Source organism: Eschrichtius robustus, chromosome 6 (genome assembly GCF_028021215.1).
Source record: "Eschrichtius robustus isolate mEscRob2 chromosome 6, mEscRob2.pri, whole genome shotgun sequence".
Taxonomy (NCBI): Eukaryota; Metazoa; Chordata; class Mammalia; order Artiodactyla; family Eschrichtiidae; genus Eschrichtius; species Eschrichtius robustus.
The window spans coordinates 78,815,818-78,887,906 of NC_090829.1; the positions used below are offsets into that span (position 1 = coordinate 78,815,818).

The 72,089-nt window shown below is 41.1% G+C and overlaps 2 protein-coding genes across 3 annotated transcripts; both read right to left on the reverse strand.

Moving 5' to 3' along the window:
• Positions 1 to 216: 216 nt before the first annotated feature.
• On the reverse strand, positions 217 to 28,521 carry CASR (calcium sensing receptor). Of its 2 annotated transcripts, none has more exons than XM_068545508.1 (6): positions 28,337 to 28,521; positions 25,724 to 26,030; positions 20,818 to 21,702; positions 7,502 to 7,732; positions 3,127 to 3,250; positions 217 to 1,799 (listed from the first exon to the last, which is right to left on the reverse strand). In XM_068545508.1, exons 1-6 carry the CDS (start codon positions 28,519 to 28,521, stop codon positions 286 to 288), a joined length of 3,246 nt encoding a protein of 1,081 aa, XP_068401609.1. In that variant the 3' UTR covers positions 217 to 285. The 2 variants fall into 2 exon arrangements, with proteins under 2 accessions (XP_068401609.1, XP_068401608.1); XM_068545507.1 differs by having other exon boundaries at positions 3,127 to 3,280.
• Positions 28,522 to 71,004: 42,483 nt separating this feature from the next.
• On the reverse strand, positions 71,005 to 71,466 carry LOC137765722 (large ribosomal subunit protein uL22-like). The gene has a single exon (XM_068545509.1). It carries the CDS (start codon positions 71,464 to 71,466, stop codon positions 71,005 to 71,007), a length of 462 nt encoding a protein of 153 aa, XP_068401610.1.
• Between the last annotated feature and the right edge of the window lie 623 nt (positions 71,467 to 72,089).

Genomic DNA, 72,089 nt, shown 5'->3' on the forward strand with positions numbered 1-72,089 from the left:
GAAGAACAGCAGCAGGGACATGAACAGCGAACCTGACTACGGGGATCTCAGCGCTCTGACAAATCCAACCACAGAAGCACACAGCTCTCCTCTTTTTAATTCTAAAGGGAACATTAGTCAATTCACTGTCGTTTGTGGCAGTGCAACTGAGTTCCAGGCATTTGGGGTGTCTCATTCCTCCTTCCTGGAGGAAAGGAGTCTGGGGCGATTCCTCATCCTTGTCGGAGACTGTGATCCCAGGAAACCTCTCTGGAATTCCCCCTGGACTGGCCTTCTCCTTCCGTTTTAGGAACGCAGCATGTTTTCTGTGACAGTGCTGCCTCCCCCGCTGATGACAAAGCTCCGTGAATTAGACACTACAAGTGCTGGGGACATCTCCTCCGGGCCCTCCATCTCTGGCTGGTGGTCCCCACCCACAGGCCCCTGCAGGTCTGTCTCCTGGGCGGTCAGTTCCGAGTCTGTCTCCCCGCACTGCAGCGGGAGTAACGCCTGGTGCCTGGTCAGGGCGTCGTTGTTCTTCTGGGCCTCCAGGGAGTTCTGGTGCGTGGAATTCCTGTGAGCCATGGCGCTCTTCTGAGGCTCGTCAAAGCTCAGCGAGAAGGTGACTGTGCCACTGCCGAAAATGACCTTCTGCTTGCATCTGGGCTGCTGCTGCGATTGCTGCTGCGGCTGCAGGGTCGAGGGCGGCCGCGGCTGTGGCTGCTGCGCGCACTGGGTCAGGGCCAGCGGCTGCTGCTGCTTCTGCCTCTCGGGCTGCGGGAAGGGGTCCTCGCTGTTGCTCTTGCTGCTGATGGAGGAGGGGGGGGTGGATCCCGTGGAGCCCCCAAGGCTGCTGGACCGCTGGCGGGAGACATTGCTGCGGCGCAGCGTGGCGCGGGCCGCCACCTTGAAGGCGTGAGCCGCGGTGCTGCAGCGCACCTCCTCGATGGTGTTACGGGACGGCTTGAAGAGGATGATGTAGACCTTGTTGAAGAAGATGCAGGCCAGCAAGCCAAAGCTGGCCGCCAGGATAGCGATCACCTCCACGGCAGAGACAAACTTGCCGTAGGTGCTGGCGTAGGCGGGAATGAACGAGATCCAGACGATGAAGAAGATGAGCATGCTGAAGGTGATGAACTTGGCTTCGTTGAAGTTCTCCGGCAGCTTCCTGGACTTGAAGGCGAAGAAGAAGCAGATGGCAGCCAGCAGGCAGGTGTAGCCGATCAGGAAGCCCAGTGCCATGAGCGAGCCCTCGTGGCAGGTGATGAAGATGATCTCATCCTCCAGCTCGTGGTTGCGGTAGCTCGAGGGGGGCGCGGTGTTGAGCCAGATGGCACAGATGACGATCTGCATGAAGGTGCAGAGGAAGACCAGCAGGAACTGCAGGTTGAGCCCCCACCACTTGCGGTGGAAGCTGGTGGGAATCTTGGCCTCAAACACCAGGAGGACGCGGTTGGTTTTCACCAGGATGCACGAGATGCAGAGCACGAAGCTGATACCAAAGGCCGGCTGGCGCAGGCGACAGGTCCAGTCCTGGGGCTCCCCAATGAAGAACAGGGAGCTGGAGAAACAGCAGAGCAGGGAGAAGAGGAGGAGGTAGGAGAGCTCTCGGTTGGTGGCCTTGACAATGGGCGTGTTGCGGAACTTGATGAAGACGCCCAGCACGAAGGCAGTGAGGAAAATGCCCAGCACAGCAAAGAGGGTGAGTGCGATCCCAAAGGGCTCAGTCCAGGACAGAAACTCAATCTCCTTGGCAATGCAGGAAGTGTGGTTCTCATTGGACCAGAAGTCATCAGGGCACTTGTCACAGGCACTCGCGTCTGTAAAATGTCCCAGTAAAGGGTTAGTACTGTGTGGCAAAGACTGAAATTTGTGAGTGTGAATGTGGTGGTGAGGGCACTTTAAATTTTCTTTATTGATGAAATAATTGTGATTTTTACGTTATCAAATAATGTATTGAACCCTGACTTATGCTTAATAATATACTTAATTTCATGTGTCTTTGACGGTTCTATTATTTTTTTCCTTTGTACATAACGGAGCTACTTGTTTCCTTTAACACTCCTTGCTGATGGTTTGTGGCAGAGAATGATTAGTCTTGCTGGGTAGGTGGCTGCCCTGCACGCTAAGGGTCTGGCACTGTCCACCAAATTTTACAGTGCTTCACGCTCAGCCTGACTCATTTTGGACATAAGGATGGGCTTTGTAGACATGCCAGAGCAGACTTCTTCTTAGATCAAGGCAAAGTATTCCACGCATGTGACCTGTGCCTTCCTCATCCACGGCTTTCTAGTGAGGGAGTCTACAGACTCATTTGACCAACAAATGTTTATTAAGTCTCTGCTATGTCTCACGCAGTGTGCAGTTTTGGGGAGTGAAAGCAGCATGGGCTTTGCAGTCAGAGATCTGGATGGGAATCCTGGCCCTGCCATTTATTAGCTGTGTGACTTTCATCAGGCTACTTAAACATTCTGAGCCTCAGTTTCATCATCTGTGAAATGGAGGCAATAATAACCCCATTATTGTGGTGAGGATGAAATGAGTTAAAAACAATGATAAAATAACAATAGTTCATATTTTTAGAGTGCTTCAAATATGCTAATCAAGGTTTTTATTTAACAAATATTTATCTATAATTTACCATGTGCTTTACCAATGCTAACTCAATTAATTCCCCAAACTCTACAAGATAGGTTTATTATTATTTCTACTTTATAGATGAAGAAACTGAGGCACAGGGAAAACATAAGTAAGACAGTAAGTACAGTGCCAGTCACTCAGCAGGCAATCTATCATGGCCTATTAACTTTGGAGACTGGAACAGACAGAACTTTGTCTATTCAATAGCTATATTCATTGTCTATTCATTGAGCTATAAGAAAAAGAAAACAATATTGGAGAGCAGTATCAAAGTAAGAGGAAGATGTGTAACAGGTGTGTTTGTAAGCTTTTATGGTATTACAGAGACTAACATTCCTCTTCTTACCCCCTCAGTGCCCAGCTCAGCGTGATGCTCAGACACACCTTGTTAAATGAGAAACCGTGCTAAGCACCATCTCAGCCCAGCCCTTCCAGGGACTTCGCTGATCCCAGGGCCCCAGAGTGAACTGAGCTCTGCATGGTGTCCACGAGGGGCTGCTCCTTTACCTGTCTCATCACTATACTCCCCATCGGGACACTCCACGCACTCAAAGCAGCAGGTGGGTTCCCCCTCAATGATTCCTTTCCTGGTCCCTGCCAGGCAGTCTCGGCTGCAGTTGGAGAAAGGCACCTGGAGGACAGAGATCACAACAGTGAGGGGCTGCAGCCGCAGGATCAGTCTTCCAGCTCCACTGACACGTGTAAGACGGAGGGGCTGGGCACTAGGACCAGTGCGGCAGACTCAGGCCCAATCCAGGCATAGGAAGGTCCAGAGGTCTTTGTTCCTGTTATCTGTGAAAGGGAGGGATGCGTGCGTATGGGCAAGTGCAGGCGTGCGCGCACACGCACACACACACACACACACCTCAGTGGGATTCTAGAAAGATTAATTGTTGGGAGTCTACGTAGTGACAAAATCCTCCTTAAACAGTCTTCCCTTCCATCGTCTCCAAGTCCCATAATGAGACATCTGTTTACTTTCCATAGAAGTAAAAGTTTGAAACAAACTAAAAGACACAGGGACATGGACCTACACACAGAGGGAGAGTCACAAGGGGAGATGCTGAGACGAAGGGAAATTTATTTGAAAATGAGACTTTGAACTTTGTAGTGAATTGCAATTCCTGTAATTTTCTTTTAGGCTGTATAGGGTGATTTCTGAGATCCTTGCAACAGCTCAGTGAGGCAGGCAGGACAGGCAGGGAGGAGTTGGAAGTAAATGGATCAGAAAAACATATCAGGTAATTACTAACCAAAAGAAAGCTTCAGTAGCTACATTAACTTCAGATAACATAGATTTTATTTTATTTATTTATTTCCGTAGTGGACTTCAGGTGCACAGAACTTGATTAATCATAATCCTTGTTTCTTTCCATCATTACTTGTTCATGTTTGAACCAACTTTGGTGAGTCATTTTTAATGACTACCATCCAAGACAAAAACTAGGACTCGGACAGTAACCTACATCTAACTATACACTCCCCTCTCCACTTACTTCCTCCTCACCACATAGTCATACCTGAGATGACCATCATCCTGTGTTCACCACAGGCAAGTAGTACTAAACTCTCAAGGAATAGAGCAACCTAATTTTGTACAAACTCTATCAGAGATCAGGAAAATAATTTTTTTTTTTTTTAAAAGGAGTACCTTCCAACTCAGTCGTGTAAGGCCAGTATAATAACCCTGATTCCAAAACAAGACAAGGACAGCATGAAAAAGAAAAAAAAAAAAAATTACAGGCCCGTCTCACTTATTAAGTTGTCTTCAGAAGCAGAGCTGAGTTGAGGATTTGTGAAGTGATTTATAAAGAAAGTTCTCCCAAGGGAACCAGGAAGAGACTAGAGGAAGTAGGACATAGAAGGGAGGAGAACAAGCAAGGGTGTGATCCCGAGCAAAGTCCCTCAGACTTCTGCCTGATCCCCCAGGGGAGCTCTGGACTGTAGGTTATACCCCAGAGCTGTCCTGATCTGAAGAAAAAGGGCTAGAGCTTTCACACTTCCACACCACTCACAGGTTAAGGGAAATGTAAATTCCTAGGCTCTTCTGAGGTTCTCCTTTGCCTCTCTGAGCCTGTGAGGAAAATGGGTTCCATTAGCCTGCAGGCAGTCTTCTGAAAAAGAGCATCAAGTTCTGGTTATTGGAAGTAAAAATGTACAGAAGTCCTGGAGATACATGCAAAGTGTAAGAAATCTGAAAGGATCTGGAAAGAGTACAACTACTTTCTACTACTTGAAAATAGATGAAAAATACTAAAACTCAAAGGATATGAAAAAGAAAATACACCATGATCATGCTGAGTTTATGCCAGGAATGCAAACAAGTTTAATATTAGAAAATCTGTGTCATTCACTGTAATAATAAATTAACACAGAAAAATATGATCATCAGTGGATGAAAAGCATTTGATGAAATTTAACACAAACTAGTGATAAAAACAATGAAAGAGAGTAGGAAGAAATACCTTTACCTTGAAAAAAACCCCCAAAATTCTTAAAAATCATTCTATTCTAATACACAATATTAAAAACATTTACTTTAAAACAAGGGTGCTCAGTATCACCACTATTATTATATATTGCACTGGAGTTCCTAGCTGGTGGAATAAAACAAGAAAAGTAAGGGCAAACATATTGGAAAAGGCTAAATAAAACTGTTATTTTTAATAAAACTGCAGATGATATGATTGCCCACATTAGAAACAACTGGAGAGCAACCCCAGGCTAAAATGCCCAGACTGCCACTGTTCTTACCTGAGTTTCATTAGTTTTTCTTAAAAGAAAAACCTTCACCTTTTGATGTATGCTATTGGTTGATTTCTAGGTTCTTAAATGGTTGTTTTTGACAGTTTGGCCCAATTTACCATTGCTTCACCATTTCAGAAGTCCTGCTTCTATCTCATTCTCTGATCATGCCAAGTAACTGAGTACATTCTCTAGAAACTTATTGGGTATTTACTACCTAACAGTCTATGTGTATCAGAGATAATAGATGTATCATAAGAATGAAGTATACTTTGAAAAAGCATATGTTTCTTGAAGGTAGGGAGCAAGTCTTCCTCATTTTTGTAGCCCCAGTTACAAAGCCTTGCATAATGCTTGATATGTGGTAGGGCTCATACTATTTCCAAAATATCTCTTTAATAAGACTGTCCCCGTCCCCACGACTGCTTGAACTGGAGACATCTTACAAAGTTAAACACATGGAAAGCAATAAAATAATTATCATTGCTTCCAGCAAAAAAGAAATAACTGGCTTAACAAGGAATTTCAAAACACTTGAACAGAAGATGATTGGCACTATTTTCTAATGAAAGAGGAATAGAAATGGCCGTATCAGACCTGATGATTGCTAAGACTCTCAGGACCCTGGTTCGAAGGAAAAGAAAGGAAAGGAAAGGATAAACTACATCTACAAACATTACAACGTTGTAATGTTTGGCTATCATTATGTTCCTGTAAATTCACTGCAAACTCTACTGGATCACGATATATTATATATTTTATACATTGGTGGTCCAAGTTTGTTGATATTTTATTTAGGATGTGAGCACATCTATGTTTATATATTGGCCTATAATTGTCTTTTCTTGTACTGTTATTGTCTGTTTCTGGTGTTAAGATTATATCAGCCTCATAAAATGAGTTTAGTAGCTTTCCCTCTTGGCTTCTTTTAGGCTGTGAGTGGCAAAAACCTCAAAATAACAAAATAAAAATGGTTCAATCTACACCAATTAGAGACAATCAATTATGTGCATCAATGGAGGTAAAATATAACCTGGATGAGTCAACAGCAGGGAAGACTTGATAATATAGCTGATCAATTTAGACTTCAGTCAGTTGAAACTTGTGATAATTTAGACAAGAGTATAATTAGTGGACAGAGGGATATAACCTCTGGAACCCCAAAAGCTCTGTCTGGAAAAGGTTATGGCATGTTTTAATTGAGAATCCACCCCCTGAGGTAGAAGCTAAAAAAGACTTGCACACTGTGGACGATATTCGCTATCTATAGGAGACCTTCTCATGGGTAACTTATCCTATATATTGGGAAACAGTGAAATTGTAGTATTTCATCAGAAACCCATCAACCTAAGAAGCATTTGGTAAAAAGATGAAGTTGAATTTTTGGTCATGTTATAAAAAGTGGTTCAAGACACTCAAAGGTGATAATAGAAAGGCAAATGCAAAGAGAAATGTAGTGGGTCACATCCAGGCTTCTTGGGAGAGTTAAAGAGGATGCCTGGTCCAGGGTCTGATCCTACAGAGGATCCAGGTCCTCAGCAGCCTACTATATTCTAGGACACAACCATCATAGAATGGTTATTATTTCAGCATATCATGTGTCTTTTCCTTAAGTGGATATTCATTGGGTAATGTGCTTCTGGTTGTTAATCAATCTTCTAGATGCAGTGATACTCATGGAAGGGGGTCCTGATCATGGTCACAAGCATCCTCCTATTTGTTACAGGTCTCCCATAGCAGGAGAATAAATTGTCCTTTTGACTTATACGTCAGTCCTGAGCTATCTGGATGACAGGGAACTACCTCTGTGTGAATTGTCCATGCCCTGCCTTGAGTGATGTTTTGCTCTGGTTGGGGAAAGTTTTAGCCAAGGAAACTATTATTAGCCAAGGAGTCAGATTTGTAAAGAATAAACTTGTTTCAATATAATAAGTATGGGGCTCAGGTTCTGAAGATTCTCTTCTGTACACTAAACACTCATGGATTTCACAGGGAGCCCTGGCAATGCAGTTAGTGAGTTGAGGGAAGTGGACTCATGATTCTGGAAGTCCAGTGGTGAAGTCCAAGGCCCTCCCAAAGCCCAGCACAGTTTCTGCCTGTGGTGGAGGCATCTGGTATCCTGATGGACAACACGTACCTCCCTTGAGAATCCACTCCACAGGATTTTCTCCTCATTGATGAAGAGCCTTTCTCCTTTCTTGGCATAGACATTGTAATATCCAACTTCCTTAAACACTATGGAGCCATCCTCTGGGGAGAGGTGCCAATTGATGATGGAATAGTTCCCTGCCAGGTCTCCACATTCATCGAAAGTTACCTGCTCCCCCATATTGTTGGTAAAGTTTAGGTGCCGTAGGTGCTTCAGGACCTGAAGAACAGAGATGAATATTCTGAATATAAGCCACAGGCTGCCATGTATGGTTATGTAGGTTGAGCGCTACACAGGACAGTCAACTATCTTGTTCAAACAAAGTGGAAGGAACATGACCTGAAGAAGAGAGGCCTTTTTGCAATTCACACTAAGGTGCTTATATGTGTTAATGGCAGCCCTGGTAACCCATGAACTTTATTTGATACTCAACTTTATTTGATACTCAAATTGTAACTGGGGTAGGAAACACTTTCTTGAAGTCAGGAAAGGAAAAGGAATACATCTCACCATGGCCACTGGTCAAATCAAGACTTTTGCAGGTGCACCATCACCTGGCGGTGTCCAGGAGGGGGTCAGGGTTTGTAAGCCAGAGCCATCCCTGGTGTCTTCTGAGATGGGCTTCGGAAAGAGTAAGTACTCCTACGCTCTGCACCATCTTTCCCTATGCTACTGCTTCTGTAGAAGTGTCTTGTTGCCAAAGATCACAGAGGGAGGGTGGAAGGAAGAAAGAAACAAGGCTGTGAGTGGAGTCTTGGCCATCATTGTTGTAATAATCATGGCCAGTCCTTTACTTTTTACAGGGTTTTATGGGTCACAAAGCCCTTGTACAAAAAAAAGTAATGATAATAATTACTAAACCTTACTAGTCATTTTATTACCTTTGAGGCACAATGCCAAATACTTTATATTCCTTATCTAATCTTCACAACGAATAGTACTATTACCCCCACTTTATTGATGGAGAAACCGAGGCACAGAAAATAGAAGTATCTAGTCCAGGGTCTCCCGACTAGCAAGTGGTGCCAAGCCTGCGTTTGTAGTGGCTCTGCTCCACTGCAGCGTCATTAGGCTCCTGCCTCTGCTTCCTGTGTGCCCCTGACTTTGGTCAAGAGGGAGCAGTGGGCACTTTGCAGCTTATCTTTCATGCGGGACCGGCCCAGGGCCAGGGGGTCATTGAGGCACCAAGAGAGAGTGAAACACACACAGTCCAGACTGTGAGAGTAGGGGTGCTCACTTCCACTGTACCTCACGACTCACGGGGCTTTCTCACTCTCTGGCTCTGAGTGCGTTTCCTCACCTGCAGGATGAGAGGGCTGGGCCAGAGAGGCTGCAGGAATCTCCAGGTTCTAGTATGAACTTCTCTCTGTTCTATGGTTTGGCGTACCCCATGAGTACATTTAGAGGTCCCGCTCCCTTTTAGCATAGCTTTTTTTTTTTTTTTTTTGGCCGCGCTTCGCTGGATCTTACTTCCCCAACCACGGATTGAACCTGTGCCCCCTGCAGTGGAAGTGCAGAGTCCTAACCACTGGACCTCCAGGGAATTCCCTAGCATAACTTTTAAGGTACCTAAAAAAAACAGCATCTGATCTGAAACTGGGAAAACTTTGGGCCCAGCACCTATTATCCACATGTGTGACAAAGGGAGGCACCTTTCATGTTCCACTCTGCTCCAGAGATGACACAGCTTTTAAACAATTTATATCCGTATTGACTTTATTTTAAAGTAAGCATTTATCGTAAGGAAAATCAGATGAAGAAAAGGAGCCACCTGAATTTGCTCATAAACAACCCTGGGATGAGTTTGGGGATAGAGTCTGTGGCCGGCCACATGTGTGCACGGGCATAGCACCCTGGGCGCCTGTGTGATTACTGCTGTGTGTGGTTACTCCTTTAGTGCTCTCACTGCTGCCCTGGCAGACGCTGGCTGCCCTGATTTTTGTCCCAGGCCTGTGGGGGGAAGGGAACCCCTTACTCCCTGCTGCCTGGCTCTTCTGTTCTGCAACCAGAGCTGCTGAGTCATCCTCAAAAAAGATGGAGAATGAATCCTACCAAGGATTCATGCCACCCATGTTCTCCCAAGCCTTCCTCAGGGGTCATCAATCTTACTTTTTTCCCTTCATTTTTACTGAGCCCTTAAAACATTCCTCAGAGAGGTGGTGCCACTGACATACTCCTTTCGTATACCTCCAACTCTCCTCCCTTTGTCCCCTTGCTCTTGGGATGATCTCCTCCTATGCAGTGGGGCATATCCTTTTGTCTCTACCCTAACACACCTCTGTCCTGATACATCTCCTTCTCTTAGAGGAACACACGTTCCTTCTGCTCTATAAGGCTGACCCCTCTTGTAGTACTCAGAACCTCATTCTTCCCACCTACTCTGCAACTTTTCTGACATGAACAATCCACCCATCTCCATTCCATAACCATGCCCCTCCTACTTCCTACTGGGGACCTACCATGGTTCAGATGAAATATGCTTCAACTTTCTCTAGGTAGCTTCCTAAGCCTTCTATACTTTGGTCCCATGTAACTACCACTACTTGTTAATGCAAATGTTTTATCCTCATCATATCCTTTCCACATGTCATGCTAACCCTGCCTTTGCCCTGATGTGTATAAAAGATGAGAAGAGTGGAGAGGTAGGGGACTACCTCTTATTTACACTTCCTATGTGCCAGACATTGTACTAATGCTTTGCACACACTATTTCATCTAATCCTCATAACAAATCTATGGATAGGAACTATTAATATCTTCATTTTATAGATGAGGAAACTGAGGCATGGAGAGATCAAGAAACTTGCCAAAGTCATAAGCTAGAAAGTTCTCCAGCTGTGATTCAAACATGTGCTTTTTGCTACACCCTCCTGCCTCCAATATAAATTGTTGAGAGTGTTGATGGCAGGTATTTGTTAGTAATAGTTCCTCATTAAATATATTTTTAAAAAGCATCATTCTTGTTTGAAGAATACTTTAAAAAGCATATGCAGCAGTAAAGCTAGAGTAGTTAGCATAAATTTTCTTCCTCCTATCCAGGTTTCAATTCCTAGGTTCTTATTCTCCAGGCAACAAGCTCCCTCTCTCCTTTTCTCAGTCTACAGCTTCTCTGCAGTGAAACTCTCCAGACAACAGTGGGTGAATTGGAAGGGGAACTGGAATAAGATCATTTCATAATTAAATGGTCATCTTCCACATTAGATTGGACAGAAAAGTGACTCAAAGATCATCACTGGCTATAATTCTTCTGCATTGCTATTGGCACAGGCTAGCGATTTCTACCATAACCTACCTTGAAAGAAAAGGGAACCAATCAAAATCATTTAAAAGTTTTCTATTAAAAAACTCACTGTAGGGCTTCCCTGGTGGCGCAGTGGTTGAGAATCCGCCTGCCAGTGCGGGGGACACAGGTTCGAGCCCTGGTCTGGGAGGATCCCACATGCCACGGAGCAACTGGGCCCGTGAGCCACAACTACTCTGAGCTTGCGCGTCTGGAGCCTGTGCTCCGCAACAAGAGAGGCCGCGATAGTGAGAGGCCCGCGCACCGCGATGAAGAGTGGCCCCCGCTCACCGCAACTAGAGAAAGCCCTCGCACAGAAACGAAGACCCAACGCAGCCAAAAATAAATAAAAATAAATAAATTAATTAATTAAAAAAAAACTCATTGTAAATACAAGGTTAGATTTGTATACCGTTAGAATCAATCAACAAACAAATATTTATAGGTTATCCACTATGTGTTCTGAACTGGGCTGCAGTAGTATAGAATGTAATAGTAATTAAGTTCTCATGGAGTTTACCTATGGATTAGGGTGATAAGATATAAGACATTGGATGATAGAGCCAACAGTGCGAGATAAAATACAGTTAATGCCTAACTTACGGGGTATCAACTCTAAGTACAGAGAAACTCAGGGGAGATAGACATTAAAAAGGGCTGAAATGGTCAACACAGGCTTGAGGCATGGTAGGAATTTGTAGTGGCAAAGAACAAGGGGAAGAAAGGTGTTAAAGACAGTGGGCACAACATGGGAAAACAAGTATCAATATTATGGAGGCAGCGAAGAGACCAACTTCTCAAAATTTATGTAAGTGCTAGAGAACAAGGGAAAATAAAGTTGAGAGGCAAAGAGCAGTCAAGGCAAAGAGGCTAGATTTCATATCAAAAGGCGTAGGATCAGGTAATAGCTAGTGTTGATAAGAATGTAGAGAAATTGGAATCTTACATACACTGCTGGTGGAGATGTAAAATGGTGCAGTCACTTTTGAAAATAGTCTGGCACTTTCTCAAAAAGTTAAACATAGAGTTTCCACTCAACCCAGCAATTCCACTCTTATGTATATACCCAAGAAAAATGAAAACATAAGTCTATACAACAACTGTACATGAATGTTCATAGCAGCATCATTCATAATATCCAAAAAGTGGAAACAACTTAAATGCCCATCAATTGGATGAATGGATAAACAAAATGTGTCATACAATGGGACACTATTCAGCCATAAAAAGAAATGAAGTACCGATACATTCTACAACACGGATGAGCCTTGAAAACATGCTAAATGACAGAAGCCAGTCACAAAAGACCACATACTTTATGATTCCATTTATATGAAATGTCCAGAAATGTCCAAATATATAGATACAGAAAGATTTGTAGTTATTTAAGAATTGGGTCATACCAGTCAGAATGGCCATCATCAAAAAATGTACAAACAATAAATGCTGGAGAGGGTGTGGAGAAAAGGGAACCCTCCTACACTGTTGGTGGGAATGTAAATCAATACAGCCACTATGGAGAACAGTATGGAGGTTCCTTAAAAAACTAAAAATAGAACTACCATATGACCCAGCAATCCCACTATTGGGCATATACCCAGAAAAAACCATAATTCAAAAAGACACATGCACCCCAATGTTCATTGCAGCACTATTTACAATAGCCAGGATATGGAAGCAACCTAAATGCCCATCAACAGATGAATGGATAAAGAAGATGTGGTACATATATACAATGGAATATTACTCAGCCATAAAAAGGAATGAAATTGGGTCATTTGTAGAGACATGGATGGACCTAGAGACTGTCATACAGAGTGAAGTAAGTCAGAAAGAGAAAAACAAACATCGTATATTAACACATTATATGTGAAATCTAGGCAAATGGTATAGATGATCTTATTTGCAAAGCAGAAATAGAGACACAGATGTAGAGAACAAACATATGGATACCAAGGGGGAAAGGGGGGATGGGATGAACTGGGAGATTGGGATTGACATATATACACTACTATGTATAAAATAGGTAACTAATGAGAACCTACTGTATAGCACAGGGAACTCTACTTGGTGCTCTGTGGTGACCTAAATGGGAAGGAAATCCAAAAAAGAGGGGATGTATGTATACATATAGCTGATTCACTTTGCTGTATAGTAGAAACTAACACAACATTGTAAAGCAACTATACTCCAGCAAAAATTAATAAAAAAACCAGATGAATGGATAAAGAAGATATAGTATACACACACAATGGACTACTACGCAGCCATAAAAAAGAACAAAATTTTGCCACTTGCAGCAACGTGGATGGACTTGGAGGGCATTATGCTAAGTGAAATATGTCAGACAGAGAAAGACAAACACTGTATGATATCACTTATATGTGGAATCTAAAATATATAACAAACTAGTGAATATAGCAAAAAGAAACAGATTCACAGATATAGAGAACTAGTGGTTACCAGTGAGGAGAAGGAAGGGAGGAGTGGCACTATAGGGGTAGGGGAGTTAGAGGTACAAACTATTAGCTATAAAATAAGCTACAAAGACATATTGTACAGCACAAGGAATATAGTCAATATTTTATAATAACTATAAATGGGAATATAACCTTTAAAAATTGTGAATCACTGTATTGTACACATGTAACTTAAATAATGTTGTATAGCAACTATGCTTCAATTAAAAAAATAAAATAAATTAAAAAAAAGAATTGGGGGAATGAGGTGGTAGGGAGTGACAGCTTTGATATGGTGAAATGTTCTAAAATTGATTGTGGTTATGGCTGCACAACTCTGTGAATATACTAAAAACCATTGAATCGTACACTTTAGTGGGTGAACTGTATATAGTATATGAATTATATCTCAGTAAAGCTGTTGCAAAAAAGAAAGTATAGAAAGGGATTTAAAATATACAAATATGACTTCATTGGTGGAGCTGACGTTCAGCTGCAGGTAGAGACCTTGATACCAAGGTGACCTCTAGGATACTTGGTGCTGAGAGTTTACTAATGAGACCTGGTAACTCTAGCCACAAATGGGACAGGAGATAAAGACAGGCAGAAGGTAAGAGTTAGTAGTGCAAACATCTTATCCAGAAAAGAAAGCACCCTGGAATCTTTGTTGCTAGAAAATTTATACCTACAGTTTATTAGACCGAGCTCCTCTAAAGCAGATGCTTTCTTATTCCTTTCTGTATTCCTAATGATTTGTAGAGGACCTGAATTTTAATGGCTACTCAAACTATGTGTGTTAAAGGTTTTGGTTAATAGAGTAAACATTAAATCAACACTGTTAGGTTTGTCAAATGGTGCCCAGAATGAGGTTTTCACCAGTCTGAGGATAGATGAGAAAAACAAGGTCAACGTGAGATCCGTGTTAGTTAAAGAGTAAATAGGCAGAAGGACCATAAAAATTAAGGCTTTTATATAATTGGTTGCAATTTAAACCTATATATTAAAAAGCAGAATACTTACAATTATACTATGGGATTAAGGGCCAACACAATGTCTCCTTTTGAGGTATAAATGTAACCTAAGTTCTTGGTTTCTGATTTAAAAAGAGAAATCAAACTTCTAGATTCAAACAAACAAGCAGGCAAACAAGCAAACAGGGAAATACTAGAATTTGTTTTAAAATGTGCTAGAAGATTTTACTTAAGTGTGATAGGATAGATATATCCTATCACACTTAAGTAAATTACAGTTTTCATAGGATAAAATAACTTTCTCTTCACGAAGGACAAAGAGGTATCTTGGGTTTTTCTGAGGAAATATTTCCTTTGTGGTCTTTTTAGAAAGCTCGAGCTAAATATTATATTTTGCATGTCATGTTTTCGGTTATAGGCATAATTTAATTCTCAGTAACCATTCAAAACATGGAATAAACTGATTATAAAACCTCCACCACTTTCCTGAGGGAAAAGAGTTGGAATCACCATAGTGTAATAATGTTGGAGTAAGAGCTGGGAGTTGCCTGAGGAGAAGGGTAAGTCCCAAACACAACTGTTCCATATAAGAATGTGACAGGAGGATGTCGGATGAAGGATGAAGGGAGCAACCAACACCTAAAATGTAGGACTGGAAGTTTCTTAATATAGAGAGAACCAGGATTATTCAATTAGCTATGACAAAGTAATTCAGACTAATTGCATGAGGGATGAGGCTTCCTTTTTTTTTTTTTATAAAAAAGGCCAAAATACTATTTAAAAAAATAGTTTATTATGTATAGGCAGTATCCTAAGCATGGTATGCATACTAACTAATGTCATCCTCATAAAACCTCATGAGTTTCAGATAGAGGTATCTATTCTTCAGGAGAGGAAAGTGAGGCACAAGCACATTAAGTGACTACTCAAGGCCATAAAGCTGTTATGTTAGGTAGCAACTGGGATTTAAATCCAGTTAGTCTGGCTCTAGAGTCCAAACTCTCAACCATTACACTATATACTTAGATTATACAGCCCATCTACTAGGTTGTCTATCTCTAGTTACAACAGGTTGACCAGCGTAAAATTTAGGTTGAGAGGATGGACATATTTTAAAAATGGGATGGTAGAGACACATACAATGCTTGTGGCAACCCAAGAGGCAGTAATAGGAAAAGTGGTCCAAACTGAATGGCATTCAGATCCCTGTGCAAGCCCCCTTCCCTGGGAGCTTTCCATTGTTTTCCATTTTTAATCAGTTTTATTGAGGTACAGTTTACATAGGATAAAATGCACCCATTTTAAGAGTGTAGTTCTGAGTCTTGGCAAATGTATTTGCCTGTGTAACCACCACTACTGTCACCCCAAAATGTTCCCTAATGTCCCTTTCAAGTCAGTCCTCACCCCATTTGCAGCCCTAGGCCACTGCTTTTTTTCTTTCTACCATTAGAGATAGAATATCATATAAATTGCACAATACTGTTTGTACTTTTTTTCAGTCCAGATTTTTTCACTCAGCATGATGTTTTTGTGATTTACCTGTGTTGTGTGTAATTGCCTTTGCATTTGACATTTCCTTCAAGGAATAGATCCTTTTCACACATCTTATTCATCCTTAAAGGCCTAGTCAGATGATATCTTTTACTTTCTTCCTTATTTCAAATCCTAACCTGCATAGTACCGTAGTGTTTCATCCTCACAGCAGGTATGCAAGTAAGATCACACGAGTGTTGCATTTTCCTAGTCAAAATTTGCACCTTGTCCACTAATAATCAATTATCTGTTTACTAAGTCATGTCTTTAAGTCATCTCTTTAGGCATCTTTAATATTTCTTTTGGCATGTTGACTTGCATGTTTTGCACTCGAGCACCTAATTTTCTGCATCATACCTTGCATAACAGGGAAGGTGGAGATGGGAAAAATTTCACCCTTAAAAGCAATGATAGGGAATCTTTAAATTGATAACCACTGAACCACAAAAAAGCAACATAAGCTAAAAAATAATTTAGATATTTCCCCCAGAGAAAATACTCTTCTTTTAGAATTTTATTTATTTTTATTTTTTTATTTTTGGCTGCACTGTGCAGCTTGTGGGATCTTAGTTCCCCGACCAGGGATTGAACCTGTGCCCTCAGCAGTGAACGTGCAGAGTCCTAACCACTGAACCGCCAAGGAACTCCCTTTTTTTTTTTTTTTGCTTTTTTTTGAGAATTTTAAAAGAAGGAACTAATAGTTCCATTAAAAAAGAAAATACACAATTTTGTCGATACTGGAGATTATAATTCTGTATAATATACTTCTAAATTATTTTATTTGGGGAGAAATATGAGAAGAAAGAAAAAATAAGTGAAGGGGAAGAGAAAGGAAAAAAGCTAAAAGAAAGACTTAAACATAGAATATAACATACAGACAGAGACTGAGAGGCTCAAAAAGAAAACCAAACACCGAGAAAGACATACTAAAAGAGGGACAGATGCGCGTAACACGCGTCACTTAGATGGTCATGTCTTATCTATTATGTGGTAATATTTCCATCTTGTGGCCTTTTAGGGTATTTCCTCTAAAGGGTTTTAAAGTCAAATTATTGCTCATTATAAGCATAAATGGGAATCACCTCTTGGTATGTACTCTAAAGGTCAATTGAATTAAGCCAAAGACTAGAAACTAGAATTTCCAGAGCTTACATACGGCATCACTTTTTAGCACAGAGGGAAAATGGGATGGAATGCACGAAGCACCCCATTCACATAGATAATGAGGGACAGTTCACAGAGGTAAGGAGCCTATTGCTTCTTGGCCACTTCCTGTGCTAAGTGTAGGGAAGTCCAGGACCAATTGCTTTCTCTAACCTCAGTCATATTTTCTTATCTCCCCTCCATCTCCTCTGGCTCTCACCTCAATTCATCCCCTTCCCCCAAACTTCCTGGACAGATCAATTCCATTTGACTTCTGTTATCACCATGGTTCTTTCATCATGCATGCCTTTTTTTTTTGGTGGGGGCCGCGCTGCACAGCTTGCAGGATCGTATTTCCCCAACCAGGAATTGAACCTGGGCCCCCGCAGTGAAAGCACCAAGTCCTAACCAGTGGACCACCAGGGAATTCCCATGCATGCCTGTTTTTTGACTAGTGAGTGGTTGGTGTAAGGTGGGGGAAAGTAGGAAGCATGCCTTGTGCACAGTTGTCCTGAGATAAGGAAGCAGGTGGTTCCTTACCTACTTATTTACATGATGTTCCATTCAAATTTGATTATTAGGTATGTGACCCAGGCTCATCTGATCAGAGTCTAGAATACCCTGGCCAGAGTCATTGATTCAAGGCTGGGTTATTGGGTAGAATAATTCTCTGCAAAGGACTCTATGTCGTGTTGTCAGGTCAAATCAACTAGATTGCTACTCATTCATTCATTCATTCACTTATTCTACGCATATTCAGGTGTCAGGTGTTCTGGACAGAGTGCTGAACAATACAGACATAGTTCCTGCTCGTATGAAGCTCAGAGTTTTGCAGAGGAATCAGAGGGAAGAGAGAGCTGAGGAACGGTGTGAGGAGGGCTTGGGGTCTCTGTGGAGGTCAGGAGGAATTGGGTGTTGTGTGCTCTTAAGTTACCTGTTGGTGTTACTTTAAAGGCATATGACTTGATTGATAAATTTTAGGGGGAGAAAAGATCAGCAAAAAAAAAGATTATGATTGACCTTATTTAATCAGAAGTTTAGTTGATAGGAATCTATTCTGGTTAACTGAAGAGCTGGGTAAGATTAACCTGGGAACACATAAACGGCAAAAGCGAGGAAGCAAGCACGGTCAGCAAGTGTGTGTGTGGGAGTATGATCTGAAAAGACTTCCAGGAGAAAGTGAATTTTGAAAAAGAGTTAAAAGTTCGTGGTGGACAGTGATAGAGGAGACAAAACTAGATAGCTCTTCAGGTGAAAGTACTGTGCCAAAAACTAGTAAGTGCTTGTGGGGAGGTGCCAGGCAGATTGGCTTATAAGAGAACTGAAAGAAGGTGGGGCTGGAATTCCAGGCTGAGGTACTTGGATTAGATTGTATAGATTGTATGAGTGATAGGTTTCCATGGAGGTGTTAGTAATGAGAGTGAAGAATTGTTGGTCCATCTCCTGATGGACAGAGACATGGCCAAGAGCTTAAATTCCAGAAGGCCCACCCAACCACCTGGGTTCCTGAGGCTTAAAGGAGACTTACAGCAAGCACACAGGGCACGTTGGGCAATGCCCACATGTTGCTCCTCCCCAGAGCTCTGACCCTACTTTCCTATCTGTCTCCTCTCCTGGATGAATTGTGCCAGACCGTGTGTGAGCCAGGAGGACACGAATTTACCTGTCTGAGGGTCAGCTGAGGTGTCTGTGTAGTGGCTACTTTTTATTTTGGCCACCTTGCTACTCTTTCCTCCTCCTTTTGGTAAGAGCATTCTGATTGCCCTTTGGGGATCCAACCCCCCTCTTACTCTCAGTCTAAGTAGTTTGGGAGAACTCCACTCCTAGCTTCAGGGATGGACTTGTGATCTCAGGCTGTCTAATCAACGTGGTTTCTGGGACTTTTCCAAGAAATCCTGGGAAGTAAGGAGAGCCTAGCAGTAAGGATTTTATGAGCCTGAAGCTGCTGCAGAGGCTGAAAACTGCTAAGCCCAAGGAAAAGGAACAAAGAGATGAAGATGAGAGCATCTAGTTGTACCTGGGGTATTTCTGAGATTTTTCAGTATGGTGAGCTAATAATGTTCCTTCTTTTGTTTAAGCCAGTTTGGTTTGAATTTTCTATTGCATGCAGCTGTAAGTCCCACCCTTGACTATAGCCTAATTCTTGGCATTTTTTCTCATATGCCCATGCTTTGACCTTGGCCATCTGGATTTTACTTCCTTGTCTGGGAGAGGAGTCCCTGAAGAGCAGAACTGTCAGACTACCTACTGGAAGCCTCTTTTCCCTTCAATCCCACCCTGGGATTTTTCTTTAGGCTTTTTTTCCCCCATAGGCTTTTCAAGAGGGAGAGGAAGAAGGAGAGGGAGACATGGAAGGGAAGAGAGAAAGACACTAGTATTTACTAAAAGACTGTCCCTTTATTCCTCTTTCTTAAAACTCCACTCCATAGCATCAAGGCTCCTGAAGTCTTTCTGGTCTTTGACCTTCATTAGAGCTCCCTTTCTTTGCCAGGCAGTGTGTGGGGTGCAATGCGAGGAAGGAAACTTTCAGTCCCTCATAAAGATTAGAAACTTTAGCCAACAATGATGCCTGACTGAGATGTCCCACGCACGAGAAGGGCTAAGAACTTGTAGGTCCTTTTGGCTCATTCTACCAGCCTAGACAGTCACTCCTCATCCCATGAGAATCTCTAAGGTGACTGACATAGGATGTACGTTCTTTTTTTCTTGGCATCTTTTCCCAAGGGTTTGTGGTGGTTGGGTTCTGTATGCAAAGCTGGTTTCATGATCATGTTTTACTCAGTTGATTGATTAATTTGAGGCTATTGAAATCCTACTTAAAATAATCACCACCTGTTTAGAGTTTGACAATTTACAAATTGCTTTTACATATATCATCTTATTTCCTCTTCAAAAGAAACTTGGTTGGAAAGTAGGCTGGGTATTAGGGTCATTTTACAGATGAAGAGACTGGCTTGAGCAGAGCAGTGTCTTTCCTGAGATGATGCAGCCAGTAAGTGGGGGAGCCATAGCTGAAGCTGGAGGCTGAGTCATTCAACCCATATTCAGGGATTCACACCCTCCCCTCACGCCCCACCCCCCATCATGCACTCTCTGATAGCTCAGTCTGGGACTGAGGAAAATACAAAAGGAGCGTAAAACACGGTCTTATTGAAAAATCAAGCTACATATGCAAGACATGAGCAGCTCCATGGGATATAAGTTGGGCCAGACTTTTATCTTCAGAAGCTCTATGAAATAAAAAAGATTATGATGTCTCTCCTGCGTATAATTGAAAAATACAAATCTAAAGCGTAGGCATTCCACTTAAGTTTTGATTATCTTTTATGACAACTACTTCAGTGCTTCTTTTTGAAATATCCAATATCCTTTTAAGAAGAGTTTTTTCTGTGCCCTTGATTTGCTTGTGTCCTAAGCTTAGTTGACTTATTGGGGGGTGGGGTCCGGCACATTATATTTTGAGTAATATAATGGCAAAAGTGGTGACTAAACATAGTGACACTAGTTTTATGGTTTTATGCCCCTTGGTATATGGAATATAATAGGTACTCAAGAAATACTTGTTACGTACAAGGGAACAATATATTTAATTTAAGCACTATAAAAACACTCCACTCAGTACTAAATCTGTCCCAGGATATTTAAAAACATTTAAGGACCATACTCCTGATATTTTGAACCACTAGACTAAAGAATAGTTGAGCTCAAGGGTTCAAACAGAGAATCAAATTAAATTACTATCAATTTTGCAGAAGTCAGTTGCTCAGATGTTTGAAAAGGCAAGTTGAATCCCAGGCTACATCTAGTGACCTCATTTAGATATTGGCTTTTTGAGGTAACCACTTTAATCTGTCTTGCTTGGATCAGTCTAACTCTGCTTTATTACACAGTGAACTGCTATCTAAGTGAAGGATGTACCTGCCAAGCTTCAACCTTCTTGATATCTGCACAGGAACCGTTGGTGAAGAGCCCTCTCCCAGGTAGGCAGGTGTATATATCTTGCAGGGCATGAGCAATGGAGTAGACGGCTAAGTAGACATTGTAGGATATCCGTAAATGTGTATAATCCATGTAAGGGGTCTCGACACTACTGATGTTCTCAGCCCCTGTACAGAGAGGTCGGAAGGCAGTAGAGCTGTTGCTTATCCTGCCACCACCTTCTTTGTGACCTCTCAGGAAGGTGTCCACGGGTAATGGTCCTTTAGCACCTTCTTGGAGGTGGCAGTTAAATGTTTCTTCCCAAAACTCCTTGGCAAAACCGTTGTGGACAGACTTCCTGGGATGGACTTTCTGCAGGAATTCCCGGAAACCTGGGATCTGCCCAGCCTTCAAAGCGAATCCAATGGTGCCTCCGACCACATGGAAGTATTCAGGCATGGCGATCAAGGAAGAGCTGGCCCAGGCCTCGCTGGCCAGCCAGATCCTGCCCGTGATATTTCGCCGGACGATTTCCTTGATGAGGGGTTCCAGGTCTGGGCCACTGGAGAAGACGACGATGACTTTGGCTGTGGAATTCTGGATCACCTCCACCACTTGCTGGATCTCTTCCTCATCAGAGTACTGGGAGATGAGTTCGCTGAAGTCGATGCAGATGTCCCTCTCCTCAGCTTCCTCTCGGAACTTCTCGATCCCTGGCCGACCATAGTCATCATCAGCTGCAATTGTGCCCACCCAGTTCCAGCGGAAGTACTCGATGATGTCAGCCATGGCGGTGGCCTGGTGTTCATCATTGGGGATGGTACGGAGGAAGGACTTGAACTGATTTTTGTTGCTGAGGAGTCTGCTGGAAGAGGCATAGCTGACCTGGAAAGAACACAGAATGAGTGAGTGATTGAGGTGCCAGGTGAGCCTCCAGACTGTGTGGAGGAGGCTTTTTGAGCATTCACTGATCTAATATATCAAACGCTGGTCACTGCAGACAGGATGAAGGAGTGAAGACGACCAGAATCTATTCCTCTCCAGTGTGAGCACTCAAGCATCTGTCAGTCTATCAAGGGCATTCTAATTCCCAGCAGGTGATCCTTCACAATGCTACCTTCAAAAATGGGTCTGATCATAAAGTCAACCCAACAACAATAGGATCTACTTATCCTTTATGCACTGTTCCATAGTTTCTCCTAACTTCCTCTGTGCTGCCTCATTGGCTACAATATATCCATGTACATATCTTCTGCCTGTGGGGTCCAGGTTCTCATTTGAACATTTTAGCTTCCCCTTTACTATAACGAACACTTTGTCCATGACTTACTTCTGGAAGGAATCAGGTTCCCTTTGGGTTATGAACCTAAGGCTCTTTAGAGAAGCCTCTGGGATTCCCCTTTCTTATTCTGCCTAGTTTCTCTCTTCCAGTCTCCAGCTATTCCCTCTCTCCCCTCCTCTATCTCCCCACCTCCTCCACGCCAGCAGTACTTTAGATAAAAGTACCCTCAATTGCAGTCATTTCTAAGAACTGTTTATCATTTAGGCTCAATTAGCCATTTAGGTTCATTAGGCTCAATTCCCCTTCATCACAATAATGACGATGTACATCATTAAATATAGTCAGAAAAACATCCTTTCCTCTCCTGGCTTCTCAGTGAGTTCAACCACCACCGGCAGCCCTTTCCTCTGTGCAATTTCAGGTGGTGGTCAAGGCCTCTTGACAGGCTTTTGATGTGGGTCTCCAAAACCTAGAGAGGCTGAAAAGGAACCCTGGAGAAGCTGTCTTGATGTGTTTCCACTTTCTAGGACATAGCCAGTACTATATTTGAGCATGGATGTGGGTCACCAAGGGTAGAAAGCCTTACCTTTTGTGATAAATGATCCTTGCCTGAAGAAGCATCCAAATATCATGTAAAGCATTCGTTAGTGCAGAGCTTCCCAATTTCTTTTCAAGTTGTGGCAAACATAGAAGGTGGGGTGAATGGAGGAGGCTGACCAGCCCTGGTGGGTGTGTTCTGACCACCCTAGACCCCACCCACCATCCCAGACCTGGAGAGGGTCAGTATCTCAGCCTATCTGCAGCACTCTTGTGTGTCTTGGCTCACCAGTTAGGAAGTTCCAAGTTATTGAACCATTTCTTCTGAAGGACAAAGTATTTTTATTTTAATTTAATTTGAGGTTTATTCATATTTCATCCTTGCATTCTTTCAGCATTTTTTGCCATTAGCAGTCTTGTCTTTCAACTCTTTTTTTTTTGAATTTTTGAATTTTATTTATTTTTTTATACAGCAGGTTCTTATTAGTTATCCATTTTATACATATTAGTGTATATATGTCAATCCCAATCTCCCAATTCATCCCACCACCACCACCCCCCGCCACTTTCCCCCCTTGGTGTCCATACGTTTGTTCTCTGTGAAGGACAAAGCATTTTTACACTGAATGGAATTTCTTCTTGGTAATGAAGGAATGTTTAATATCTCTTGTTCTCCAGTTTTCTAGAGAGATTGAAAACTTCTTAAGAAAACCATGTTGAAGAAAGTTGGGGGAATGCCTTTTTAATATTTTTCACTGATTGAAACAATTAGTTTTCAATGTTCAGTGCTTTAAAATGAATTCTTTCTATATATTTCTCCTTATTAATGAATAGTTTCTACATCAAAAACATAAAAGACATTGATACATGAAAGACCTGGTCCAACTTTGCTAATGAGCAGGCATTATTTTTCTGACAAGAGCTTTGATTTTGAGAGTTATAATATGAAAGTGATTTTTTTCCTTTTATTAAAATAAGCTCCTTCTTGCTCTACTGTGACACCTCATGAGGCAGGTAGTTAGACTAAGTAATTGTTGAGATGTCATTGTTTTTAGAGAGCTCTATTTGCAGACCCAAACAACAGGCTTCTCGATCAGGTTTTTGCAAATGAAAAGTCTACTCAGGCCTTTTGTAAATTCATTCATTATTGCTTACTTCTTGATACTCTTTTGAAAAGGGCCAAAAAGGGTTTTAAAGATATAAAAATTACAAACAAACATATCCTCCATGGATATGTTTCTCTTAAAGAATGCAGTTATAATATTTTTCCACTTTTTAAAAGGTAAACTACAAAAGTGGGGATAAATACCAATTCATTACCCACTCCCGCCCAAAAAACCCCTTAAAAACACACAAAATTTTTTTATTGTAAGAGGGGAGAGTTTCATGAATGATTCAGAAAACTTCTAACCACAACTTGTTCTAGCTGGTCTGCTTGTTCCATCCACTTGGTGGCGTGAGTGGCATAAGAAGTTCAACTGGGGCCGCTGCCTTCACCCAACAGGGCAGTGGTTCCCAGCTCTGCTGCACATTAGACTCATCTAGGGAGCTTTCAGAACTCCTGACACCCAGGCTGCATCTCATATCAGTTAAACCAGGATCTCTGGGGGGTGAGTCCCAGGCATCAGTATTTTTAAAGCTCTTGAAGTGATTCCAACATGCAGCCATGACAGAGAAGCACTGCTGCAGATACACTTACATTGGTTTTACTGATACTCATTATAGTCTTCTCAGCACTTTTATAATTCAAGTTCAACTTAGCCTTATATTTCATCCAAACCACAATGAATTAAAACCCTCCCCTTTGTGTTCTTTATTTACTTGATGGCAATTACATCTTATGTCTGTTGGCGATGACAACCTGCTTTAACTGTGTATTTAAAATACTACTGCGCAATATGCCAAATATAAAGATGCATATTTGCATCTTGCCCAACACATTTACTCTTGTGGGCTTTGTCAGATCATTTTGGCACAAAGATTACAGAGCCAGGGTTTCCCCATGGGAAACACCTTTAATTCCCTGAAGTAAGGATTCGGGAAATGATGACGAGACTTTTTCAGTTGCCACATGTATAAAAAGGGATAATGGCTATCACCAAGGAAACAGAGACCTCCCAGCATAGAAATGTGAATTTATCAAATCAAACAAATTTTAAATACTAGACACTGAATAAAATAATTTAAAGCGTGATATATAATTAAATTTAAAAATTGATATATGAGATGCAACACAATTGAGCTGATTCTCCCATCCACGGACATTTAGGTTGTTTCCAATTTTTCACTACTATAAAATGATGTCACAGATCTATAAATATTAATATGAAAAAAAGGTTTGCTCTATAGTGTTAATGGGAAAAAAAGCAGGTTATAAAATGGCATTTAGAGTCTGCTGTCTTTTTTTGGTGAAAAACATATGCAACTTTGAACAGATGTTTATTAAAGCACTTATTTCAGTGAATTGTTAGTATCTGAAAATGCAGACGTCTATTTCCCTGTCTAGGCTGAGTTCCTGCAGGGTGGAAACTGCTTATTCATATACACTCTACAAGTATTTGTTGAATGAAATAGAATATTTTCCATTTCTAGAATGTGCAAGATAATGATTAAGTTCCGATTTTGTGAGAAAATATGCCCTGCTTTCCTCTGAGCTAAACTTTCAACGAGGGGAGACAGAGGCAGAGACTTTTAAGGGACTAGGATTTGGGGCAGATATTTTGGGTTTGAAAGGTGGGATTTACATCATTTGGTCTCATTCCTTTTAGTAAAGGCAGAAGAATGGCCATTTACTGAAGGAATGGAGTGGAAAATAAATAACTGAACCCTCTGGAAAAAAAGACAAAGTTTTATACAAGGTATGTTTAAAAGAATTTTGGAAGAATTGTGAAGGCTCAGTTGACATTGTTGACTCTGGGGTCTCAAAAATCCCCAGTGGTCATGATACAGATAATTAAAAGATCTTTTGTGCCAAAGTAAAGCCAGAGAAGGGAAAATAGCAAACTGTATGGACACTGGGTGTGGCATCCTCCCAGCCTGCTTTCCTGGCCCCTGCCCACATCGCCCCATCTGAGACGGCACGGGTACCTGGGGGATGTAGAAGAGCCCCAGCAGGTTTGCAACCGCTGTGGAGATGCCTGAGCCAGTTGCTCCCACCACCGCGATAGTAGAGGGGATGTGCTCTGAGCAGTTGCAGAACTCATCAAGGTTCAAAGAATCGATTTTGTTCTGGGCCACAAAACTCAGGGTGGCTTCCAGGGCTTTAGAAACGGTGTTGCAAGTGTCGAATATCCTGTATCCCAGGGTCATGTTGGGAAGAAGGGCCGGGCTGCTGTTTATTTCCTCTATGGCAAATATCATAGCTTGTAGCCAGCGAAATCCTCGGAAATTATACCTGGAAGAAAGAAATGGAAGAAAGCAAGAGGCTTTCTGGTCAACTTCTTTAGAATACAGACTGGGCAAAGCTGGTTTGAACCTGGTTTCATTACTCTGGTTTCATGACGTTGTGTTTTTTGAGACTCAAAGTCCTCTCTGTAAAATGGGGATAACACCTACTTCAGAGGGTGGCTGTGAACATGAGATAATTATGCAAAATTCTCAGCATGGTGCCTCACACAGAGTTAGGGACCAATAATAACAAGGATTGTGGTTAGTAATAGAATGAATCATTTGTATCTGCCTCATCCAACAAAGAATTTGAAACAACTGATATGAGGTACTTTAGTAAAAGTAATACAGAGATTAAAAAAAAAAAAGGACCAGGGAAAATATAAATAGATTAGGAGTTGAATACATAAGAAGCTAAAAATAACTTCAGATTTGCAGAGTCACAAATTTAAACCGACATTCCTGGAGGTTGAAGAGGAAAGGGAAATGAGTGATATCATCTTCATAAACAAACAAGCAAACAAATATTATGCATAGGAAGGCTGTTCACAAACAGTGGTCACTTCTGGGTGGTAGAATGATGAGTTTTTAAATTGTGTGCTTTTGTCTTTATACTTTCTATTTTAAAAAATAAGCATGCATTGCTTTTCAAAGAACATTATTTTAAATAAAAATAAAGCAAATTAACAAAGAGAAACAGGGTCAGTGACATAGTTTTCACTCTTCCAGGACACAGCACATAGTGAGAGCTTGATAAATGTTCTGAATCAGTGTATCAGCGCCCAGAGAAGAAAACCTAACAACTCTGCAGGTTCTCTCTTTGTATCTTGGGTTTCAAGACTTGAACTCAAAGGCCGGGGGAAAGAAATACAAGCTGTTATACTTCACTGTATCAGTCAGGTTCCTAAAGGTCCTGGTCTAACTTTTAATGTGACATTTTCTCTTAGTCATTTTCTTCATGTTTCCTTCATTTATTTATTTTTTTTAAACCTGCAAAGTTATGAAGATCTATTACAGAATATTTCATTACCTAAAACATGTATACTGCTAAACTGATTTTCCTATCTTTCTTTAATACAATTAAAAAATATATATATATTATTTCAGAACAAGCTCTTGCTTGATCTCAGGTATGTAAGTGGCACCTGCACAACTCTGTCCAGCAAGGGAACAACAAAAAGGATATGTGTCCACATGGGTTATGTGAAGGATATAAACAGCATCAGTGAAATTCTACACTTAGTTTTTCTGCACTCATAAAAAAATGTGAAAATGTTATCTAATTTGTGAGCCCTCATTAGAACACGAGCAGAAATACAGTTTTGTTGGAATGATTCTAGTTTTCATTTTCATTTTCTAGCTATCAGGAAGACCAAGGGAAAGCACTGGATCCCTTCTGGAAGTTGCAAATCTCAAGAGAAAGTGCTCTTCTCTCTCAGAAGATGGGTCAAGCCTTGATGTCCAGATTAAGGGAGGTGATATACAGCCCTCTGTACTCTGCAGAAGTCAGATACTATTTGAAGGAATTGTACCTAGTGTTAGATGCCATATTCTAAGAGTCATGATAAATTAGGGAACATCAGAGAGAGGGCATCCAGAATGGTGAGGGTCTGAAAATCATGTCATGAAACAATTATTTAGAAAACTATTTGGTCTGGAAAAGAAATGATTCAAGGGGGCATGTTAGCTGTCTTCAAATGGCCGAAGAGAGAGTCCAGTGAGAGAGTTAAGATGGATTCTGTGTTTCTCTATCTATGTAGATGGATTCTGTGTTAGCAGGGGGATTTCAGCTTTCTATAAGAATTTCTAATGGGAGTGATTCCAAATGCTACGGACTGCATTTTGAAGATGCCCAGGTCATGCCAGCCACCGACGTTTCTTTCAGCTTTAAAATCCTTAAAAAAAATAAGAGTGAGGCAGCCAACACTCAGGTATTATGACCACTGGGGCACTTAAGGTCATTAGGAGATTTTACTACTCAGGTTTGCAAAACCTACAATAAATTTCTTTCTAGGTACTTGGTCTTCCATTAAGTAACACAGCCTCCAGGTGAATAATGATGACTCAGTTACCAAGTGACCAAGCACGGCTCCAACAGGCCATGGATTTTTCTATTCAGTATTTTTGACATTTTATTTTTGGAAAAATTTCTTTTAAAAAAATGAAGGGGGGAATAATAAGCTTCAGCATGGTTACCAATCGCCATTTTTTAAAAGAGAGAACCAACTTTGAAAAAATTATTTCTGGTTTGGTACAGCTTTTCTCCAACCACCAGGAGGAGAAAAGACTTTCCAAGGTGGCTCCTGACCTTACCTGATACATTCCACAGACTCCGGCCTCGACTTTAGATCTTGATCTTTGGCTGCTACTCCAAAATGAATAGGAAAGAGCCCCCCAAGGATAATGTCCCCTTTCTTCTGGGCTCGCTGGTCAGGCCCATAGGCAGAAGTGCACCAGGTAAAAGCCAAGAAGATCCAACAGCAGCTATAAAATGCCATAGTTCTGCTTTCTCTCCAGGGGGAGGGACAAGGGTGCTGGTGGTCTGGGGGCCCCTGAGAACTTTCCCCCTTGGTACGACTTACTCCCTGCGGTGGAGGCACATGTCTACAGAATTAGTAACAGAATGGAACTGTGGTGTTTGAGTTTCCACTTCTGCCCTCTCCATTGCCGACTAGTGAGGTAGGTGGTTCTTGAGTCTTCAGAAACCACATCATGCAGAAACCGCCTGTAGTACTTTCTAAAAACAAAAGAGAAACAAAATGAATTCAACTAAGCCTAAATCCCATGTTGTTATGATGACTGAAACAGAAGTGGCTCAGAATTTCCATTTAGAGAGGCTGAGGGGTAGCAGGTGGGGAGGGCATGGCTTAGCGCCTCATTTTTATAGCACTTCATGTAAGATACAGAAAATTTCAATTGCCCATATCAGAGAAGGACGATGTTCATTTTAAAGAGGCCACTGATAAGCTAAGGCCTTCACTGATGTTGCCACTGGATTTTAATCCCTTCATTCTTCCGTGTGAATAATGCACAGAATTGGCCTAGTGGTAGCAGTTCCTTGTATTATAATACTATTAATGCTATTTTATTCAGCATATATGTTTGTATGGAAAATACAGAATGAGTCATATTTAAGTTTAAATCTGACTCCAAATCAAACAAAAATATCAGAGAAGGCCACTTATTTTTATTTATTATTGTACTCACCCCCCCTTTCAGGGCCTCCTCATCCCAGATTTCTGGTTCCGTTTATAATATGATACTCTATAAACCTTTGAAGAATAGTTCTTGTAAAGGATGCAGATAAATCAAGGGTTGGATTATGTTGTACCAAACTCTACAGCTGGATCTAGGGAATGGTCCTTCTGCTTTAGCATGATTATCCTAGTAGGAACTCTCTGCTCTTCTCACTCCACACTCTATCTCACCCACGCTGTGGGTCAATTACTAATTACCAGTTACACGCCAATGTTGACTAACTACACAGCCTCTCCTGAGGTTCAGGCCCAAGCACTGAACTGTCGACTGGACATCGCCACCTGGATGTCCCACAGGTGCTTCCAACTTGACAGACTCTAAACTCACCTTCCTCCCAACCTTGTTCCTCCTTCACTGTCTTCTTCCTCAGCAAACGACATGCCATCCACAAAGACACAAAATAAGGAATCCTCCTTACCTCCTCCCTGTTCTCATCATCATCCTTCATATTCAAACAACCACCAAGTCCTGTAGACTCTACTTCCTAAATCTCTTTGGAATCCATCCACACCTTCCCATTTCCAAGGCCATCTTAAGTACCCTGGCATTTCTTATTTGGGTTTATGCAACTATTTCCTAACTGGTCTTCCTGCCTTCAGTCTTGTCCCTTTGCAATCCACCTCTGCAAGTCTTTGGATGCCATGGAACAAGTGGTTTGAAGCACAGACTCTGGAGTTAAACCTGGCTTTGAATCAGAGTTCCACTATTTCCTAACATATGACTTTGGGTAAGTCACTTAACCTCTGATCTCAATAAAATAATGCATGGAGAGCCATTAGCACAGTGTAACTAGTAAACTCACAGGAAATGCCAGCTGTAATGAATACCTTTCCGGCCTCACTCTTGCTAGTCTTCCCTTTGAACTCCATACTGCATGCACACTGAATTTCCTTTAGATCCTCAAGTTAGGCCTTTTAAAAAATTCTCAGACCTCACACATGCTGTTCCACCTCCTTGGTCCCTCTGGAAAACATCTACTTGTCTTTTAGCTTTCAGACGTCCATAACTGTGGGAGCATGGCTTGGTCAGCTGTGGGGTCATTGTGTGAATGGAGAATAGAACTCCTATGGGCCAGATACAACCTTGTACCAAGATGTCCAGCTTGGGGAGTGGAGCACAGGTTGGATTTCTACCCACACTAACCCCTCAGTTGTGCAGTGAGCAACTTTGAGGACTCCTTAAGGAGACCTGCCCTGGACTCTCAGATTAGGTAGGTCCACCTGTTAAAGTCTTTTATATCTTGGATCTTGGAGTTCCCCTCTTGGAAGACTGATCACACTTTGTTATAATTAGATGCATAAATGTCTGATTCCAGACCCCAAGCTCTTAACCATTGTCATATGCTGCCCCTGCCCCTTCGGAAGGGGGCTCTTTCTCCAACAGCATTACAAGCAGAGGGTGCTGGGCCCCAAATGGAAGGAGCACCCCAGCAGACACTCAACAGTCACAGAACTGTTGAAATAACATCTGAACATCCATGACCATCCTAGTTCTCTGACTCCAGTCCTGCTCTTAGATTTTTGGCTTCATTTCTTGACCTTGGTCATATATTCATTCATACATTTAATAAGTACACGTGCTAAGGACTGGAAATATAAAGGTACCACACACATCATGTTCCCTGCCCTCAGGAGCTCCCCAGCCAGTGGGCAGAATTTACTTCAACATTCAGAAGTGAAAAAAATATATATAGTAATTTTGTTTCCAATGACTAAATTCAACTTTGCTCCCCAGTACTTAGCACAACGTCTGAAATAGTAACTGTTGAATAAATGCTGGTTGAATGCATGCACAAGAAAAGGAAATACTTTGGGAGGAGACAGAAACTAGCATTTATTGAACCAAGCATAGTGTCAGGTCCTTTACACATCCAATGTATTTTATTTTATTTTATTTTATTTATTATTATTTTTTTTAAATTTTATTTATTTATTTATTTATGGCTGTGTTGGGTCTTAGTTTCTGTGTGAGGGCTTTCTCTAGTTGCGGCAAGTGGGGACCACTCTTCATCGCGGTGCGCGGGCCTCTCACTATCGTGGCCTCTCCCGTTGCGGAGCACAGGCTCCAGACGCGCAGGCTCAGCAATTGTGGCTCACGGGCTTAGTCGCTCCGCGGCATGTGGGATCTTCCCAGACCAGGGCTCGAACCCGTGTCCCCTGCATTGGCAGGCAGATTCTCAACCACTGCGCCACCAGGGAAGCCCCCATCCAATGTATTTTAAACTTCACAATGGTAAAGAGGGCAATACAAACTCCACTTGTGAGATGGGGGACTGGATTACTCAAGTGAGAAATTCTGGCACTTGAATTAAGAAGGCCTCAAGAACTCAGAATATTAAGGAGTACTGTGTGGTGTACTGAATTAGGAAAGGGAACATTACAACTGGCTAGGGGAAGTCACTGAGACCTGTTAGATTTTTCCTGTGAAAGATTAACTACTTGGAGAAGTTTATTAACTTCATTAGTCCATTCAAGAGAACATTCATGGCAAGAAGTAATAGATGAAGGAGAGATTTCGGGTCAATTTGTAGCAATTAACTCCTCGAGTCTAATGTAGTCCCCAAACCACCCTTTTTAGTCCAATTACCAGAGTCTAATTTGCTTTCAAAGCTAAGAATCATTCTAGATCCTCCCTGCCCCTTTCCTCCCATCTCCAATTACACTGTCTTGTTAATTCTACCATCTCTCTCTACTCTGCCTTCCCTTTTCCATTCTTGTTGCCACTGCCTTTGCCAGACTCCCATCGCCCCCACCAACTTCCTTATTGCAAAAGCTTTCTTTTCTTTCTACCTCACTCCTCCTACCCACTAGATATCGACAATCACAGCAGTACCAAGCATGACCCTAGCACAATGGATTAATTATTGGGTTCATCATTGTGACTTCATCTTGCAACAATTAGAATACAAAAGTTCTTGAATAATCACTAACATTTCAGTTTTAGGATCTATGGTAGAGATTTTAAATTGTATCCCTTGTACCATACTCCTTTTATGGCACAGTAAAATAGTTTTTAGCTGGACAACGTTGTCCAGAATAAAGACTACTTTCTCCAACTTCTTTTTATAATTATATGTGGTTATATGACTATGTTTTGGCCAGTGGGATGTAAGCTGAAGTGCCCTGAGGCAGCTTCTAGGAAACTTTGCTTAAGAGACAGTTGGCGTTTGTTCTTTCATCTGCCTTCCTCCATTCTGCTGCATGGAGGTGGGTGTGACAGCTGGAGCCCATATTGAACCATGAGCATATCCCAGGGAATGATGGTGCCATGAACTGAGGATTTCATGGAGCAGAAGCTCTATATCAGACTGTTCCTGGACTTTTACATGACAGAGAAAACAAGCTTCTAGCTTGTTTAAGCCACTGTTATATTTTTCTCACTGCAGTTATATTAACAGTATCTATCCAAGAGTCACAAATAAACTCATTTGTTCTCTTTATTGTAAGTTCATTTCATTTAAATCATATATAATCATGTTTACCCTCCTGCAAAAAGTATCGCAAATACAAGCTGAAGCTAGTATTTGTTCTTTATCTCAATGGCAGATATGTTTGGAAGAAGAAATGACCCGTGGAACAGCTGGTTTTACATTTAGAACGTCCTTGAAATCACGAGGAGTGTTTCAGTACTGACAGGTGATTGATTGATCATTGAGCTCCTCATCCAAGAGACTTGGAATGGGAGGTCAGAGCAGACTGGTCTATGGTTCCACAGGTTCATGAACTTCTAAATTCATGCAACTATTTATTCACTCAAGAAACATTGATTGAGCTCCTCTGTTTGCTGGACACTAGGGAGTGCAAGGTACTGAGGAAAGAAAGTTGAGACTGTCGCCTTCAATGTGCTCATGGTTTAAAAGGAGACAGGAAGATGTATTATAATTACAGTGATACGGAAGCTAGGAAGAGGCATGAACTAAGCATTGAGAAAGTACAAAGGGAGGAGTGACATTCTTTCTGGTGACTGCCAGCAGAGTGAATTAACTCAAGGTGGGGACGGACGCTTCATGAAGGTAGGGCCCGTCTCTTTTTCTCATTGTAGCCTGGCACCAAGCACAGTGCCTAGAGCTTAGTAGATTCTCCACAGATATTTGCTGAATGAATGAATAAAGCATAACCAGTAAAAACCAGGGGCTGGTCGGGCAATTCTAGGACAGAACAGGGAAGGGGTCACCCCACAAGACTGAAGGTTCCCAAGGGCAGGGGCCTCATCATGCTCACAGTTGCATCCCCAGCATGGAACAAGGAACCTGGTACTGAATGGATGCTCAAAAGAATCTGTTGACCTTGCATTTGTCCAAAAAGTTGGATGGCTCATCCAAGTTCCAGAGTTAAGGACAAATTAACACAGGATAGCAAGGCAAGGTTAGGGTCAACACAGTAATACTTCAGTGCTCATCAAAGTAAAAACCCTGGCTCTTGCCCCTTGGCTTTAACATTTCTGGAAATTGTGTAACTCTAGAGCAGAATGATTTTGCCCACATTTCAACTAGAGAAAAGAGAGGCATAGATCTTCTGAACATAAAACCACTCTTGTAAATTAGAAGCACAGCAAGCTCAGAAGCTACAACTTCTCAATTCCTAGGCTGCAGAAATAAAAATTCTAGGTTGCCTAGAAAAAAGGTGGAAACCAAAATTGATTTCCAATAGAGATCATTTATCATTTATCTTCGTAGGGTGAGTACACTGATTTGTCTCCGGTTTACTGTACTGTGATCTTTGCCCTCTTTCGTCACTCTGATCATAAAGAATACTAACAGTAAGGCGTGAAGCCACCACTGCAGAAAGGTGAAACGTGTATGTTTTAATGAGGGTGAACAGGGAGAAACCTGAGAAAGTTCAACCAATAATCACAAAACCCCACGTAGCTGGCTCTGGTTACAGCTTTCTTTACCTCTTGCTGAGGACACATCCACAACATGGGTTATTCTGTGCACCTGGTACACATTTGCCAAAGAATTAGGGACATCTCAACTGTCATCACAAATGTGACCATCCTCAGTTCTGTGTCAGACTTCATTCTTTCTCTATTAAAGCAAGGGGCATCTTGTTTTACAATGAGGGCCCTCTTTCAGCACTGGGGGAGCACAAACTGCCAGGTCACACTCGGCTGCCTCCCTCCAGCCCTGCTTACTGCCCGCCCGCCAGCTGCACAGGGTCTTACCCTCCATCTCCCTGACGACAGGTGTGACTTTTGGAGAGTCCATGCCTCATTTAGCTCTGGTAATGGCTTAACTGAGTCGGAAAAATGCAAGGACAGGAGCGTGATAAAAACCAGCTGAGTTGGGTCCCCGTTAGTCATTGGAAAAAGCTATCAGGGAAGGGAGGTGAAAGGATGAACGAGAATGGGGAGGAGCAGCACGGGGGGCGCCGAGCAAAGTGGGGCAAAGAGCCGAGACAAAGCAAATAAAGAAGACAAATAGGAGAGGAAACGAACATTCATTAATGTTGTACTATAAGCTCCTTGACGCAGGGCCTGGTCTGTCCCTTTCGTGGCCTGGGACCTGGAGGGGCTCCGTAAAGGACTGAATATGTGTGGAGTGCCCATGGCATGATATACTGTCTTAGAAGTTTATGAAACTATTGCAAGAAGAAAGAAAGTGACAGAAGAAGAAAAAAGAAATAGAATGGGTGTTGAGGGGGGTGAACAATTAAGGTTAAAAAATGACAAGAAATGCTCATTTCTCCGGTCCAGGATCTTGTGAGTTGAAAGTAAGTGGACACTGGCTTTGGGCGTTAACATTACTAATGCAGGGAGGTCCAGGACTGAGTGAGTTCCTTGGGACATGGGACACGAGTTACGAAATTCCTTGGCCTGGAACATTTCCCTTAAGTAAGCTCTGCTGATGGATATGTGGATACCCACAGACTTAATGAAACGGTTCAGGTGAAAAGCAAAGACATGCAAGTCATGTTTTTATAAAGAAAAATGCCAGAGCTTCAAGTCCTACGTGAAAGCAATGTTTCTGTGGAATAACATCCTCAGTATTTCCTTTCAAAATCGCAAGGAACCCTGACTACCCAGGCTGGCGTTTTTCAGCCTGGTGTCCCAAGACGTGCCACCACAAGGTATTCTCATGTAAGGTAAGTTTGGGAATTGATGTGTACTCTGTGCCAAAGGGCACATTCATCTCCCAAAGGCTCTGATAAGTCCTGCAGTAAAGAAAACTGCTTCACTTTAACCCACTCATTCCCAAATTTATTTCGGCCTGGGACACTTTTCTCCCTGCAGGACACTTGTTACAATGCTGTGAAATACAGGCTTGGGAAGTGCTCACCTAGTGGAAAGCATAAATCCCTTCACCTGAGCCTCTCCCAGTCTCTCTGCATGCATTTTTGAATGGAGAGGTATGTCTGCCTCTCACTGGACCTAACATTTTTTGTAACCCCAGCTATGAAATTCCAAAGGGTAGTACCAGAAAGAAGGAAGGACTGAGGTGGGTTAGGTGAATGCTGATGCATTCTGCCATCATTCTCTGGTCTCAGGCATATATGCCCTCTCTCTTCTCCTGAGGGAGTTTCTGCTATACTCAATAAGTTTGCACACTGAGCCCTTCTCTCTCCTACTTGTAGCTCTTCTGGCCTCGCATTGTGTCCCCCTACAAGGACATTGGAACATGCAGTGGAGTGCTGGCAAACCAGCTCTCTGAAGGCAAAAAGAAAAAACAAACAAAAACAAACCCCCAAATGCCCTGATTTGTAGTGTTTGCTGAATACTCCCACCATGGCTAATTTCAAGCTACCAATGGTTTAACAGCCAACTTGCAAAAATCCTTGATATTTAACCATTGGCTCTTGAGAACCGGTAGAACCTATTGCAGCATACCACTGGGACACATCTCTAAGTAAATGGAATCCTGGTCTTTGGAAAAACTGCCCAAATTACTTTATAGGCATTGTGAATCTTTTATCTCCTCCTGTTTCCATCTCTGCTCCAACTGTTAGGAAGCTGCAAGCCAAATTTGTGGCCCAGCTCTAGCTAAGATAGAAACCAAAAGTGTGCATTTTTGTGTTCTCATATTACTTATAGTATTACTTTTTATTTCTTACTGCTCTTATTTCACTCCAATTTCCTCACCATGTTAAATCTTTCATTTTTATAAACAGTGATAGGGATATAAACACACACACAAACAAACAAATGCATAAATCTAGAGTTTTGCTGCAGGCAATTGTGTCCACAGGTGAAACTCCCTGTGTAATTAGGAGGAAGGGGCCTGGGAAAGTCACTTTTGCCTCATTAACTGAGTGGGTAGATTTAAACAGACCATTTGGGACACCAGGTCATTAGTTTAAAATACAGAATTTTAGAGGTAAAAGGGACCTGGAAAGTTTATCTGGTTCACCCTGAAGGCTTCTGACACATTGATGTTTGGATTGTGGTGGCCAATTTTATCATAGTAGGAATTGGAACTCAGAACTCATTGAAAAAACTGTGTGAGGTTTAGTGATGAAAAGGAAGTCATTTTCTTTTTTCTTTTTTTTCTGATTTGTCAGAGCACCCTAGTGTGTTTTAGTATTATTTTAGGTCTTCAGAAGATTAAACTTACTTTCAATTATAGCCTAAAATCTATTATGGGAATTCTTGTAGTTTTAATGGACCTCAGGTGCACAAATTGGATTAATCATAATCCTTGGTTGGTGACATATCCTTATCATTGGCCCATGCCTGGTCCTTTTTTATTTCTTTATTTTTATTATTTAAATTTTTTCTGTTCTTATATCTTTCCCATTTTTTCATCAGAGTTTTGGTCCTTTTCCCCTCAAATTTTAAGAGTTCTTTATATATTATGGATTAGCCCTTTATCTGTGATACATGCTGTAAATGTTTTCTTCTAATTTGGCAGCTCTTCTTTGACTTTACCTTACTATGCAATTTTTAAAAACATTATTATGTAGTCAAATTTATGAATTATTTCTTTTATTGCCACTGGATTTTGAGTCAGTGTTAGAAAGCTTCTCCTTACACTGAATTTATAGAGGAATTCACCATATTTTCTAGTTTATTAAATTATTTTCTATCTTTTTTTTTTTTACATTTAGTTTCCTAATCAGTGTGGAGTTTATTTTCGTGTATGGTGTGAGGTATGGATCTAATTTTATCTTTTTTCCAAGTGGCTGCCTCGTTGTGCCAGCAATGTTTATTAAAAAGCCCATCTTTGCTTCCATGATTTAAGATGCCACGTTTATTATTTCCATATTTACTCAGATCTAGTTCAGGTCCTTCTATTCTATTCTACTGGTCTGTACATCTATTCTTGTGGCAGTAGTACCCTGTTTTCATTATGGGAACTTATAGTATGGTTTAATACCTGGTGGACTAGCCCAGCTTTTTAGCTTTTATTTCTTAGTGTGTTCCTGGCTATTCCTGCAGGTTTCTTTTTCCTTGTGAACTTGAGCATGAACTTGTCTAGGTCCCTAGATATTTTTATTGGAATTGCGTTACATCTTTATGATGAGGAATCTTCCTAAGAACAGAAATGCCTTTCCTTTTGTTCAAGTCTAATTTTGTGTCTTTGGAGAGTGTTTCATCTTTTAGGTTTTGCACACTTTTGTCAAGTTTATTCCTAGGTATTTAATCACCTTTGTTATTATTATAAATGGGGCTTTCTTACCATTATCTCCTCTAGCTGGTCATTGTTTGTGTCTATGAAAGCTATTGAGTTTTGTATGTTAATGATATATCCTGATACCTTACTGAGTTCTTTTATCATTTAAACTAGCTTTATTGTTCATTGATTCTCTAGTATTTTCTACAAATATTATTTCTTTTTTAATTGAGATAAAATTGACATATAACATTATATTAGTTTCAGGTTTACAACATAATGATTCGACATTTGTATATATTGTGAAATGGTCACACAATAAGTTTAGTTAACACCGTACATAGTCAAAAGCTTCTTTTTCTTGTGATGAAACTTTTAAGATCTACTTTCTTATCAACTTTCAAATATACAGTACAGTATTATTAACTATAGTCACCATGCTGTACATTACATCCCCATGACTTATTTATTTTATAACTGGAAGATTGTACCTTTTTACCAACTTCACCCACTTTTATTTCTCTATTTCTAAGTTATTTTTAATAATGAATAAGCACCTGTGAATCTACCATCCAAAACAAAGAACGTCAGTAGTACCCTATGTTCCCCTCTTGCATTCTGTTCTCCTGCCTCCCTCCCACCAAAGAAGCCATCATCCTGAGCCACGTGTTCATCATTTCTTTGCTTTCCTCCCCACCCCCCATAACACCTGCTTAAAAAAATTTTTTTAATTGTAATGAAGACTCGGAGGATACACATCAAAATGATAGGAATGATTAGATCCCAGTGATGGAATTATGTATTTCTTCCTTGTTTTGTTCTTTGAAGAAAAAGTATTATTTTAAAGTCAGAAGATGTTATTGTAAAATGTTATTTAAAATGATGGCAATATAAATAGACATAAACATTAAATAAGAAGGAAAAATTGTAAAAAAAGAGATTTTACTGTCTACTCATACTATAGATACTCTGAAATATACATTGAAAAATATGCTTATGGATGCTTCTTACTTCTTCATATCCTCCATCCTTTTTTTCCCCTTACTTTTACCTCACCTTTTCTATCCCTCTCTCTCTTAAAATAAACTTTTAATTGACATATAAGGCATCAGACCTGTGCACAAATCATAAGAGAATTTTCACAATGTAAACACATCCATGTAGGCAGCATCCAGATCCAGAAAAGAACCAAAATCCCTGAGGCCTCACTCATGACTCTTCCCAGTCACTACCCTTCACCCAAGGTAACCAGCAGCCTGACCTCTATCATTACCAATCAGTGTCCCATGTTTTCGAACTTTGGATAAATGGAATTACATAATGTATACTTTTTTGTGTCTGCCTTCTTTTGTCCAAAATTATGTTGCAAGATTCATCTGTATTGTTGTGTGTAACCATAGTTTGTTTTTCTCACTGTTATATAGAATTTTATACGATTATATCAAACATTATCTACCTCCCTGTTAATGAACTGTTTGGGGTTTTAATGAATGGTGCTTCTATGAACATTCTTGAACATGTCTTTTGGCGAAATATGTTGAGTACATACCTCGAAGTGGAAATGCTGGGTCATAGAGTTTGTGTATGTTTAGCTCCAATAGATACTGCCAAAAAGGTTTTTACATGGTTGTAACTAGTTTATCTTCCCATCAGCAGTATATAAGAATTTCCATTAATCCATCCTTGCCCACCCTTGGTATTGCCAGTCTTTTTGATTGTAGTCATCTCTTGCTTTCCTTTTATATAGATATATTGTATCTACCTGTATTCCTAAAAAGTATTTTAAAAATTTTTAGTTGTTTTAAACTTTATGCAAGTGTATCATGCTGTAACCTTTCGAGACTTTTTTCACTTAATATTATATTAATAAGATTTGCCTATGTTACTCTGTTTTACTATAGTTCATCATTTGATTGCTGTATAATAGTCCACTGTGTGAATATATCACACTTTATGCATGCACTTTCTCACTGATGGGTATTTGGCCTGTTTCAATGACATGGCAATTCTTTCCTTCAAGTTTGCTCCAGGCCTGTTCGGGAATCATGCCAAGAGCTCTATGAACTTCTAAAGGCACTTAAAATGGATAACTGCTATTAGCTTCTTGCACATTTGCAAGGCCAAAATGACATGCCCCAGTGTTTTAATCATGCTGTTTTAAAGAAGATTTTTTTCCTCAAAGTTAATGAAAATCACATATATTGGGTTGGCCAAAAAGTTCTTTCAGGTTTTTCCATAACATCTTACAGAAAAACCTGAATGAACTTTTTGGCCAACCCAATATTTTAAAAGTTAGGGCCATTTCCTCTTGCTTACTTTACCACTTCAATGAAAGACCAGAGGCAGAAAACTCTCATTCATTTAAAGGTAGAATAGAGTGGTCTTCATTTTTTTCCAGGCTTAACAACCCAAATTTCTTTCAAATGTTTCTGCTTAGGGCTATTTCATATTTTCTAGAGATATACGCTAATATCCCATGGACTTTCTCTAACTCCTTTATGTCATTTTTTAGAGTATGCTAACAAAAATTGGTACCATGTTTGAGACTGACCTAAGGTTCGGAGGCATCATGTCCCAGCCCTTCCATGACTGTGTTTTGTTGCCTTTTGCCCGTAACTCCATAATTTGGCTGACTCACATCCACATTCTGGTCATTTAGGTCCTCTTCATTTTTCTAATATACATTTGCTTGAACAGTCCTATCCGAACTTGTATTTGTATTTTTTAAATCCCCAAATATATCACGGTGCAATTGTTGAATTTGCATTTTATTACTGAAGAACTACAGCCCCCTGTTAAATTCATTTTGGATTTTGTTCCCATTTTTGAAGGACCATGTCTCCCTGTCAGAAAATGTCAGCAAAAAATTTAAGGATTTATCAACTGGCCTCTCCAGCTTAGCGCAGGAGAATCGTGAGCCATCATTTAAAAAATAAATCCTGCAATATGCCACCTTCCATTGCCCCTATGAGAAGATACTCCATTGCTAATGACATCTGCAGCTGTTCTGGAGGAAGCCTGTCTCAAAGTAATAAGCCTTCCCCAAATAAATCCCATGTATGTTTCTATAAGCCTGACTTTGAAGCTGGATTATCCAACACACCCTCACACATGGTGGAAACCCAACCAATTGATTTTCTGTAATGTGGTACCCCTCAGATAGAAATGTGACAGTATAAAGAGCCTCATATTTGTCAGGCTGGGTACAGGGCGAAGTGAGGTCCCTGCATCAGCAGCAGTACCTGGGAACTTGTTAGAAATGCGAGTTCTTGGTCCTACCCCAACCTACTGAATTAGAAATTCTGGGGGTGGGACCAAGCAACCTGTGTTTTAACAAGCCCTCTGGATGAATCTAATGTACACTCAATTTTGAGAACCACTGCACTAGCTCGGGTTAGTAGTCTGGTCTTGGCCCTGAAAAATCTGTTTCCTAAAAATGATCTTCAAAATGAACGTTTTTTTTTTTTTTCCCTAATACTATGACTCTCCCTCCCCCCCCCCCCACCCCTGAGCATAACCTAGCAAAACAGAAATGCACAGGAACACAACAGTTTCCTGTCAATGTCAATTCATTCTTCAGATTCCTTGAAATTTTTCTCATGCAATAATTGCTAACATTTTATGACACTAGTTTTCCAGGAAACACTGTTCAGAAATCATTGCTCCACTGCTAGGGTAACTTTCTGAATCTATAATTAGTATGCATAGTCTGTGAACTACAGAAAATGCCCATTTACTGTAGACCAGCCACTTCTTGCCTTTTCTCCCAGAGAAATGGAGGGGATTTACCTATCTGGTTACCATTCTCTTCTACCTTTCCCTGGCAGATGCTTTACCCCAAGCCTGCTGGAGGCTCTACCACTATAATTTTTTTTATAGTAGAGTAAAAAAAGGATTCTGAAATCTTGGGGCCTCTATATAAACGTACAGTCTGATTGCAAGTAAAGAATACAACGGGCTACAGTAAAAATGCTGAGGTGTTGCAAGGAGGTGGAGGATTAATTTGATGATCTTATTCCAACGTCGTCTTTCCTGCGATCGCTATCTGGACATGCGGGTGTGCTTGAAAGGACAGCGTGCAGCCAGGAGCCCTTCACACCCCTAAACCAGAGAAAGGTCCTGGAGTCTGAAGCTGCTATTGCATCATTATCTAAAATGTTAGAAGAGAATATAGAGAAGACTGACATGAAAAAGTGTATAAAGCTAAGATAGTTCAGAGAGTTCTTATACATATATAGTATTCTCGGGGGGGGGGTGGGAGGCAGAGAGGGTATATGAATCTAGCTGAGATTCAGCTGATGAAAACTATGGCTGCTCGTCCCAGAAAAATGTACATCTGCACAAGATTCTAAATGTCTCAGGGGTTTCATGTACCTGAAAAACAAGGTTATGTGACTTGCTCACAGAGGTAGAGCTAGAATAGAAGGCTTGTTTCCTCATTCCTCATGTAGTATCCTTTCCCTTACAACAAAATGTTTATTCCATCATGAGCGGCAACAGGGCAGAACCTTTGAAGGTACGGGCTCTGGATGAACCTGGGGTTCAAATCTCTGCTTCGACAACCACTAGTTGGTGACTTGGGGCAAGTTGTTTAATTTCTGTGACTTTGTTTCCTCATCTGTATAACAATACAGGGATAACAATAGCAGGTTTGCTTATATTAAAATACTTGTAAGAACTTGGCATAGAGCCTAGCACATAGTAAATGCTCAAGAAACTTAGTTCTTAATGTGATGAGGATAGTGACGCCCCACTTGAATTGAGCAGAACTGTCAGTTTGCCCCCTCCCTCTGGTCCTAGAACACACCTGGTTTAGTTCACCTGCAGCATGGCTACCTTCAAACAGCAAGTGTATGATGACGAGACAGGACTGCTTCAGAAAGCCAGGCAAGCCACCCGACAGCTAGGTTACAGAAATGGAACCCTCCCAGATGCAGTTAGCATCCTGTCCACAGGGTGGATGAGATTAGCTGTGTGACACACTCTTACATGGGATCATGATCAAAACATTCGCTGACATCTCTAAGGTGACACAGGCCAGATGGCGACATTCAGAAAGCTGCAGAAAGTCTGAACCGATGGCAAGCAGAACAAGCAAGGAAAGTCTGCTGTAGATTCCGCAGGGAGGGATGGGTTTCAGGTTCCAAATGTGCAAACCCAACAATTTGACAGGTCAATGCAACAACTTGGAAGCCTGCCAGTGAAGAAACCAAGAGAAAGCCCTCGGGCTTAAGAAACCTGGCAGAGGAGACTGTGGCCTAGAAGCGGTCTGGAGACCGTGGTTCTAGTCTCGGCTTTGCCACTGCCCCTTGGGACCAGCTGCTGCCCTTTTCTGGGCGTTGGTCTTTTCATCTGTAAGTGGGCCGGAGTTGAGCAGCGCGGGTTTCGTGGGTCCTGCGAGGACCTGTCTATGCAGGCGGAGCCTCAGTGACGGCTGGGCTTAGAAGTGGCCACTCTTCCTGTCCCCTCCCCTCGGCTCATGGGTGAGAGGGTCTCCCTCCTCCTTCCTACCCACCGCCCATCTCCTGGGGGCTCAGCCACCGTCCTGCGGCCAGGGGCGCCGTGCAGGGAGAGAAGGGTTCTCCCCGGACGCGGGCTCCTTTCTCCGCCGTCAGCAGCCAGCCGGCCTTTCCGCCTGCGCGTCCATGCCCACATCCGCTGCGGGGCTGGCTGTGCTGGAGCAGAAAGATTGAAGATCGATTTTCAGCCCCAACCCGGCCGTGGCGTCAGCAGGGAAGAGAGATTGTTTTGACTTGTGATGCATGGGGCTAGAGGAGGGGCCCTCTGGCCTCGGGCGCCGATTCCACGGCGCGGGGATGCTGCCTTTGAGCCTTCCTGGTCCAGGCCGGCCATTCCTCCGAAGGGCCGCCCCTGCGCGCCTCTGCTGGGCTCGGAACATCCCGGCCCAGGGTCCTAGCTCCTCCAGGGGTTATTGATAACTTAAGACCAGCGACATACTCGAAGCAGAATGAATACGTAATTAGAATCCAGTAATGCCTGGGCCAGAAGGCATCTCGGAATACTTTTAGCTTAAATCTCCCATTTACAAAAGGGTAAACTGAGGCTCAGAGAGGGGAAGCAGCTTGCCAAGGTCACATGGCCAGCCTCTAGCAGTGCTAGGAGTAGGATGTGAATGTCTCTCACTCCATAGAGCTTACTTAGGTAAGGAATGGAAGATTTTCAAAAATTTTTTAGTGTACAAACTTTTTACAAAAGAAAATAAAACAATGGAAATGATGAAATAATTCATATTTTAAGGCATGACAAGAAAAATTTAAACATAAAAATTTTCTCTGCCCATTTTGGCCTCCCCCCTCCTCTCTATTGTGCATTATGCCTTAACTAGACCTCCCCAATGGCAGAAATACCTGCTCAGCTATAAAAGTTAAGTTTTCTTCTTCTGGTGCCAGCCCTGTAGCTCCCCAGAAGATAACATTCCTTTCTCAATCCTGTAAGGATGACCTTACAAGGTCACAATGTAAGGTCACAATGACTTGCATGTGCAGACATCTTTGGTGAACGTTATGTACAAATGCCAACGTATTATTTCCTTAAAGATATTAATTGGTGCAGACTGGTCAGCTGACCTGGGAAGACACTGGGCCGCACCTAATGGAAGTTCTTAGCTTAAATACTTATTTATGACCTTATTAATGTTACTAGCTATATTACTTGTATTCTGCCTATTTTATAAGATTACTGTTTCTTGCATTACCAAATGTGTGACTGAGCCTCCGATAAAATTAACAACTAGGTGACTTGAAACAATTGACCAAATATATAGTCCTATAAGATCAATGATTTTAACAGTGTAACTCCAGATACGGGAAGAAGCAATAAGAGGGAAGCGTTTCCTGGACCATAAGAGACTAGTAAGACAGGCAATCCAGAGGCTTTTGGCCACTGTTAACAGGGCCTAGTCCAATAACAGCACATTGAGTGGCCTATCAACAAAATCCTCACCTGACCTGGGAATGAGCATTCCTAGTGCCCTGGAACAAATTGGTCGCGAAATGCCTCCCAAATCTTGGTCGAAATTAAGACTGAAAGGGAAGGGATTATAAAATAATGTTGCCTGACCTCTTGTTCTATATGAATCAAGTCATTCGCCACTGCAGTCGCTGACCTACAGTACATCCTAAAAGGAACTCAGAGCAATAGCACAGGGAGATCAGCTCAGTGCTTTGTGACCACCTAGAGGGGTGGGATAGGGAGGGTGGGAGGGAGATGCAAGAGGGAGGGCATATGGGGATATATGTATACGTATAGCTGATTCTCTTTGTTATACAGCAGAAACTAACACAACATTGTAAAGCAATTATACTCCGATAAAGATGTTTAAAAAAAAAAAAAGATCAGGAAGAGGGACTCTGCCCTGGGAAAACTGACAGAACTGGCCCTCAGATAGATATTTTCGGGAGAAATTTTTTATGAACCTGGATTCTTGCATCTTCCCATACTTAGAAAAGCACTAAAACCATTAACTAAGATGCCTGGTCCTCATGACCAGCAGCAACCTTCTACCAAGACATATGCTTGGTTGCACATACCCTCTTCATCAAAATCACATATATTCTGACCTCCCCCCTTACTTCTTCAGAACAGTTCTCAGAGCTCTCTGAGAGACTGACTCCCAGGTTATAATCCTCAGTTTGGCTTGAATAAAATTTTCTATTTCTTTCTTAGATTGACTATTGGCTAATTTGTTTTTGTCAACAGAAAGATCCATCCCACTGGAACATTTACATATTATGTCCAAATGATATGGAATTTTAAATTTGGAAAGGATATTAGAGGTCTTCTGGCTCACTCCCTCACTTCAGTCATGGACTGCTTAGTGGCAGAGAAGAGCAGAGACTCCCACAGACCCTGCCACTGCTCCAGCTGTTATTAAATAAGGAAACTCATCTTAATAGAAATGCAAATAAAATCCATACACACAATCCAGTAAGAAAGTAAAAAATTTTGCTTCTAGTGTGTGTCCTGATTTTGAGGGTAGGGTGGAGTGGGAGGGAAAAGTATGGAGGCTGGTAAAAAGTGTTTAGCAGACTTAAAAGTGTACATTTAAAATTTAAGACTGTTAACCATAAAATATACACTTAGTATAGAGTATCTTTATAGTGTTGTGGGATCACTAAAATTTAAGCTCATAGAGTTTGTCTATCTTGTAGGGACGTGATTGCACACAGGCAGGGCTGTGTAAATCAATTGTGGTAACCCTAAGGATCTGAGGGTTAAGTCATTCATAATTAAATGCTAAATATGCGGTTGAGAATGGCGGAAAAGATAAATCAGCGAGTATCTGAGGGATGTATTTGAAAGGAGTGGGATGTTGGGGGATGGAAGGTGGGGACAGGAGGCATAGGAGGGGGTGGCACAGTGGTGGTTCTGTTCTTAGGGGATAACCTTTGCCTCACAGTGTTGTTTTAGCACACGTGAAAGTGTTAGTCCTCAATAACCAGACACAGCTCTGGCTGTGTTCTACTCAGACCCTTCCCCTCTTCAAAGTTACCAGCCCTTCAGTCCCTCGGGTTTTCAGGGTCTTGATTCCAGCCAGAGACAGATGGGTCTGTGTAAGTAGAGCACAAGAGGTGTGACCTCAATCTGAGGAGCTCAGATTCCTTCCTTTTCTCTGCATCTGGCAACACTATTCATAACAGCAAATAATGGAATTCCATGCCCAGCAAGTGAGGACTGGCATGCAAAGATGGTACCGTCTCACAACAGAAGACTGTGCAGTCCTAAAAAACACACGGTAAAACTACCTAAAGACATGGGACAATACTTATGATATGCTGTTAAATAAAGTTAAAAAACAAATTTACAGAACAGAATGTACAGTGAAACTAATCTGTTCTGAAAATATGAATAGACAAAGGAAGAAAAGATGGAGGAGTATTAACATCCCTGTGAGCTAAACAGGGAAGAGATTACTAGTGTTAGTCCCATGATGCTGAAAACAAACAACAGCAAAAACAAAATTACTTGAGGTTCATGGGGATTAAGCAACTTACTTGCCCAACATTACATAACTGGTAACTGACAAAGCCTCAGCTGGAACCAGATTTCACATTCCTGATTCAATGTTCTTCCACTGGACCATTCTAAGCCACTCCTTCTCCAGATTGCTGGTGTCCCTCATAGGTATAACATTTCAGGAAGGACATGTTACTTTAACGTAGCCATACTGACATGGCCACAGGGTCATTTAGATGCCTTTAGAAAGACATCCTCCCTGCTTCCTGAATCTCTCATCGGCAAGTCGTGTGGGCAAGCTGCCAGGCACTTTATGCACACACTCTCTGCACCTAGGCTATCAGAGCTGGAGGGGACCCTGGGAAATACTTAGCAAATGAGAAAATGAAGGGTCAAGACAAAGTGAATTGTCTTTACCCCCAGCTGGGAATGGACACTCCTAAGGGCCTCGTCCAGTCCCCATTATCTCACTTTGTAGAATCTACTCTGAAATAATGCTGTTGTCTTTTAGAGGCTATCCCAGAAGAAGACCAATCCCACCTCAAACCTGAAAGAAAGGGGCCGGCAGTTCTCCTTTTCTGGTAGAATTCTTAGTTGATGTGCCTGGGTCAGGAGGAAGGGGCTTGATAGATGTGGATGCAGGTATCTTGTGTGGAGAATGTGCTAGCCTAATGGGATCTCAAAGGAAGTAGGAGAAGATGAGAGCTAATAGACAAATAAGAGAGAGGTGAGTAAAAGGTAAAAGGTATCTGCCATAGCTGTTCATTAAACCCTCCCAACGATCTCCACAGATGTTTTCCCCGCTCATAGGATGAATTTTGTGACACTCAGAGATGTGAAGCAATGTGGCCAAGTCACACTGTAATAAATGATGGAGAAAGAATTTAAGCCTAGGGTGGATTGTTCCCAGAAGACTTCACTGGTGTACTGGAGATTTTTGTTGTTGTTTTTATTGTTACAGTCTTTCTAGCTGTAATAGATCAGTAAAGAGTCTACATCTTTAATAAAAGATTTGAGTTTAAATGGCTTAATAAAAACTGCAGAATTAGAGCCTCTTCCATACCAATTAGGTTCATTCTTAATATCTGTTAAATGAAAGATTAATAAATTCAGAGCTTCCTCCAAACCTCTGTAGATACTTACTCTACCCCATTGTGGACCATCCAGGTGAAGATCTGCTATGGGCAGGGAGAGGCTGGGGCTGGGGTGGGGGCTGGGACAAGAAAGACTTTAACACCAAATGGTGAGGAGTGATGATTCTCCAAGGAAGGCAGTAAGGGGAAAAGAAAATGAATGATAGCCTTAAAGTGGAATTTCACAAAGTGTTCTTGGTCAAATATATATGGAAACACAGTGTCAAATAAAAGTAAACATGTCTCTTTACTGCAGGATTTATACAGAGTCTAATGTGCATCGTATAATCTCCAAGAAAAGGACATAGTAAATAAAGTTGAAAGTTAAGACAAAATAATGTCATTTTGTTAATTTTCTTATTTTTTCTCTTCCCTGGATCTCAAGTTCAAAGTGCTGTAAGTCCTTCATGTTCTATGATTTATTTAATTCATTTGTGGTTAACTGTGATTCCCTGATGATGATGAACAGGGATGCTGCTCTGTGTTTCTCTAGAAATTTTCAGTCCATGTCACACTGGATTAGTTGGAAATAATCAGTACTATCTGACACATCACTGGCTTCTGGCTTATTGTCATAAGTTGCCAAACTTTCTGCGTGTTGTTTGGTATTTAGCATTGGCTGGGATTGAGATTGGGAGAAGAACAGGAAGGAGTGGTCAGATGCAGGCAAGCTCTGGGAGGAGGTAAATTGCTGCTCCTTGTAATTGACACCAGAATGGACCATCCTTATTTGTCATCTGCCTTGGAATCAGGTGTCACTTTTCTTTCTCTCTCTTATAAAAGCATTTTTACTGAAGTAAAACTAACATACAACAAAGTTCACAAATCATAAAAGTACAACTTGGTGAATTTTTACAAACGTATAACATCCATGTAACCGCCAATCAGATCAAGACATAGAGCATTCCCCGCACCCCGGAAGACTCCCTCATCCCCCCCTCCTAGTCAATTACACCCCCCAACTACTGTTCTGATTTCTATTACTTGAGATTAGTTTTGCTTATCTTTAACTTCGTATGTAACTCAGAGCATGGCGATGCTTGTTACCCTGCAGGTTAATGCACCTTAGTGTAGCCATTACTCACACCCCAGCTGCCACATGTGTTCATCATGGTTGACACAACGTGTGTATACACCTATGTGCGTGCAGGTATACCAGCATGGGAGCACTGGAATGAAACTTTCACAGAATTCTGAATATTTTACCTTATGTGCAAAATGTTGTTGAAATGGCAGAGAAACAGAATGGAATCATGAAGCCAATTATGTTCCCAGCAAGGGTACCAAAAGGCCTTATGCTCTAGATCAAACCAAGACTGAGAGGCAGGGACTCCTCCTGTCTAAATCACAAAGAAATAAAGAACATTGAGATCACACAATTTGCTATTCTACAATAGATCTCAAATGTCTGACTCATCCTCCAAATGTCTCATCAAACTGGTGTGATAGGCGGCATGTCTCCATCCTTCTAACCTTTAACTGGCAGCTTTGCCACTCTAACCTCCATGGTTGGCCCAGCCCTGACCCAGGTTTTGAACCAGTTCCCACTTCTGGCGCCAGGAAGGCAGCTCTTCCTGTTGAGACCTAGCTCAACAGATTTCCCCTTCACTCTGGGCTGCTGTGACTTTGGCGACCCCAGTCTTGGTGAACTCTGATCCCAGTTACCCTGGTGCCAGGTTTGAGTCTCTGATCCCTGATCCAGGCTGGGTCTCCCTAATGCCAACAACCTGTTCTTCTGGAGCTTGGACTATTTCAGCCCCATCCTTGCCTGGACTCAGGAAATGAGCCTTATATTGTTTCTATAGGTAGGTTACACCAGGCTGTCAACCTCTGCAAATCTGCAAATGAATCATGTCACCACCGCTTTAGGGGCCATTTGGATCTTAAGTGAAGCCAGTTAGATTTATCTAAGAAATACAACTATCCACCTCATATCTGTCTACCTCTTCCTGATTCACCGACACCCCACCTAGTCCAAGCCATCATCTTCTATCTCCTGAATGACAGGTCCCTAACTGGTCTCCTTCCTCTCACGCTTCCTTCTAAATAATCCATTCCCCACCCCACCCCATCCCCATTTTTCACATAGCAATTAGAGTAATCTTTTAAATACCGACTGATCTGCCTCTCCTAAATGATCTAAATCTAAATGATCTGCCTCTCCAGCTCCACTTTGTACAATTCTCCCTTTGCTCATTATATTCAGCCATCCTAGACCCTTACCTGTTCCTAGAACACACCAAGCTCTTTAGCCTTGTTGTTACCTCTACCTGAAATGCTCTTCTTCTGTCTGCCTCCTTCTTCTCATCCTTCAGGTCTGACCTCAGATGTCTTTCCTGACTAATATATCAAAAGTTGCCCTCACCTAGTCTCTGACATTCCTGTATATTTTAAATTCGTAGCACTTATCTGTAGTCACACACTCTGTAACACGGAATTATAATTTGCAAAGGCAAGCATGTAATTGTTTATCTGTTTACTTACTTATTATCAACTCTCTAAGCTCCAAACCTAGATTGTAACCCCTTGAGGGCAGGGACCTGCCTGTCTTGTTCATAGCTGAATTTTCAGTACTTAGCATATGTTGGAATTTAATACGGGTGCAATAAATATTTGCTGAATGAACAGACTATTCATCCTCCCCTTTCCTACCATCCAATTCATCAGGAGATCCTATAGACTTTTGCTTCTTAAATAACGCTTGATTCTTCCCACTTCTTTCCAGCTTCACCACTATCACCTAGGTCAAGCTACCATCAGCCCTCACGTGGCATGCTGTGATGGCCTCTCACACTGTCTCCGTGCATTAACTTGGGCTCTCCTCCCCTCCAATCCATGCTTCTTTTTGCAGTGGGAGTGATCTTTGAATACAGGAATTTGGTCATTTCATGTTCTTGCTTAAGTCACTTCAATGGCTTCCTTTGCTGTGAGGGTCAAGACCACAATTGTTATCATGGTCTACAAAGCCCTGCCTTTTTCAGTCACCGCCTGCCCCCAACCTCATTTTCTGCTCCACACCCATCATTCTCACTACTCCAAGATGTGACTATGTCCTGTTCTTTCCAGCCTCTGGGCCTTTGCATGTGTCATTCCTTCCACTGGGAATCTGCTTCTCCTCACTCTTTGCTACATTTGTCTTGCTCATTATTTGGATCTCAGCACACCTGTCATGTACTTAAGGAAAATTCCCCTGAATCTTCCCTACCCATTCCCCATTCATCCACACAAGATTGGGTCTACTCAGCTACATGACATCATAGAATTATACTTTCCCATCATTGCACTTAAGTTCTAATAGAATATTCATTTCCGTAATTGTTTACTGCTTGTCTCCTTCACTATACAGTAAGCTTCACAGGGATGAGGGCTGTTTGGTTCTCTGTTGTATCTCCAGTGGACACACAATGACTTAGATGTAGTAAACGCTCAATAAATATATGATGAATAAAAATTAAAAAGCAGACATTCCAAATGGTGAAATTATATCTATAAATTATGTATGAGTAGTAGTAGCTCATTATTGCTGAGGTACTCTTTCATGCGTCAGAAGTCACTGACAGGGGCTTCCCTGGTGGTGCAGTGGTTGAGGATCTGCCTGCCAATGCAGGGGACACGGGTTCGAGCTCTGGTCTCGGAAGAACCCACATGCCGCGGAGCAACTAGGCCTGTGAACCACAACTACTGAGCCTGCGCGTCTGGAGCCTGTGCTCCCAACAAGAGAGGCCGCGATAGTGAGAGGCCCGCGCACCGCGATGAAGAGTGGCCCCCGCTCGCCGCAACTGGAGAAAGCCCTCGCACAGAAACGAAGACCCAACACAGCCAATAAATAAATAAATAAATAAAAGTCATTTGTGAGACAAATATTAAAAAAAAAAAAAAAGTCACTGACAACATATATACACTGACATCTTTCTAACTTACAGAGTCAATAGATTCCAATCCTCGTGTTAATAATAACATCAAAGATAATAGCTAACATTTATTGAGCACTCTTTATGTGCCAGACTGTACTAGTACCTGAAATTTAGCCCACCCAACCACCTATTAGGATGGTACAGTTTTGCTCCCATTTTTCTAGATGAGATAACTGTAGTTTTAAATCTTTCTTCCCTTTTTAAAATGCATCATGGGAACTCAGATTCCCTTGTTCTGTGAAAGATGATTTGATGAGTTTCAAATGTCAAAAGAACTTTCAGGTAAATAGTAAATTGATCAGATCCTTTTAAAATTCCAAGATAGACACCCCAAACTGAGATCATTCACACCTGCCCCCCACCCCAGGCTGCTGAAAGCTAGAAATGCCAGTGGTGATGAGTCAAACTGTGTCCCACTGGCCTTCTCTGATTTCCCTTGCCCACGCTTGGGTATTGGAAAAATCAGGTAAAATGATCATAAGGTCAAGGGCAAAGCAGCCTCGAAGGGCTAATAAACCTGCAGCCCGAGGAGAGCAAAAGGGAAGAGAATGGTCCTGCCCACTTATGCTTTGATGATGTGGCCATGGAGTGACTGTGTTTGTAGGAGGTGCACCTACGAAGAAACAAGATTAATTTGACAAACATACGTAAATAATAGTGCCTTACATTTGTATAGGGCTTGACAGTTTGCAAAAGAGCTTTCATGTCCATGACCTAATTTGATTCTCATAACAGCTCATGAAAAGTGGACATTATGAACATCCCATTAAATATGAGCAAACAGAAGCTCTGCGAGGGTAAAGACCCGATCGAAGCCACAGCCCTCAAGTTAGGGCACAAGCCTGGCTCGGTTCCAGTTTATGGTTCCCTAGGTTTCTGCCACCCCAGGCACATGTCCTTCAGAGACAGCCCCTCAGAGAGCAGCTCTTGTTGATGCTCAGAACACTTCTGATATGAGTGCCCCTCTTAGAGCCAATTTCTGAGCTGTCCGAGAAAATCAATTACACCTGACTTGGCAACAAAATCTTGTTACTTAGCTTAATCATTACCTTCACCCGACTTAGCTGGCTCCTGGCAACTTGGACCTATTTCTGAAAATCAAATCCTCCTTCAAAGGTGGAAACTTTGCCAAAACTGAAGATATTCAAAAGAATGGGAAATACAGAGAAATGCCTGTAATAATGTTCACCAAATATTAATGATGAACTTTCAGGTGTTTATAAAAAATCTTTTAATATTTGTTTTTTTCTACATTACTTGAAATTGCTATAATAAACCATGTTTCATTTTAATGAGAAACAATAGAAAGAGATTTCTTAAATAAACAAAAATGTTGGAAGCAAATATGCCCAAATATTAAGAGTATCTAATTCTGAGTTGTAGATGTAGATGGTTGTCATTTGTGTGCATGTGTACGTTTTCCTTTACCCAGTTCCCCAACAATCTTTTGAGCAACGGAAGCACCACGGAATAAGTGGAAAGCCTGTCAAAAGGCTTTTCTTAAAAGAAGACCACACTCGTTTGGCTGTGCACACACCAGTGTGTTGGTGGAAAATAAATTAATAAGTTATTTTATGCTTCATTCGTAGTCCAACTGTCCAGTTGTGCCCTTTGCTCCCACCTGGAGGCAGAGGTAATCATAATATGGCCCACCTTACTCCTATGTGCAGGCAAGGCTCTTTATCCATTTGTTAGATGGTGCAGCATTCATAGTTGAGAAAGTAGCAAAGGTAAGGATAAACCTACTTCCTCCTTTCTTCTACCCTCCCCCTTACAGGTCCAGAAAACTCTGGTTTATGTCCTTTCAGTGACACAGATTAGTCTCTTGGTGATGCATTCCACACTCCTGAGGTTAATAAATGACTCTGAAGAAAAGCAAGTCATTTATCATGGGCTTTTGTGTGACCCTCAGTCCAGTCAATGAAAAAACTCTGTGCTATGGGCACTTTCAAATAAGGAATTGGCCTTATTGCCTCGTTGCCACGTGTCCCGTTAGGGCAAATGGTCTTTTTTTGGTCATTTTCATTCCAAGGCCTCCTTAGCAGCCAAGAAAAATTTTATTTGGCTAAATTTTAGCCATTAGAGTCTAGACCGTAAAGCATTCTTATACAGTCCAAGTACAAAGTGAACGACAACAGAGCTTACTTGAACAGTGGTACACCTCTCCCTGTTGGGCTACAGCTGGGACTCAGATGTGGCATTAGATGCTCCTGATGTGCCCAGCCCAGCACCCCCACCTCCCACCCACCCCACTGTCTCCTGGAGGTTTATAAACACTCTGAACTAAGAGAGAATAAGGTTGTGTCTCCATGCTCTTGTCTGAGACACACAAATGAGAAACTGGAGAACTGGGTTTTCTTCCAGCTGTGAAACTGCTTGTTCACCACTCCCCTCCCATAAAGCTACTATGGCATATTTTAGAGAGGTTCAGAAGGAAGCTTTGTTTCCTTTTTTTCTCTTTTTTTTAGAAGACAGAACAAAATAAAGACTTTAATAGGTAAAATGGATATTCTCCATTAAAGAATCTTCAAACGGATATTGTAGGTAGAAAAAAAGAACAGAGTCATAAAGTAGAATCAACAAACCTAAAAGAGCAAATGACAGACTCTGGCACAGAGACCAGAGGGACAAAGGGATAAGGAAATAGTATACAAAACAACAAAAATGCAAAAATGCAGGCACTTCTAAAAGTCACCGTGGAGTTTTCCAGAAGAGGGGATGACACAGGATCAAGTGTTGAGGAGCTAAATGTGGGCAGACAATGCACTGATGTAGGTCCTGGACAACAGGCGGAATCTGGTCAAGAGGAACAACCACATGGGAGAAATGAGAAAGACAACTTCAAGTGGAGGTCTTGCACCTCTTAGAAACTACAGGTGAAATAGTCAGGGGCCACCCTGAGCAAGTCATCCTAGATTATCCTTGACCTTTCCTTGCTATGGTCGTCAAAATGGCAGATAGGGAATAAGTGATTTCAGTAATTCAGATAGGTGTTTATGAAACTGGCTTAGTAACTATTTGTAAATAGTTAGAAAAAAAGACAAAAGAGTCTATGATGCCTCATAAAGACAATATATGAGCCCCAGGGTCAGGTGATTACTAAAAGCAATGTATTGTTAGCAAGGACCAGGGGGACCAAGAGCCCTATCGATCTCAGCCTTGGCCTAGACTTCATATGCAGTATGGTGTCCAAGTATGTGTACTTCCGTCTCAGAGAAGGGGACCCAGACAAGCTGGCCTATGTTCAGAGAAGGTGAGCAGGACAGTGAAAGCTTGGAAATGAAGCCATGGGGAGGAAACAATTGTGGGAACTAACCCTGAGAGTCTGCCTGGAGAAAAGAACTCTTAGTTGGGACATGGTTTGGATCCTCGAGATGCTAAAAGAAGTCTCAGATTTTTTTCTAGGTGGGTACGGAGAATAGGGCTGGACAGACAGGCAGAAATTCCACGGCGACAGATTTTGGTGTGATGTAAGGAAGAATTTTCTAACCTCAGAATTGTACAGCAATGCACTAGGCTTCCAACACAGCACAAGACAAATTTCCCATTACAACAAGTAGGGCTAGTCAACAATGGAAATAATGCCTCCCAAAGTGAAAGTGAAAACATTTTCAGAAAAAGGCTAGATGATCAGGTGTAAGGGAAGCAGAGAGGACATCGCACCAGGGTAAGTGTGGACACAAGAAGTGTAGGTCCAACTAGAGGAACCTGCAATTCTAAGAATAACCTTGAATTTATATTGCACTTTTTTTTTTTTAAGATTTTTTTGATGGGGACCATTTTTTAAAGTCTTTACTGAATTTGTTACAATACTGTTTCTGTTTTATGTTTTGGATTTTTGGCCCCGAGGCATGTGGGATATTAGCTCCCTGACCAGGGATAGAACCTGCACCCCCTGCATTGGAAGGTGAGGTCTTAACCACTGGACAGCCAGGGAAGTCCCTGCACTTTTCTTTCTTGGAACTTAAAGTGCCTTTACCTCTAGTCTCACAAGATTCAGTGAATCACAGAACAATGAAGCAACTTGCTTAAAATTTGTTTGCAGCCAATTTGGGATCAAAACCCTTCCTAGGAGCTCCCAGTTCGGGCCTCGTATGAGCCCCAGCAGTGATGCTGCCCACAGGGGCAGCACAGCCCTTCTGTGGGCCTGTCAATCAGCGGCCACCAGGCTCTGGGCCTCTAGGAAACACTAGGGGCCACAGAGAGCTGCAGGTTAAAGCAATTGGTTTTGTTGTTGTTTGTTAGTGGGGATGACAGAAGTGGTGCTTTGCAAAAGTAGATTTAATATTCTCAATTTAAAAATCATAATATTTATTTTGACAGTTCAAATAACATTAGAGGAGAATGATTTAGGGACTTCCCTGGTGGTCCAGTGGCTAAGACTCTGAGCTCCCAATGCAGGGAGCCTGGGTTCGATCCCTGGTCAGGGAACTAGATCCCACATGCCGCAACTAAGAGTTCACATACCACAACTAAAGGTCCTGCACGCTGCAACTAAAGATCCTGAATGCCACAACTAAAAAAAAAAGATTCCACATGCCGCTACTAAAAGATCCCGCATGCTGCAACGAATATCCCGTGCGCCGCAACAAAGACCCAGCGCAGCCACATAAATAAATAAATAAATCTTTTTTTTTTTTTTTTAAAGGAGAGTGATTAAAAATATTTCTTAAGGCATAGCTTTTAAATAATTGAAAAACATGTAGTTTAAGAAGGCTTTTTTGATAGCTTTTTTAAAATGCTTGCATTTTTTTCCTTAATGTCTTAAAAATATAAAAGGTATGAAATATTCCCTTTTAACACATAGGTACTATTTCAGTTTCTCTTTGGACGTTGGGCATAAGGCCTCACTGCCGTTCACTCTGTGATCATAGCAAGAAGAATCTGGGCCCCAGTGAGCCCGTGGGATCTGATGTATCAGTCGGAGAAGCTGAGTTTTATCATTAAAATTAAGCTGAAAACATTAAAAACAAAAAACACCAAAACCCTTCCTAGGAATATAATTCTCAGTGGTTTCTATGCACTTATACCTATGAAGCTACTTGAGTTTACCCAGAGGCAAGATACTACATAAATCCAAGGCAAGCTTTTCAGATTTTATACAGTAAATATGGGGATACTGATTTTTATGTTTTAATATGTCAATAAATTGAATCAAGCAGTCCTAATGACAAATTTGTAAAATAAAATAAATGAATGAATGCAGTTACTCTGGTTGACTTTTGGCAAGTCACTCCTGCTGTCTGGGCCCTGCTGGACCAGTGAGGATCACCTCTTCAGATCGTTCCAGCTCTGACATGTTGTACACTATCAAAGCCAGAGGCAGCTTTAAGACACGGTGCCCCAGAGAGCCAGCTAGTCCTTGACAGGGAGGTGGCTGGCAGCAGGTATGCAAGGGGAGTGGAGAACTCATGCCCTTCTTATTTTTATCAGTTGCTTATTCACACTGTTGATGAGTAAAAACCTAGATTCGAAAGCACCATATGATTCCAGTTCTCTGTGTAGAGTTAGCCTTTGGCTCTCTCTGGCACCTCTGGTATTGCCTTCCCTCCAGCAGGGCAAAGCCCCAACCTCCTCTTCTTCGAGTGACTCTCCCTGTCCCACTCCTGCCCCCTCGCAGGCCCTGAGCCCAAGTCAAAGCGCCTCTGGCAGCAATTGCAGCTCCTCAAGTGATGAACGTGACTTTAAGCCTTGTTTGCTTATAGTACTTCCCCTTTTCTTTTCCACTTTAAAAATAAATCCAGGGCTTCCCTGGTGGCGCAGTGGTTGAGAGTCTGCCTGCCAATGCAGGGGACACAGGTTCGAGCCCTGGTCTGGGAAGATCCCAAATGCCACGGAGCAACTGGGCCCGTGAGCCACAACTACTGAGCCTGCGCGTCTGGAGCCTGTGCTCCCAACAAGAGAGGCCGCGATAGTGAGAGGCCCGCGCACCGCGATGAAGAGTGGCCCCCGCTTGCTGCAACTAGAGAAAACCCTCGCACAGAAACAAAGACCCAACACAGCCAAAAATAAATAAATACATAAAATTAAAAAAAAAAAAAAGAATAAATCCAATTCATTGTGTGATGAATTGGGAGATTGGGATTGACATATATACACTAATATGTATAAAATGGATAACTAAGAAGAAACTGCTGTATAAAAAAATAAGTAAAATTCTAAAAATCAAAAAAAAAAAAAGAATAAATCCAGTTTATCTGCTTAACAGGAAATTTGCGTTAAGTCTGTCATTTCCTGGGACTTGGGTTTCTGTTTTATACAGCACTTATTGTCTCACTAGGCAGAGGCCTGTCTCTATGTGGAACAGATCTTTACAAGGAACCATGGCTTAAATGGTCATCCTGTTACTTCTCCTTCCCAAAGTTACACAGGTCTCTTATCGTTCCCCTCAGTGTTCTTTGTGGGATGCAAACTGAATGATCACCCCTACCTGATGTATTTTCTTATTCATGGTCTCCCTTCATACTTTCCCATGAGTTCCTTCCATTGTTCATTGTCTCAAATCTTCCATTTCCTCCTGCATTTCCCTCTCCTTCCATTCTCCCATGTTTGGAGGTAGCCGTCTGTCATCCTCTAGGGGTGCTACTCATGGTAGCTGCTGTCACACTCTTGAGTTTTCCTCCTTCCTTTTCAGGTACTTTAATAATTTTGTTTCCTTGTCTCTGTTCTGCCTAGTGTTGGGATGTTTTAAAGAGACAGTATTAGGACAGTGTTTTTCAAAGTGTGATTCCAAAACCAGCAGCATCCACATCACCCGGGAACTTCTTAGAAATGCAAATTCTCAGGCCCCAACTTAGACCTTTCAAGTCATAAACTCTGGGGTGGGACCCAACAATGTGTAATTCTGATACCCACCCACGGCATTATAAGGTGGTTTTGGCTGGGGACTCAGAACTACTCAAATCCTGCCCTCAAGGTTTCAGAGGAAAATGCAAGTACAGAGAATATTATCTGGGTTTTCCCCCCCACCCCAATGTCAAACTCTAGTAACTGAGGGTGAACCACACGGAGGATCCTCTTTCTCCACTACGTTAGCCTAAATAATCTAGGCTAAGGCAAGCAATCGTGCCCCTTTCTCCAAGGCTAATCTTGAGCTGAGCTCTTTCCAATTAAGTATGAGAAAAGTGTACTCCAAAATACACAGAAACTTGGTGCTACAGGTGCGGAAAACAACAGGTAATGATAAAATGTTAAAAGTCTTCCCTTCAAAATCAGGAAGAAGACAAGGATGCCCCATCACCACTTCTCTTTAATATTTTCCCAGAGGTTTTAGCCAGTTTGGTAACATAATGAAAAGATATCATAAGTGTAAGGTTTAGAAAAAAAATAAAATTATCATTAATTATAGACAACATGATAACCTTAGAATCTACATTCAAATAATTAGAATAAATAAGAGAAATTAGCAAAGTTACCAGACATATACTATATAAGTCAACTGCATTTCTATTAATCATCAATAACAGAAATATATACTTTGTAAACAGATACTATTTATAATAGAAAAAAAGTAAGTTTCTTAAAAATAGAATGAACTAAAGATGTGTGAGAACTGTACGGAAAAATTTCAAACATTATTGAAAAGCTTTTTGAAAAAACTGAAATAAATGGAGATCTCTACTGTGTTCATGGATAGTAAGACTCAATATTGTTATGATGTCATTCTCCCCAAACTGATTTATAAATTCACTGCAATCCTAATAAAAATCTCAACAGGTGTGTGTGTGTGTGTGTGCATGTGTGTACTTGACAGCAGGTGTGTGTGTTGCATGTGCACAACTTGACAAACTTCTTCTAAAATTATATGGATGAGCAACAGGCTGAGAATAGTCAATAATCCTGAAGAAGAACATGGAAGGAAGGCTCACCCTACCAGCTGCCAAAACAATACTACGCTGGAATAATCAAAACAGTTGATAATGGCAGAGAAGACAGATATTACAGAACAGAGAGCCCAGAAGCAGATTCATGCATACATGGAACTGTGATAGTTGACAGATGGCATCTGTACTGGTAGGAGAAAGGGCAGACTATGCAATAACAGTACTGGGACAACTGGTTAGCCATGTGGGAAAGAAATGAATTGGACCTGTACTCAGATCATACACAAAAATCAACTGCAAATGGCTTGAAGGTTTAAATGTGATAGACAAAATTTTTTAAAATTTAGGAGAAAATATAGAACGTCTTTATAACCCCGAATATGGAAAGATTTCTTAAACAAGTAAAAAAAGCACAAACAACAAAAGAACAAATGATAAATTCAACTATATTAAACTAAGAACTACCATTCATAAAAAGACCCTATTAAGTGAAAAGATAAGTTGCAAAAAGGAAGAGGATAGTTGTAACAATATAACTGAAATAGGAGTGGCATCCAGAATATATAGCATTCTTATTGTAAGAAAAATAGAAACCTCCCAATGGAAAAACAATGGGCAAAAGACATCAACAGACATTTCACAGAGGAAAAAACTGAGTAGACAAGGAAAGAAACATATACACATTTGTAAACAAATTAAAACCACAACACTTTGGCAACAACTCAACTCTTGGAAATGATGTGAATAAATGAGAAGTTGCATACGCTAATGATGGAAGTTTGAATTCGTAAAATCACTTTGCAAATCCATTTCACATTATCTAGTAAACATGAAGATGTCCATACTCTAAGCCCAGCCCTTCTTCCCCTGGGTAGAATGCACTAGAGATTTTTGCACATATGCCAAGGAGTCATGTACAAAAATATTTATAACAACATTTTATTTTTTACAACAGCAGGAAACTGCAAGTACTAGTTGCTGGTCGACAGGAGAATATATAAATTTTAGAACGCTTGTACAATGAAATTCTATACAGCAGTGAAAATGAATGAGCCACAGCTATAGTCATTAACATGGATTACTCTCACAAATAAAATATTTTAAAAAATGTACATTGAAGAAGAATGCAAAGAACATGACTCCATTTGTACAAAATTCAAAACAATGCAAATTAAACAATGCATTGTTTAGGGATACATAGGTGTTTCTCATATAAGGTAATATATGTATTTAAAAAAAAAACCTCTCTCATCCTACAAAACCATGCATTAAAAGTAACAGACTTAAAAGCTTTTGCACAGCAAAGGAAACCATAAGCAAGACAAAAAGACAACCCTCAAAATGGGAGAAAATATTTGCAAATGAAGCAACTGACAAAGGATTATTCTCCAAAATTTACAAGCAGTTCATGCAGTTCAATATCAAAAAAAAAACAACCCAATCCAAAAATGGGCAGAAGACCTAAATAAATATTTCTCCAAAGAAGATATACAGATTGCCAACAAACACATGAAAGAATGCTCAACATCATTAATCATTAGAGAAATGTAAATCAAAACTACAGTGAGATATCACCTCACACCAGTCAGAATGGCCATCATCAAAAAATCTACAAACAATAAATGCTGGAGAGGGTGTGGAGAAAAGGGAGCCCTCTTGCACTGTTGGTGGGAATGTAAATTGATACAGCCACTATGGAGAACAGTATGGAGGTTCCTTAAAAAACTAAAAATAGAACTACCATACGACCCAGCAATCCCACTACTGGGCATATACCCTGAGAAAACCATAATTCAAAAAGAGTCATATACCACAATGTTCACTGCAGCTCTATTTACAATAGCCAGGACATGGAAGCAACCTAAGTGTCCATCAACAGATGAATGGACAAAGAAGATGTGGCACATACATCCAATGGAATATTACTCAGCCATAAAAAGAAACGAAATTGAGTTATTTGTAGTGAGGTGGATGGACCTAGAGTCTGTCATACAGAGTGAAGTAAGTCAGAAAGAGAAAAACAAATACCATATGCTAACACATATATATGGAATCTAAAAAAAAAAAAAAAGGTCATGAAGAACCTAGGGGCAGGACAGGAATAAAGACGCAGACCTACTAGAGAATGGACTTGAGGACACGGGGAGGGGGAAGGGTAAGCTGGGACAAAGTGAGAGAGTGGCATGTACATACATATATACACTACCAAATGTAAAACCGATGGCTAGTGGGAAGCAGCCGCATAGCACAGGGAGATCAGCTCGGTGCTTTGTGACCACCTAGAGGGTTGGGATAGGGAGGGTGGGAGGGAGGGAGATGCAAGAGGGAAGAGATATGGGGATATATGTATATGTATAGCTGATTCATTTTGTTATAAAGCAGAAACTAACACACCATTGTAAAGCAATTATACTCCAAAAAAGATGTTAAAAAAAAAAAGTAACATATTATGGACTGTTTTCCTATGGAAAAAATGAAAAAAAACGCTATATCACTTTGTAAACTGAATATTAATAACACCAATAAAAACCCTAATAAACAGAATATTAATAAAACCAATAAAACCCCTAATAAACACATTAGTATAATCACAACATACATTGCACTCTTAATAAATAAATAATACTGCAAATATGAGAAAAGAGGAAGATAGCTTCTTAGGAGAAGGTTTAAGAAAGGTTGAGGAAGCTGCCTTAGGACAAAATGTCTGACGATCAAGGCATGTGTAACAAGCACTTCCCACACAGGGTATGAGGCCAAAGTGAGCCAAGAGAACAACTTGGAGTGGATGAGCTTTGGAACAGAGATTCACAGCTTGCTGCATTCAGCTGTGTCAGTGCACTCTGTGTCAGCTGCTGCTCCTTGGTGATGCACATTTACATGTGGGTAAAAATACTGTATAAGCAATGTGACTCCTGTGTATATTGACACAATCCCCTTATTTACTGATTGCATATGAACCAATGTGCATTACAGTAACACCAAGTTGTAGCATAATGAACTGAACGTATGTATCTCATAAAACTATAAGGCAAGGGAATGTGAAATACAAATTTGGGAGTGGTTACCTCTTTGGAAAAAGGAGTAGGACTTGACTAGAGGCACATACGGGCTCCAAAGAATTAATTTTCTTAAGCTGAATTATAAGTACACAGGTATCCATTTTATTATTATTCTTTAAACTGTAATATAACTGATCTCTGATATGAATGACAGATTTCATAACAAGAAGCCAGGCAAAGGATGTTTGATGTTTTCATTGTAAACAGTAGGAAAATATAAAATAAACAATCAAAAATTGAAGTTATTTATGTAATTTACTAAGAAAAAAACTAAGATTTTTCTTTGTTTAAAAACAAAATTTGCTAACTGTAAAATATGCAAACAATGTAGAAAAGTATAAAGAAGAAATCAAAAGAAACAGAAAATGAAAAATCATCCAAAAAGTTCATCATCAAGAGACTTCCTTTTGCTGACTCTATACAGACGTACATCTATAATTTTACAGAAATGGGATCATCTTATACATTCCGGTCTGCAACCTAGTTTATTTATTGCTATAAATACAGAATAATCATATTCAATGACTTTATAGTAGTATATATGAGTCAAAATGTACATAGCCAGTCATCTACTGCTGGGCATTTAAGATATTTCTTATTTTTTTACTATTACAAACATTTCAATTAAGCTAGTTTCAAATACTTCTTTAACACTTGCCAGAGATCTTCTTAGGATTCATTCCCAGAGGTGGAAATTAATGCTCTGTCACGAACTCTTTTTTTGGTTAGTCAGGGATAATATATATATATATATATATATATATATATGTATCTTATAGAGGGAATGCTAATTAATGTTTTGTTTTAGTATTTTATTTTCTGAGGTTAAACTGTTCCTTCTACAACTGATTAGGTCCTAAAGAAAAAGGCACGAGTCAGAAAACTCCACACCCCTCTCAGGACAGTGTGTGGTAGAACTTTTTTTTTTTCCATTAAAGAATTGAATTTATTCTTTTTTTTTTTTTTTTTTTTTTGGAACTTGGTTTTAAAATACCTGAAACAACGCTTCAGGGAAGGCCCAGATCAAAGGCTGAAATGATCAGACCAAGGATTACCAGCTAAATGGAGAATATACAATAAGTCCCCTATCCATGAACGAGTTCCGTTCCGAGAGTGTATTCGTTAAGTCCAACAAAGTTAGCCTAGGTACCCAACTAACACAATCAGCTATATAATACTGTACTGTACTAGGTTTATAATACTTTTCACACAAATAATACATAAAAAGCAAACACAAAACATAAAGAAAACACTTTTAATCTTACAGTACAGTACCTTGAAAAGTACAGTAGTACAGTACAACAGCTGGCATCCAGGGGCTGGCATCGAGTGAACAGGCAAGAAGAGTTACTGACTGGAGGAGGGAGAGGAGGTGGGAGATGGTAGAGCTGAAGGATCGTCAGCAACAGGGGACCGAGGGCAAGATGCAATTTCACTCACTCCTGACGTTGATGGAACGCACGTTCACATCTTTGAAAGTTCGCAACTTGAAGGTTCGTATGTAGGAGACTTACTGTAAATAGATAAGAGACAGACAGATGGGCCCGATAGAAACAGAAAAGGGGAATACAAAGGGGTTGATGAAACAAGCAGCAGAGAGATGATGAGAGTGGTGAGAGCAGAAAGAAAAGCTGAGGCAAGAATGAGGGCACTTTGCAAAGATGCCTTGAGGTCTGAAAGAAGGAGAGGCAGTGTGATGAGTGCAGGAGATCAGTGTGAGTCAATGGCACAGGCAATTGGGAGGCGACCTAGTCAGGACACCAAAGCACACTGGGCTAATGAGAAAAAAATGAATGAAAACCTACATTAAAAAAAAAAAAAAGAAACTGCAAAGATAAACTCAGTGTCTGGAGAAATGCTTGTTTGTGGGGGAAATTATAAATATAAAATGGGAGCACAAGTAAATGTGAACAAAGACTGCATGTTCAAACAACATGCAGCCATTTTTCCAATTAAAAAGTAAATAAGTAAATACAAAATTTAAAAAAACCCTCAATGTCAATTTAAAAAGTAATTATTACATATGAAAAAGGATACAAGAAGAAAATAAAAATCAGTCTTAATTCTATCTCCTTTATCTCACGACTCTTCGCAGTTTTTATATATGCTACATATCTGAAATCCTATAGTATGTTACTTGTTACATCATGAACACATTTCTATGCCACCAAATATTCTTTTTTCCAAATAATTTATAATGACTGCTTGGTAGTTCACTGTTTCTATGTATCATACTTAATTTAGCCAATTCCTTTCTGTTGGACATGGAGCCTGTTTCAAATTTTTCATTTTATGAATATTGCTGCCCTGAACTTCCTTAGGGTTAAGTCTTTACACATACTAATGATTATTTCCTTAGCATAAGTTCAGGCATGGAAATTGTTAGATTAAAGGATAAGAACATTTTTAAAGCTTTTAATATGTATTGCCAAATTGCCCTCCAGAAAGGGTGTACCCATTTATACTGTCACAGTGATGTATGTGAGAGCTTTTGGCAAAATCATTATATTTTTTGAAGGATGGAAGAAAGCTCCCAGAAACTAAATTTTGACTATGAGCTTTGGAATTATGTGACATAGGTTTGTATCTAGCCTGTTCCACTTACTGGCCATAAGACCTCAAGCAAGTCAGTTAACCTCCTAAACCTCAGTTTCCCCATCATATTGGGATAATACCTAACTAAAGTTTTTGACAGGATTAAACGAAACAAGGTATAAAAATGCTTAGCACCATGCCTAATACATTGGAAACACTAAAGAAACAGTAAAGGGCAGTCCTCAGAAAGACTTTTTTTCCTAGGGTTTCACTCTGAAGGCATCCAAGAAAATGGAATGAGGCCCCAAGGGGAAGGAATTGAGGCCCCAGGAGACACTGAAGGAGAGTATCAGGATCACCACCGAGCTGGCTCATAACCATGGGTCACAAAAAGCCACCTGAATGGGAAAACTAATTGAATCTAAAATCATGTACTAGTGCAGGTGTCAGTTTAGCAGTGTAGCTCCACGAGGCGGACACAACCAATACTTTCATCTAATGGACAGGGAGGAAATGAAAGCAACACGGAAATCTCACCCTTTCGCTACGAGGCCCAGTTGCTCTGCAGACCCCTTACAAGTTTTGGGAAAATTACAAAAGGAAGCTTACAAGGCCTGAGATGTGTAAGCTATCAGAGTGGGTTGATAATACCAACCAAGCAATATCAGGAATGATGACCTCAGAAGGAGGAAGTGAGAAATGAAGGGAGGGAGAAGAGGAGGAAGAGGAGGGAAAAGGGGAGGGGAGGAGAAAGGAGAAAAGAACCAAAGTGTACAGACCAGGTGAATGTGTCCCACTGTACTGGCCCTAGGAGGTTTCATTAGGGGGGAAGTGACTCCGAAGATGTACAAGTTAGGAGTGGGCAAGTGAGAACTTCTTGACATATACTTGAATGAAGACAAGGATGGAGAGTGAAACTCTTGTTTCACTGGGAAGTAAACACATGAGGGGTGTCTGGAAACCCTCAAGAAGAACCAAGGGTTTAAGGGCACTGCAGGTGCTTTGCTGCCCAGTGCACGGCCGCATGGAAACCTTCCTTCTCATGATACTGTGGAACAACAGGGCAAACACCAGCAAACCACCCACAACTGCACTGCAGAGAAGGGGATTAAGAAGGGTTCAGCCTGGCTTATTTTTCACCTTCTCATTGATGTGGCTTGATTTTACCATATTAGGAAAGGACAAGGTAGAGACTGGGGGGATAGGAAAGGAGAAGAGTAGGAAGGGGAATAAGGGAGGCAATCAGTCCCCACCATGGCTATTCCAAGGGCGACCGAGAGATGCAAGGGATGGGCCCTTCCTTCAAGGAGTTCCAAGTCCGGTTAGGAAGACAAAATCCTTTGGTATGAAAATGCAAACACATATGATAAATGGCCAGATAAGAACAAAAGATGCAGAGGGGTGTGGGCTATGGGCAGGGTATAGCTAGGAAAGCTTCCTGGCATAGAAGGCCTGGATGGGATCTGGACAGATTCTGAGGTGAGGGGTGTTCCACATTGGGGAGCTAAGCAGCTGGGACAGGACTGAGAAAGCATGTCACTGGAGACTTGGTGACACGTACCACTGTGTGAAAGAGGTAGGACAGTAAAATGGAAAGTAAATTGTTCTTCCCACTTACTGGGAGTCCTAGTACTTCAGTTTTCTCACCTCTAAAACTAGGATAATAATGCCCTCTTTTCAGGGTTGTTGAAAGGGTGAAAACATGATATGAACAGAGCACTAACACAGTTACTGGTACACGACAAGTGCTTTGGAAAGTGATAGATAAGTTTATTATGTTACTACTCCTGGACATAAAAGCACAGCACAGAAATAAGAGGACAGGAGAATGAGAATATAAAAAGCAAGTTGAAGATTTCCAGAAATGAAAATGTTCACATTAAAAAGGGACAACGTAAGGGGTGTTAAAAATTAAGGCATAAATGTAAAATAGATAGCTAGTGGGAAGCAGCCGCATAGCACAGGGAGATCAGCTCGGTGCTTTGTGACCACCTAGAGGGGTGGGATGGGGAGGGTGGAAGGGAGACGCAAGAGGGAGGAGATATGGGGATGTATGTATACGTATAGCTGATTCACTTTGTTATAAAGCAGAAACTACCACACCATTGTAGAGCAATCATACTTCAATCAAGATGTTAAAAAAAAATTAATTAATTAATAAAAAAAAAATTAAGGCGTGACAAGACCTGAATAGGATCTTACTGTAAGTTGAAGGGAGTTTTGCCCTAACTCATGGATTGTGCAAGAATGAACTGCTGTTGGGTTTGACTGATTGTAGATGGGTTGTGGTGTGGTGTATCTGAAGGCTACTGAATGCAACTTACAATGCTTAATAAAAACCTTTATTCTTTCAGTATATAAAAAAAACTAAGGCGTGGATTACAGCAGGGCTACCTAATGTGTGGTCCACGGGTCAGCATCACCAGCATCAGCTTGGGAGCTGCAAAACGGCGGACTTCTCTCCACACCTACTTAACCAGAATTTCTGGGGGTGGAGCTCAGCAATCTGCAGGTTAATAATATCCCCATCTTAAAGTGTGAAAGCCCTGGACTGGAGGATGTGGAAAAGTTTCTTGGCCAAGAGATTAGCTCAAAGTAGATATACCTGATTCCAGTTAGCTTTGCCCTCAAAATTAATCTTTTCACATGTGCAAGAGGGTTATTAATTTATAAAGAGAACCTTAGAGATTCTACAAGGAAAGTGAAACTATGAAAAAGAGTTAAGATTCAATCTTAATTATAATAGTAGAGAATAGTCACAGTAAGTGGGATAAAGTTATGTTAGTTTACGTTATTCTATCACGTTCTCCTGATCATAAAGTTCTAAAAAACCTTTACGTTTTTAGAGCTTTGAGGATTTTAGAATTGTAAACCTATATCAATTCATTTAAGTCACAAAACTACCCTGTTGGGATAGGTACTCTGGTCATCCCCAGTGTATAGATGAGGAAAGTGAGAGGTGGAGAGGTGTCTAAGCTTAAAGGCTAATAAGTGGCAGAGCCAGGATTTGAAGCGAGGCGGTGAGACTCCAGGTCCATGCTTCTAGCTGCTAGTCTGTGCTGTTTCACCCCCACCATAAATGACTTACCCATTCCCTGACTATTGGGCACAGTGGTTGTTTCTAGTGTTTCAGGTTCATTAATAAACACTGTGAAGAACATATTTGAGTATAAGTTTTTAACCATATTTCTGATGATTTCTTTAGGATAGAGTTCCAGAAATTGAAATCCTTGGTCAAGGGTGATCAACAATTTTAAGGCAATTGTTTTCCAGACAATATGTTAAGAGGGTAGCCATTTCCTTACTCCACCTTCATTATCTTTAAAGTCTTTGTATTCTTGATCAACAAACTGGTATATCATTCTAAAAATTCTTACTTCTTTTGTCGAGTCAAAATATTTGTATATGTTCACCAACCATGTGCTTTTCCTCATTTGAAAAGTGTTATAGCCTTTGCCCATTTTTCTGAAGCCATGGTTTTAAATTCTATGAACTCTTTAGATACTGAAACTTTTAACCATCTGGCATACTTGCTGCAATAGTTTTTAGTTTATTTTCCTTTTAATTTAATTATGACTTTTTATACGTAAGTATTTTAAATGTTTTAAATGCTTATGTAATACAATCTATCAAAATTTTCCTTTATGATTCTCTGTTACTTTCTCACTTTGAAAGAACTTCTTCATTCTCACAAAAAATATCCTCTGCTTTCCTCCCCACACCCCAAAATAGAAACTTTCCAAACTTCAAGTTTTAACTCGAAGTTACTATTTGAGGATATTTACAGTAAGACTCATTTTTTCAGAGAGCTAAACAAGTTATGTGTGTTCATTTTTTTCAGGTGGATATTCCTTGAGTTCCACAAAACCTGTATAGGATCGAGAGTCAGATAGTGGGAAGAGCAGAGGGCTAGAGATAGAGTCAGGAGCATTAACCAGGTCTGTCATTTATATTATTTATAGCTGTGCTTTCTCTGGCAAGTCACTCTACCTTTCAGTGGGCTGGTTTCCTCATTTGTAAAAGATGACACCTAGCCTGCCCATATCCCTTATGAGTGCTTTGTCAGTCACTTACTGCCATACCAGCCTGTGTATTAGACTTGTTCATTCAGTATGCTCCTCCAATGTACCAGGCACTATGCTGGATTCTGGGGTTTCAGTGTTAAATAAGACATGCTGTCTGTGCCTGATGACCTCGAACAATGTGTATTAGCTCAATGAGTCCTTTAACAATCTGTGAGGTAGATAATATGAATAACCCCAGTTTACAGATAAGGAAAGTAGGGCATAGAGTGATTGAACAACTTGCCCAAGGTCACACAATTGGTAAGCTGTAGAGATGGGACATAAGCCCAGGTAATCTAACTACAGAGCCCAGACTTTTAACCAATGTACTGCACTGCCTCTCCTAAGATAAGGCTGAAAATTGGCTGATGATGGCACAGAGCCAAACTTTATTTGGAATATTTTCAGTTTTAAGAGTGCAGAAAGAAAAGGTCACTTGGCCTCCTCACTACCTTCCTCTCCTGATCACTTAGCACAAAAGGTGCCCTGTGGACGTAAGGATGAGCAGACCTGGATCCTGACCTGAAGGTGCTCATGATCTGATGGACTTGTGGTCTGAAGCTGTGATGGAGAACCTCGGCCTGAGGGTTCCCCTCTCGCCAACTCTTTCAGATCAACTGGCACCCCCTCCTCTCCCTGGCCACCCTCTTCTGCAAGGGCTACCAGACTGGAGATCTGGGTACCACAGCTGGCATCTCTGAGTGAACGGTGCCAACATAATGCCTGACACGCAGTTGGAACTCAACTGATGCTTGTTGAACTAAACTATGTCAAATTATAGAACATTTAGAGAGACTCTGAGGATATGATCATTCTTTCAACCATCAACCTCTATTATGAGGAGAAAAACAAAACTTTTTCTCCCCTAAGGGCAAACAGTTCACAGTTATTAGGGGGAACAATTACAATCTCTTTGAGCCTGCTTCTTTCTTTCTACATGAAAAACAACAATTTAAACAAGAAACATGCATGTTAGGAACTCCACCAACAAAGACACATGGGTGAAAGAAGTCAAATAATTCCATTTTTCTTTGATAGTAATTTTGCTTGTGTGTATTGAAAGATTTGTTGAAAGAAGAATATCTAAAATTAGCTTCCTCTCTGCAGGTATCATATTACCTTTGCCCTCATCACTGATAAGCATTCCCTGAGGGTGGAGGAAAACAGGTTTCCAACCTGGTTCCCCGGGGGGTGGGGGGATGGGAGGGGGGTGATCAATCATAGATGAGAAATACATAAAAGCCAATTAATTCAGGTTACTTAACCTAAGAAACCTTCATCCTTCCTGCTTTTTCCATGTAAGGATAAGCCTCAGAGACGAGCAGGGGCAAAGGATACGGGCCAGGTAAGCAGCTACCATATGCCAAGCACTGTGTTAAGCACTTTCCATATATAGTCCATTTAAACCTCACAACTACCCTTTGGAGGAAACTTTACCTCAGATTTATAGATATCAAAGGGATAGCCACCAGTAAAAACTGAGGCTCACAGAGCTTAGATATATTGCGAAGGTCACAGAGATGGAATGTCCACTTTTTTTTTTTTACTTTTATTTGCATTTATTTTTTGTGGCATTTATTCCCGGGCCATAAGTTTTTGTTTCTTCAGTTTCTTCTGGCATATCTTTTTCTTCTGTGCAATGTCCTCTTCTGGTTTAGGAACAAACTGTTATTTTTCAGTAAGGATCATCTCAATGTGGCAGAGAGAGTTCATGTATGGGTTGATCCAACCATGATCTCTGTAAGTCCTGTGCCGCATCTTGGGGGCTTTGTTCACCTGGATGTGCTCAATGACCAGAGAATCTACATCTAAGCCCTTAAGTTCAGCATTACTCTCTGCATTTTTGAGCATGTGCAGTAAAAATACAGCACTCTTTCTGGGCCACTGACCCTGCATCCAGCCCCACTGTTTGGCCTGGGCACACCTACCAACTCCACCATTGTAACGACGGAATGGCACACATTGCTTCTTTGAAGTGACATCCTTCACATACTTGGTGGCTTTTCGGATATGCATACCCTTAATGGCCTGGGCAGTTTCACGAGTGTTCTTAAAGTGAACATGAAGATTTGAACATCTTGACTTGCATGGTTTTGTGGGGTTTTCTGGGTCAGGTGAATAGCGAACCATTTTTAGAGGTCACCTCAGGCTGCTTATCGGAAAAGGGAAAGTCCACTTTTAATCAAATTCTAGACTGTCCATGGCAGAAGCAGACCTTTTTTTCCCCTCGTTTCACATTTTGCCACCTCACTCATTGGCCCTGCCTAATTTAAGGTCTGTTCATTTCTGTGGCTTCAAGTAATTAGACAGTTGTTCAAGCAACTGAATCCAAGAGAACCACATTCAATCAACATTTCCCAGGATCCACATTTGGGGGGTACAGGCATAAAGCTCCCAGCAACTTTTCAGCAGACACTATCACATATGTCTGGATTATTTTCTTATGAATGGACAAATGTGGTTACCAAGACTACACTGTATTATAAAGTAGGGACCACCTAAATCCTCTAATTCTCACTGACTTTAATAAAGGCACCTTGGCCAGAGGTTATTGGATTGTGGGAGGACACTTGAGAAAAAAGAAGGAAAAATTCAGTCATGCTAGTGTCAGGCAAGAATTGAACCAAAAGTACCAGGCATGAGTGAGGGTTATATGTGCCACATTATGACAATGGCAAATGGATGAAGTCTAACGTTCGTCCACCTTGAACTAAAAGCCTCCCAGAAATGAGAGAGAGAGAGAGAGAGAGAGA

Excerpts from the sequence above, each read along its gene's own strand:
- CASR (XM_068545507.1), bottom strand. The coding sequence starts at position 28,521 with ATGGCATTTTATAGCTGCTGTTGGATCTTCTTGGCTTTTACCTGGTGC. Across the intron at positions 7,733-20,817 it reads AGAAGGTTGAAGCTTGGCAG|GTCCTGAAGCACCTACGGCA; the intron begins GTACATCCTTCA and ends TCTGTTCTTCAG. Across the intron at positions 3,281-7,501 it reads GGAGTGGATTCTCAAGGGAG|CCCCTCACTGTTGTGATCTC; the intron begins GTACGTGTTGTC and ends CTGCGGCTGCAG.
- LOC137765722 (XM_068545509.1), bottom strand. The coding sequence starts at position 71,466 with ATGGTTCGCTATTCACCTGACCCAGAAAACCCCACAAAACCATGCAAG.